Source organism: Lepisma saccharinum, chromosome 6, assembly GCF_977018435.1.
Source record: "Lepisma saccharinum chromosome 6, izLepSacc3.1, whole genome shotgun sequence".
In the NCBI taxonomy this organism is placed as follows: Eukaryota; Metazoa; Arthropoda; class Insecta; order Zygentoma; family Lepismatidae; genus Lepisma; species Lepisma saccharinum.
The window spans coordinates 29,047,364-29,119,452 of record NC_139234.1 but is presented as its reverse complement, the minus strand read 5'-3'; the positions used below and the strand labels follow the sequence as shown (position 1 = coordinate 29,119,452).

Genomic DNA, 72,089 nt, shown 5'->3' with positions numbered 1-72,089 from the left:
TGAGGGACTCCTAAAAAGGTTTACGAGGGAAAGAAATCATTCTTCGGAAAACATGCTGTAACTAGTCTCTCAGACTCGGAAGTATGTGTTCACAGGCCTTAAATAAAAGTCGAACCATGTAAAAAATGCATGTGCACATTCATTAGCCTAAAATAATACAGTAAAGTACATATACACATGTGAGGTACCAGATAATATCATATATTTCCACAATACTGTTACGAGACTGAAATAATTTCATCCACTTTTCTTGATTCTTGTTGTTAAGGCAAGGAGATGGAGCTCTTTCAAAAAAATATTCCGCGGGGTTGTTGCGCATGTAGATCATGCAATTAGGATCTTAAGGCTCACTAAATTTCAACAGTGTTTCTGATAATATATAATTAATCAATCAATGTGAAAGTGATTTCAGTTGAGATTAATGACAATGATAAAAATTGCCATTATTGGCCCAAATTCCAAATTGTTTAAATCTGAATTAATGAATGTGTACAGACATTTATTACATGGTTCAACTTCAATTTATGTCTGTTAACACATACTTCAGAGTCTGAGTGACTATAGCTCTTTTCCAATCTTTCAGCAGGCGCACTATATGCTGGCAAGGAAAGTGGGGAGCGGGGAAGTGACCAATCCAGCATGATCAGAAATGCAGCAGCTTGTAGAATGAGGTGCACGTCATAGTTCCTCCCCTCGATGCCGTAACTCTCGGTGCCACCGCTGTTGTCTGGTTGGTCTGTTGCTTATTCCCTGCTCCCCACTTCCCTTGCCAGCATATAGAGTGCTGCCATAAGAGTAGAAAAGAGCTATAGTTACTGCATTCATACATTTTCTAGAAATGTACATATCTTTGCAGTGATTTTTGTTTAGGTGTTATCCTTTTAAGGTTCAATGCTCTTAGTAATGTTTATACATGTTTGTTAGTGTAGACATGGCAAGTTCGATGCTGTGTGTAGCTTAATGTGTTTTTTTTTGGGGGGGGGGGCAAAATGTGTGTATACAGTAGTTCAGGGTGGAACCTGAGGAATTTAAAGTATGCAAGCCATATGTAATGTAAGTCAAAAATTTCATAGAAAACTAGCATTTGTGGGTTTATCACACAGCATCAGTTTATAACTAACAGCAAACAATGGAACAGGAAAGTCTAAATGAGTTTTGTCTGGTGAATATCATAATTTCTGAAAGTATCAATGATTACAGCAGACTACATATTAAAGTAGTTTTCACCATTTTTATATTGTACTGTATAATATAATTATTTGCAGTGCCTAAATATTACAGTTGAACCTGTTGAAAAGGAAATGTATATAATGTTATTTTGTTAATGTAAATGTTTTTCCTAAAATACTTGCTTACTTTTTCTTCCCCTTCGTGCTGTTAGGCTTCGAGGTCCTTCAGCTATCTGCTAAAACTCTTCCTATTTTGCGCCATTCTCTTAACTTCCATTAGAGTCTTCCCTCTTTTAGTAACCATCTCTGACAGGTTTTGTTCCCATTCTATCCAAGGTCGTCCTCTTCCTCTTCTTCTTTCTGGTCTCGGTTCCATTACTTCTTTCAGTTGCCATTCTTCTCCCATTCTCATGACATGACCATACCAGCCTAGTGTTCTTCTCATTATCTCTTCAATTGATTCTACTTGAAGCTGTTCCCTGATTTTGGTGTTCCTGATTCTATCTCGTCTGGTTTTCCCTACCACTCTTCTAAGCTATTTAATCTCTGTTGCTGTCAATCTACTTTTATGCTTATTTTGGAGCATTAAGCTTTCTATGCCATAGAGCATTGTTGGTGTAATTATGCTTTTATAAATCCTTAATTTAGTATTTTCTTGTAGCACCTTTTTTCCTACTATTCATCATCATCCTTCACCATTTCCTGCCTCTGGCTGGGTTGGCATAGAAGTCAAGCCTCAGCATTTTTTCCTGGTCTTCCACCACTCTCCATGGTGTTCAATCTTGTCCTCTTCTCCTAACACTCTCCGCTATCTGCTCTTTCCACCGACATCTTGGTCTCCCTGTTGGCCTTATTCCCACTCCGTTAGCATTATAAGCTCTTACTGTTAGTCTTTCTGCATCCATCCTCTTCACGTGTCTGAACCATCTCATCTGTGCCTGATCTACCCTGTCCTGAAGCTTAACCACCCCCCACTGTCTGCTGGATATCCTAATTCCTTATTCTATCCATTCTAGTCTTCCCCAATATACTCCCTACAAATTTCATCTTCACTACCTGCAACTTCTTTTGTCTCTCTCTGTCATTGTCCAAGTCTATGCTGAATACATAATTATTGGCACATAGTATGTGTTATATAGTATATTACCTTCATGCATTTCATAGGTACATCCCTATTCCATATTTATTTTTGAATGCTTTTATATAGTCCACCACCCATTTGTTCTCTTCTGTTTACCTCCTCATATATTCTTCCACTTCTCTCAATTATGCTTCCTAGATATTTGAAGCTCTCTCTCAACCTTCAACTCTTCCATGCCCATCTTTATTCTTGGTTCATTTCTGGCTCTGTTTCTTGTTGTCATTAGCACCTCTCTCTTTTCTGCACTAAATTTCATTCCTGCTCTTCTGATTTCCTCATTCCAACTATCAAGCTGTCTCAGTACTTCTTCTTCCCTGTTCCCCCCATATTACTAAACCATCAGCGAACAATGGGACCTTCATCTCTTCCTCTCCACGTCTTTGTTAATTGCATCCATTGTAAATATGAAGAGCAGTGGAGAAATAGCACTTCCATGTTTTAGTCCATTACTTATACTGAACCACTCCGTTCTTCCCACTGGTGTCTTCACACAGCTCTGGTTGGCCTTGTATGTGCTCTGCACTCTATGCACTATCTCTTCCTCTACACCTTTCTCTCTCAGAGCCTTCCAAATCTTTGTTCTGTCCATGCTATCATATGTCTTCTCTATATCTATATCTAGGAATGTCATTTCCATACTCATAGTGCCTTTCTTGTAAGTGCCTTATGGTGAATATCAGATCTACTGTTGATCTGCCTCTTCTAAATCCATACTGTTCCTCTCTCATGTTCAGCTCTGTTGCTTCCCTTATTCTATTCTCTTATTTTCTCATACACCTTTTCTTGAGTAACACATAAGTGTTATTTCTCTGTAGTTTTTAAATTCCTTTCTGTATCCTTTCTTGAATATGGGAACTATTTGTCCCTTTGTCCAATCTCTTGGCACTTCTCCCTCTTGCCACACTGTTTTCAACACTGTACAGCCACTGCACACCAACCACTCCTGCTCCTCGTATAATTTCGACGAGCACTACATCTACTTGAGGTGATCTACAGTGCTTCCTCCACTTCTTTCCATGTGAGATTCAGTTTCTCCTTCCTGTTTACTTTTTCCTTCACTTCTTCATGTTCATTTCCTCTTTTCATGTTCAGCAATTTCTCGAAATGATTTCTCCAAATTCTCCTTATTTTTTCATCCTCTTCTATAACATTTCCCCTATCTTCCCTTAGCTTACAGCTGTCTCCTCTTTCTCTTCTGCTTTCTCTCACTAATCCATACATGGTTCCCATCTACATCTTCTAGCACATTGGCCCATTCTTCCATCCACTTTTTTCTTTCCTCCTTTACTACTGTTCTTGCCTCTTTCTTATTTTCCATGTACTCTTTTCGTGCATTTATGTGATTTAACTATAAACCATTTTCTAAATGCATAATATTTCACGGCCTCTCTAGTTCATTCATTCGGCCATGGTGTTTCTTTCTTTTCTTGCTTGACCTTCCGCATACGTTTTCAGCTGTCTCTACTAATTCTGTTTTAAATCTTATCCATACTATTTCTACTCCTTTGTGTTCATCTCTTGGCACTTAAGTTCCCAATATTTCTTGATATTTCTCTTTTTTCATCTTATCCTTCAATTTTTACACTCTTATCCTTCTCTCTTGTTCCTTCCTTCTATCTTTTCCATCCCCTCATATCTCCTACTAAAGGTCTTTTCTACAGTTACAGCATCCGATCCTAATGCTGGCAAGGGAAGTGGGGAGCGGTTAAGTGACCAATCCAGCACGATAAGAAATGCAACAGCCAGTACTTCTTCATATAGTACATGTCTCTCGACACCACTGCTGGTGTCTAGTTGGTCTGCGGTGTAATCCCCGCTCCCCACTACCCTTGCCAGAACTAGAACCACCTGCCGTAAGAGTGGAAAGATCTATAGTAGCCTGTGATCACTGTTTAAGTTCTCACTTTGTGTTACTTTAACATTGTTCATTATCTTCCTTACTTCCTTGTTTACCAATATATAATCTATTACAGATATTTGTTCATTATTTCAACTGTATCTTGTAATTTTATGGCTGTCATATTTCTTCTTAAACCTGGTATTACCTACTAACAGCCCGTTTCTCTTACAAAAGTCCAGTAGCCTCCTTCCCTCCTGATTTCTCGGTCCACACCCATCTGCTCCAAGTATTTCCGTATACCCTTTCTTATCTCTTCCCACTTGTGCATTAAAATCACTTATCACAATTTGCCATTCCTTTCCAAGAAGTTCTTCCAAGTCTTCTTCAAATTCTTATTTCTCCTCCCTTCTTTATGGGGCATACACTTGAATTGATTCTATTACTTCTCCTCTTACATTCATTTTTAGTTTTATTGTTCTGTCATTTACCCTTTCTACTTCCTCACTTATTCCACTTCTGACCACAAATCGAACCCCACTTCTCCTGCCCTCTTCGGTACCTGCCCAGTACAGTTTATAGTCTTTCCTCAATTTTATTTCTCCTCTTCCTTTCCATTTTGTTTAACTCATTCCAAAGATGTTGATTCCTCTTCTCCATTAGATCCACAATTTCTTCAGTCCTTCCTGTCAGTGTTACAATAGTCGATTCCTCTTCTCTGCATTAAATCCACAATTTCTTCAGTTCTTCCTGTCAGTGTTCCAATATTCGTAGTATCTCCAATTTCCAGTCTGGCTTGCTTCTTTCTTTTCTCGATCTTTTTATGTTTTCGGCTGTCGGCTAATTGGGCCTGTCACAGCCTACACCTGTGGTGGGGCTGTCACCTGTGCATCTTCAGGTACACCCTCATTTTTCTGTCAGGGTTCCAACTACCTTAGCCTTTGTGGATCCCTCCATGCCCACAAGGCAGTGGGGGCAAACACTTTTATGGCGGGTGTTTTGGCGGTGTTTATTCGCCATTACACAAGGCTGTTGAAGGGTATCTGTGGTATTTGCTGAGTGGTATTTGCAATTGCTTATTTAGGTTTGAACTTATTCGCACCTTCTTATATCTGAGGGAGGTTTCAATATCCGCCCCGGTGACCTGTGCAGTAGCTGAGGCTCGTACTGGAGCTATTGTATTATTTTTTTGGTGATATATTTGTTTTTAGAACTCCATTATTTATTTCTTCTTCTACTTTTCCATCGCCTGTTATTATTGTTCCAAAATACTCATATCTATTCACTTGTTCTGCCTGTTCTCCTTGACATTTTATTTCCAAATTCTCTTCATATCCTTGCTTTGATAAATGCATTATTTTACTCTTTTTTGTTTTCACTATAATTTCTTTATCCTGTATTGAACTGGCCCATTCTATTACTGTATGTTGTAGTTCCTGTTTAGTTGATGTTATTAATGGTATGTAATCAGCACACAGAAGCGATTGTATATAAACTGGTTTCAGTTTACTATTCCAAACCTTACATTTTCGATTTCTTCTTCTACATTGTTTATGTATTTGACCCAATAGTATTATAAATAGTAAGGGGCTGAGGCTATCTCTTTGTTTAACTCCTTTGTTCATGTTATTCTTTTGATTTCTCACCTCCAATTCTCACTATTTTTTTAACTGTCTTATAGACACTTTGTATTCTTCTTACTAGTTGTTCTGAGGCTCCTGTTTTCTGTAATGCTGACCATAGTTGTTGTTGTGGTATTGTATCGAAAGCTGCCTTGAATCCAAAAAGGCTACAAATAGTTATTTTTCTCTGCTAAGGAATTTATCTATATCTTGTTGTAGTGTGATGATGTGATCTTGTGTTTGTCTTCCTCTTCTGGAGGCTACTTGTTCTTCTTTTAACTCCTCCTCTACTTCATCTCTTATCCTTCTTTCTAAGATTATTGTATATATTTTTAGAGCTACTGAAGATAGACAAATTGCTCTATAATTTTCACATTTTACAGTGCTATCCTTTTTGTGAATTGGTATGATCATGTTTCTTTCCCAATCTTTGGGTATTTTAATTCTCTCCCATGCTTCATTACAAATCTTGCACAACCATTATACAACTTTCTTTCCTCCCAGCTTTATTAGTTCTTGGTATACCCTGTCTGCTCTACTACTTTTCTTAATTTCACTCTCTTTATTGCATCCTCTACTTCTTGTATTCTTATTTCATTTCTTGCATCCTCTTCTACATTTGCACACTCTATCTCATCTTCTTCATTCATCTTCCCATTTTCATCTCTAAATGTGTTTTCATAATACTTACTCCATGTCTTCAATATATCTTCAGTTTCTGTTTGTATCTTTCCTGATTCATCTTCTATGTTCCTTATTCTCTTCCAATATCTTTCTTTCACTGCTTTTACTGTCTGCCAGAACTTTCCACGATTTCCTTGATAGTTTTTTTTCTCTATTTCTAACCCAAACTCTTCCCATGATTCTTTCTTTGCTTGTGGAACTGCTTCTTTTGCATCATTTCTTCTCTGAACATACTCTCTCCATTTCTCCTCTGTCTTATTTTCCATGTACCTCTTCCATGCTTGTTTCTTCCTTTTAACTATTTCTTTAACCACATTATTCCACCATCTTGATCTTTTCTTTTGATCTCCTACGGTTGTTAAACCACCAACTTCTGTAGCTGCCTTAATCTATACTCTTTTTACAGAGTTCCCACGCACCTGGAAGACCTGGAAATCTCATCGAATTTGAAAAAAGTAAAATTCTCAGGGAAGAGCACCTAACTGATCAATGAGTCACATTGAAGTACATCTGAAGGGCTAGAATATATGCTCCTACCTGTTGATTTTCTTCACACAAGCTGCTTTGAAGACATATGCTTGTAACATGTTAATTTTCCATTACAGATTACTTGATATTGTGTCCATTTGTAAATTTCTGTTTCTCGAAAGTGTGAAAATATTTGTTCTATACAGGGTGATTCTAAAGGTATAGTACAAACGAAAACCACAGATACCTCCCATGAAATAGAGACGAAAGTTCCCCTTCCACTTTGCCGAGAGATGCCTCCGTGAGGAGCTAGACAACGCCGAAAACGTGTGAAAATGAACTTCACACCTCTGTACAGCCAGTACCAGTGAAGATATAAAGGCGGAACAAACGAAGTCAAAAGGAACACAAAAGTCGCCCATCCGAAAAACACTAGGCGGCAGCTGCGCAACGCATACGCATGGGGTTCCACAAAGGAAATAGGAGTGTCCCGCAAGACAAGTGAAGGGAAAGGGTAGCGATCGACAACGGTAGGGACAAAAGAAGCAATGAAGCATGAAGTAACAATTGCACAGCAGGAAACAAACACATGCAGCGCGTGGGGAGTCCCCAAACACAGTGGGGAGACACCGCAGCAAGAACAAAGCACGGTTCAACAAAAGAGAAAGAGGACCGGACGGGGAATGGTACCTGTCAAGGAGACAACAAATGCGGGACGAGGGGATGTCACACAGAGGTCGTGCGCCAGCAGGACAAACACAGCAACTACAGGCACAGGAGGTTTATTGCCACGCAAAGGTCCACTTACAGATAGGAATAGTACGTAGTACGTAGTCGTACCCCGGACTGACGTTGTTAAAAAAGTTGCTCAAATTGACGACCACCACATTCAATGCAGGCATTGCAGCGTCGCAGGAAATTCTGGCGAACCCTATCAAAAATCCCTGGCATGGTACACACCTCGGCCAATGCTGCAAGTATCCCCGCTACCAATGTTTGTCAGGCACCGGGGTCTCGTAGACGAATGTTTTCACATGGCCTCACAAGAAGAAATCCATTGGTGTGAGGTCAGGCGAACGGGCGGGCCAGGGGACGGGGCCCTCTCTGCCGATCCAGCGCTGTGGGTAGGTATGGTGCAAAAGGGTTCGCATTGTGCCATCAAAATGTGCAGGTGCTCCATCCAATTGAAACCACATACGATGTCGCACGTTGAGGGGTACATCTTCTAGCAGCTCTGGAAGGACTGATGCAAGAAAGGTACGATAGAGGCGGCCATTTAAACGTGGTGGCAGCAGGTATGGACCGATAATCTGTTCATCGATGATACCTGCCCAGATATTCACTGCAAACTGGGTCTGACGGTGCACCTCGACTGCTGCATGTGGATTTTCATAATCCCACACATGGCTGTTTCGGCAATTGAAGATGCCCTCACGGGTGAATGTTGCCTCGTCCGTGAAAAGCACATGGCGCAAAAAACGGGGATCGTCGGTACAAAACTGCAACAGTCGTTGACAGAATTCCACACGTCGTGGGTAATCCCCAGCCTGCAACGCGTGGACTCGCTGTGGATGATAGGGATACAGCAGATCATCATGAAGGACACGCCACACTGTCGACTGTGATACTCCCACTGCACGTGCAATGCTACGGGTGCTAGTGGACGGTGTGTCGTCCACGCGAGCAAGTACGTCCTCCTCGACCGCCGCGGTGCGCACATGTCTTGGGTGACCGACATGATGGCCTGCACGTAACACACCCGATTCACCAAGGGTATGGTGCACGTTCGAAAACAACCTGCTGTCGGGTTGTCGCTTCTCCGGATACCGTCCGCGATAAAAGCGTGCAGCTGCTTGGCCATTGCCATCTGCAAGGCCGTAGACAAAATGCATGTCCCTCAGTTCTACAAATGTGTAGCGTTCCATGGTACGGTGAGGATAGTACCAATTATGGAATACTGTACTGTAGTGCACTGGTGGCACTCACACACACACTGGTCACAACGGCTTCGAAACAACGTACTCAATTGTCGTACGTCAAGCACACCACCACCGCACCGGCTCTTTCACTGACACGCTCCCTGACGCTGCACTTCCAATCAGCCCACACGTCCGCACGGCGCTGTGGGACAATCAGCTGACGTTCCTGAGCCACCCGTGCCTGTGCTCTTCACTACCTGACCACTGCCGTCAGGTGGGGCCATGTACTCTGGGGCCTTGTCATCGTGGAACACATGTAGCGTCCTTCATTCTTGCCCCATTCACCCACAACACGTACTTCGTCCATCTTGCTCGAGCCGACAGGGAGCACTACGTACGATCGTGTGGTGTTTGTGTACACCAATGTGGGGTAACCCAGCAGTTGAACAGACGTGCATACCCCCACGTAGCTTCATTACACGATTATCCCACACAGTTTATCTGTCCAGCCTTGCTCGGCCCGGTCTCACACCCACGCGGCAGTGTGCGGCTGCGGTGGTGTGAGGCCACGCTTGGTTTCGGAGCGGAAGGCTGCGGCCGAGGAGGGACTCGAGTTGTTCGGCTGGGGTTGCGCTCGGAAGCAAGCAGCCGCGTCAGGTCTGGGAACGGTGGACCTGGTGATCGGGATGGAAACATTCCGACCTCGTCCATTAGTGTCGTCCACCGTACGGAGTGGTGGGGTCCGTACGACACTCCAGCAGCCTTTCGCCCGCTCCCACCCAGCGATGTGCCTCCGGCTTCATTTCTAAGAGGCTGATTGGGCCCCATCACGACGTTTGTTACAACGTCAGTACGGGGTACATGGTCCTATCTGTACGTGCACCTTTCATTAGCAATAACCTCCTGTGCCCCTAGTTGCTGTGTTTGTCCTGCTGGCGCACGACCTCTGTGTGACATCTCCTCGGTGCTGCTATGGGGAATCCCTCGTCCCGCATTTGTTGTCTCCTTGACAGGTACCATTCCCCGTCCGGTCCTCTTTCTCTTTTGTTGCACCGTGCTTTGTTCTTGCTGCGGTGTCTCCCCCGAACCATGTGTACGTGTCTGTTGCCTGTCGAGTGTCACGGACCACTTCGCTTGCATTCTCGGTGTGTTTTTACAACCTACGTCGTCCTCCCGTGGTTCTGCAACCCCGCACTACTTTTCTCGACTGCACTGCTTCAGTCATGGTGTTTGTTTCCCTCTGTGCAATTGTTACTTCATGCTTCATAGCTTCTTTTGTCCCTACCATTGTCGATCGCTACTCTTTCCCTTCACTTGTCTTGCGGGACACTCCTCTTAACTTTGTGGAACCCCATGCGCATGCGTTGCGCAGCTGCCGCCTAGTGTTTTTCGGATGGGCGACTTTGGTGTTCCTTTTGACTTCGTTTGTTCCGCCTTTCTATCTTCACTGGTACTGGCTGTACAGAGGTGTGAAGTTCATTTTCACACGTTTTCGGCATTGTCTAGCTCCTCACGGAGGCATCTCTCGGCAAAGTGGAAGGGGAACTTTCGTCTCTATTTCATGGGAGGTATCTGTGGTTTTCGTTTGTACTATACCTTTAGAATCACCCTGTATATGTAGCATATTTGGAATGTTATTTTGTGCACTGCAATACAGTTGGAAAATGTGTTAACTCAGACATATATCTGTAACTGTAGTCCTTAGTTATATGTGCACAGGGATTCTTAATTTAGTTTGATTTCAGAAAGTGAACTGATATGAAGTATTTCCCAGTACTGATAAACTACTGATATAAAATTTACTGATTCTGATAACTGAGCCAATGCAAAATTGAAAATGATTCTTGCAGAACATTCATTCACCTCTTCAATTAATGTATATAACCAAGTGATTCAATATGATTAACTTTATTAAAGAACAGCTTATTTAGGCATTTTCTTCACAAAATCATGACATACAAATTGTATTTTTTTATGCATAAAAGTTATAAAACATGGCTAAAATTATCAGTAATATTACTGACACACAGATATGCTCATACCAATAGAGTAACAATTAATTTGCTTCTGCTGGGTCCCCAGTCATGTAGGCATGAAGGGGAACGAAGGACCTGAATTGAGTTTTTTCTTTGGTGATACAAGGATTGTGTATGCCCCTGTTCCAGATCTTGTTCCACTTCGCAGAAGGACCATTGCAGCTGTGCAAACAGGTGATGTTGATATGCTGCAGCATGTATGGGCAGAAGTGGAATATTGCCCTGACATCCTGAGGGCAACCAGAGGGGCTCAATTTGAGGTGCACTGATGTATATATATATATATATATATATATAAAACTGAACTGTTTGCAAAAAAAAAAGTCCTGGTCTATGCCATGTGGTTTCAGAGTTACGTTTGATTGTAATGGTAATTGAAATTTAGGGACACCCTGTATATTCTACTTTCTGTTACTTAAATCTGCATAATGGTATTGCAGATAACACCATAGGACTAAATTCCTGTATCCTGGAGCAGAGAAAGTGTAACATTGTCCACAGCTGCTTCAACATTCCAGGGTGAATGTCAGACATATCTTGCATGCTCACATACAAGGTTTAAAGAAAAAATACTTTCATAATTGGGAAATGAGAGTACTCACTTTATGCGAGAACCTGTTTTTTCTTCTTTGTTCTATCAATTTCAGTGACCACTGCCTACATCCTCGTTGGAACTTGTGGTGTTGCTTGACATGCATCTATTGTTTGTAGTTATCAGTCTCAGGGCCGGATTAAGGTGAAATTGGGCCTGATGCACTTACATACTGATATCAATATATTTTTTTTATTTTAATATTTTCTTGTTTTTTTGTTTTTTATTATTATTATTGTGATTATGATAATGTACCATGAAATGATTATGAGAGGTGCGCTAGTGCTGCTTACTCAGGGTGTCTACTCACCGGGAATTCCTTTAATTCTGGGAATTATGCGTGAATTATTGGCTCCGAGAATTTTACGTTAATTCTGCATGAATTTCTCTCCGTAGACGTGAAAAATTGCAACTTTTATTAATCCAAATCCCATTTATTTTATACATGCTTACTAATACCCTGAGGCGAGTTTTCAATTCACAGTTTAGCTTTAATTTTGCTCGAGGAAGGAAAAGGAAGCTGATTGGAAAATAAAACCGAATTCTCTCAATTAGTTTTCTTTGTTAGTGTCCTTTACAGAATAATCTATCTGAAAGGCGGAAAATTATTGCAGGATAATAAATATTGAAGTTATTTACGTAAATTTGAGTTTGAAATTTTTATAGAAGTTATAGTTTTTCGTAGATTAATATATCCCGTAACATTTTTGACGTGTGTTATGTATTTTGAGTCCTAGGGTGATTCACAGAAAACTAACACATATCTTTCCTAATTTATTTCAACAAGAATGTTGCTAAACACAATTTGTTATGCCACAAATGTAGAGTACCTTTGGGAGATTACTACCCTCTACAGCAAATGCTGAAAATGTCCTCCCTGTTGCTCCAAGCACAACGCAACACGTCGTTCCATGTTACTGGCTGCTCGTTGGAGAACAATGTTGCCAATACCATTCATCTCGTGTACAATGTTCTGTTTCAAATCCTCCAAAGACTGTGGGTGTGGCGTAAACTCTGTCTTTTAAGTAACCTCACCCCATAAGAAGAAGTCCGGGGTTGTCAAATCCGGAAATCTCGGTGGCCACAGGTTCTTGGAAATTATCCAGTCGTCAAAAAAACTTTCAATGAGCTCCATGGAGTTGTTCGATGTATGGCGCCATCTTGTTGAAAATATCCTTGACTCAGCTCTGTGTCATTCAGTTGCTCAACAAACACCATGCAAATATGAAGCACGTACTGTATCCTTGCAATAACTGAGCCAGTTTCTTCGATGAAAGCTACCAAATTCTGCTTACCTGCGTACTCTCTTGAGGTTGTATGAATCTCCCAGATGTCCTGCGTCATGTGAAACTAACTTGGAGCATTACGAGGTATTCTTGCTTGAATAAAACGGCAAAGAAATGTGTTTGTTTTATATGAATCACCCTTTATATACCGTTTAATTGAATTGAATTTTGATACATTGGAATCGCACCGACATTTTATATTGTTAATATACGTATGTGTGTGGGTGGTGAGAGGTGGTAACACATAAGGTTGAAATAGTGAAAGGATCTGCTTGTACCCTTGAATTTTTGGAAAGATCGCCTTGAAAACCGGGAATTATACTTGAATTTTATCATGATCGTATAGTAGCCACCCTGTTACTTATATTGCTGTTTTTGGAGCCTTAGCAAGTGCGAATTCTTCGATCGTGTCATGCTCAATGCTCATAAGCGCCATCATGCTCAACCTTTCCTGCCCCATTGAAGACCACAGCTCTCCTTTCACTATTCCTAACTTTGAGAAGCTCCGTTCACCGGAGGCATTGGACACCATCATGCACAGATAGATGCGCAACGCAATCTCGACGTTTGGAAATGTCTGAGAAAGATTCAACGATGACAGAAACCTGCACGTGGTAAACTCTGATGATTCATTCACAGTCACCAGTTTCTGAGTGCATAAATGTAGCAAACTGTACCAGCCAAGCTGCCGAGATTCTTTGCTTTTTCCCCGGTCTGTTCAATGCTCAATGAAGTTAGTTCTGAGAGAAATCTGAATGTTTTACAAATATCGTCATATTCCTTCATCCGCTTTTCCAGTTCAGCTAACAGACTGTCGATCATGACCAGATACGTCTGAGTTTTGAACGTTTCCCTTTGGCTGAGATCTGCTTCATTTGCAGCACCTTCATCGCTTATGGCCTCGATGCTGCTCATCTTTGCATTCACCGTGTTGAACCTTTTCAGTCGCCATCTGCTCATACACGTCAAATCTATCCCGTGCACACTGAACTGTGTCGACCAGTGATACCATCAAGCCAATTGCCGTATTCATTCTGACTGTAGGATCTTGGAAGCTAATGCTCGTACTGCCATAACTGCTGTCTCAAGTTTGTTCATCCTGCGTGAAAATCACGCGCTCTGGTTTCTCGTATCTGCCTTCTGCTCCTTATCTGTCGAAAGCTCATCCAGGAGTTCTTGAATGCTCTTCAACCCAGGCCGCCGTTAGGGAATGTGAGGCCCTGTGCGAACTATATCCGCGAGGCCCTTGTATTATGTAATGTTAAAATATCGATAACATCCGTTTCTTGTAAAATTATTCTCTTAAAATTATTCTCTAACGCCAACCTGGTTATTAGAATTGTGCAATTATTACCTATTTTAAGCACGAGCGCGCGTTCGCAGTATCGCCATTTAGCACCAATAAAATTTAATATTTGACAACCAGCTTTTCTTAATGACTTTTCCTGATTGAGACGTAATTTTAGCGATACAAGCCCCAGACTCTTTTTTGTTATTCTTTGTTTTCGCAGGCATGTACTGTAAATTTACCCTTGTTGTTGATATGATTTTTTTTTCTGCCAGAAAATGCACTAAATACGGAAGAGGGTCATGACAGGGGTGGCAACTTGTGTGCGTTTTTTTAACGAGTTTATAGGATGCTGGTGCTTCCAATTAAGTAACGTGTATTATTTTGACATACTTAAATATATCCAAAATTACTGAAATCATAAACAAAGTGGCCACGACATAAAGATAGTGTTACAAATATTTGTATCAAAAATGCTTAACATATAGGCTATTGTTTGCTTACTTATAGAATGAAATATATGAAAATATTATTTTATGTAAGCAATGCATATTCACTACAGTGTCAAAATTCAATGAAAAGTAAAGAAAACAATTATGTTATTGGATATGATTAAATATTGCTACTTTTTAGTTAAAGTAACAATATGATATTAAACATTCCCGTTTTTGCATTTAAATATAATGAACGTCAGATGGATTGATTTGTTGTTGTAAGTCCACTTCATGCCCAGAGAGGCTAATTGGTACTGAACCTACAGTTTAAAGTGAAAACGAAATGAAAATGTAATAGTGTTTACATTATGATTTTGTAGGACACCTGTACTTCAGACTAAGGAAGGAAAATAGAAATATAAATAGTGCGTCCCGCAAATATTTTATGGCCCAGGCCCCGTAATGCAAGATCATGCTCTGCCAAATACTTAATGACATATAGACCTAATATTTGTTTCAAGGCCTCACACTAATGCTGCTTTTCCTGTGAAATTCACAGTCTCTGTTGCTCATCAATAGTTATGTTTTTCTGCAGTCTAAATTCACATTCGGTTCATTTTTCAAGGCATTGAATTTGACTTTCTGATATTTCATGTTTTGTAGTCGATAGCTTAAATGCATCCAGGGCTGGATTAAGACGAAATTGGATCTGATGGTGCATACCGTCGATTTTTTTTGTATACAACTAACTTTCAAGATGAAAATTTTACTACCTGTGTCTAGGCATCCGAAATTGAGGCTCCAAATTTCATTCTAAGATTTATTTTCAGGTTAATATAGCAAAAGAAAACTGTTCAGCTTTCGGAAAATTCTCGTCGGTTTTCATCTGGGCCTATTTCAGGAATGGGCCTAATGCTGCAGCATCAATAGCTCCCATCTTAATCCGGCCCTGATCAGTCTGCTGCTAGGTGTGCTGTTGTCAACTGTTCATCTACGTCCGCGTCGTCTGCTATTTCCCGGCGCTAACTGCTGTAGTAGGGGAATCCAAGTGTGGTGTTCCTGTCCGCTATCGATGTTTAGCTCATGTGGTGTCTACGGGTGTGTGGGTGGTGTGCTTGACTTGTACACACTGTTGCTTCTCGCTTTGTTGGTATTCTATATGAAGCAATTGATCCAACATCAGAGACCATCCCCAATACTGATGATGTTATATGGTTGGATGGAGCATCTTCAGAATTCAAAAATAGATGTATGGCCTTATTTTTGCAAGAACTTTGATGTAAATACAGAAAAACATCTGAAACTATTTTGCAACTTAACATGGGAAGGGAGTTGTGGATGGAATTGGCGGACAAGCAAAATCACTTGTTCGTACTCAATGTAATGAGTAAAAGTAAATCTGCACCAATTGTACAGACTGCTTCAGATTTTTCAGAACTAATTAGATATCTTATGTCCAAAATTAAATTCTTTTGATAAATGAAGAAGCAATTTAATGAGAGAGAAGTTGTAATGATGCTCAGCCAATTGAAGGCATCAAATCAGTTCGTAACATAAAAACTATTCCAGGTAGAGGTTTCTATACCCTTGAGAATGTTCTAACTCCTGAATTAGAAATTCATGTGAATGCAAGTGCAGGCTATAGCATGGGTGACTGCGTCGTAGTAAGATATGACGATGAACTTTATCCCGGTGAAGGTAAGAGAAAGGTTGGTGATTAATGGCTGGTGATATCAACCACTGGAAGTAGCCTTTAAGGACTGATAACAACTAGGTAAATCGTAATAAAAAATTAGGCCTCCTCTCCTAGTTAATTCCAGAGGACAGTTCAAGTTTCAAAATGTTGTGCTTTGAAGTGTGATCCACAGTACACGATAATTATTTGCACTGGTGTTTCAATGGCTTGTATGAAATTGTAATAATTATATTTCCAGTACTTTATGATGTTTAGTGAGGAAATTGTTTTCTATTAAAAATTCTTGCTCCACAAGAAAAAGTTAATACATTGCATGATGCACAGGACAAGGCCACAGGGTACTTTAAGAATGCCAGTGTTGCTGTTTATAGAAACACTAATTCCTGGATTTCCATATTTAATATGCAGCTAAGTAACCCTATATTTGATAAATAAAAATAATTCAAATAGGCCTATGCTAATAATATATAGCTATAAATATGTATCCATACCTGAGGTGAAGTTTCAGAGATTTTCACTTGTAAAATGAAATTCAACTTTACAGATTTTTTTTAATATATATTTTCCAAATATTTACCTGTTCTTTGTTTTCCATTATGGTTTGGATTGTACTCTACCTAAATACCATGAATAAAAAATCAATATTGAAACTTCATTATTCGATATCATGGTTTCAGTTTTCAGAGAAATGTCCTAAATATATTTTGTAGATCTCTACTACTTAATAGTAATAGTAGTTGTGGTGGTGGTGGTGATATTAGTAGTAACAGCAGCAGCATTAGTAATAGTAGTAGTAAATAAACTATAATATAACAGTAGTAATTTGAAATTGGGCAATCACCCCCTTCCCCTTGATGAAATTCTCCATATGCTACTGGTGTGCATCAACATAAATGCTTTGTTGCTTGAGCTCCCTCCCCCACAACCCTAACAATGAGACTTTGAGATACTGTATGGAAGGAGAAAAACATTTTTTGTTCAGGTAAGTATTAAGCATCAAAAATCACGTGTTTTTCTTTTGGAGTAGAACTGAATATTGTATGGTTGTACGTGAAGTACATGAAATTCAGATTTGTCTTGTAAAGAAACATGGGACAGCATTATCCATGAAATTGAGCCACCACATAGCTTTGTGTAGAGTAGCGCAGTGAATCATTGTCTGACAAGGCCATGTAAAAGAATACAAGCTAGATAAATATGTGCTCTGGTTTCATCCTGAGTGTGTTGGATTTTTGAAATTTTTATTTTGATGCTATACAAGTGCATACCCTGGCTATTTTTCTACATAGTCACCATGACGCTCCAAGCATTTTTGGTACCATGGTACCCTCTGCGTAGAAATCTGCTGCCTGGGATCTTAGCCAGTCGAGAACTGATGTCTTGAGAACTTCACTATCATTGAAATGTAGCGAAGCAAACAACTTTTTTAAGGTGAAGGAACAGAAAATAATCACTTGGGGCAAGATCGGGACTGTATGATGGGTGATTAAAATGTTCCCATCGGAATTTTTGAATTGTCACAACAGTACGGTCAGCTGTGTGTGGGTGGGCATTGTCATGAATAAGCAGAATTCCAGACCGTAACATTCCTCTTCGCCGGTTTTGGATGGCACGTTGCAGATTAGACAGTGTTTGGCAATACACATCTGCTGTGATGGTTCGTCCCGGTTCCAGGAATTCCACGAGAATTACACCTTTTTGGTCCCAAAACAGGGTTGTCATGATTTTGCGATGTGATGATGTTTGATTGAATTTCTTCGGTTTCGGTGAACCGGAGTGACACCATTCCATGGACTACTGCTTCGACTCACCAGTGACGTATGATATCCAGGTTTCATCTCCAGTCACTATGTGAGAAAACAAGTCATCCCCGTCCTTCTCCCAGTGGGCCAAAAAAATCACTTTCTGATTTCATTCTTTCATTTTTGTGAGTGTTTGTCAACATTTTTGGCACCCACCTCGCACACAGTTTGCGATAACCCATATTGTCCATTACAATTCGATGCAATGTTTTATCAAACACTTCAGGAAGCTCCTTGCCTAGATAAGTAATGGTGAAATGGCGATTGGAGTGCACTTTCTCATCAACACATTGCCCAAGGTCATCCGTCTGAACATTAGGCCTGCCGCTTTGCTTCATGAACATTTGAACATCCTTCCCGAAAAGCACACCATTGTCTTACCTTTCCTTCACTCATTACTGTTGGTTCGTAAATGACCAAAATTCCCAATGAATGTCAGCTGCACTCAGTCCCTTTTGCATTGAGAAATCTAATCACCGACCTCACCTTGCATTTGGCGGGATTTTCTATTACAGCAGCCATTTCAACTTCCTGCTACTCGCACATACGCACCTCCACACTGAGAAATATACATCTGTTGCAGGCACAGCTTCATCAGTGTTGCCAGTCCCAAGTAAAAAATTATCGGCCCTTTTTTTTTTACATGTGCCTCGTAATTTTCCCATTTTTCCTGAAACCTGTTAGAATTCTAGGTGTAAAGTTAAAGAAACATAAATGTATATTATTATAAAGATCTAAGATATCAAACAATGCTAACAAACTTATTGATATGGTATTACCATACTTAAGTGCAAATCTTTTGAACTGGAATATTAAGTTGGAATTTAGTTAATGCAAAATTAATTTGAAACTATTTATTTTATGCCAGTATTAATAACATTTGGTTTACATTATTTTCCAGTGCAAGTAAGGGATTCATGATTACTAATGTTACAGAACATTTGAAATCATTAGATAATTATTATCATACATGTTAGAAGTGAGATTCCTCATCCAAATATTTTCCACCACAGCCAAAAGCATTCTTTATTCCAGGAAGCATCCCACCAATAGGATATCATGATGTAATAATTCCCAAGGACTCTGAAAGGATACGCACATAAGTACACAGTTATACATATACCCATATGTACAACACACACACACACACATACAGGGTTATGCAAATAGGAGGAGCACATTACAGACTTTCATTTTAGACACATGGTAAAAGATACAAACGTAGAGTTTCCATTTGATCCTGCAAGGTAGTGCAGGAGGTGATGAAAGGAATGTGGCAGCTCCCCAGGAAAAGTTGTTCTGATTTACGGAAAGCTGGATTGCAAGAGGCGGGCATCATGACCTTGTGCATCATTGATGGCCTCCCAGGTCTCTACATTGTCCCCTGCAATTTTTATCTATGAGGCTATGGCACTGTTAAGACTCCATCACCTAAAATTATATTGGCCATGGTGACGATAGCTGTAGACCAGTTGAAGTGTGTGTGGAATGAAATGGATTATTGTTTCAACATTTGTCACATCACATACAGTGTCCATATTGAGTGCATAAAACATTAGCTCTTACTCTCTGTGGTGTCACATAAGACATGTGTGTATCTTTTACTACATGTCAACAATAAAGTTTGTAATATGCTCCTTCTTTTTGAATCACCCTGTGTGTGTGTGTGTGTGTGTGTGCATGTATATATATGCACACACAGGGTGTTGCAAAACAACTTCAGCAATGCTTGGGTGCTGGTAGATATCATAAAACAAGTAACTTTCCCTTATAAACATAACCTCGAAAGTGCTTAGTTTCTGGTATATAAGCACTTTAAATCTAGCCTACATGTACGCAACCCAACACAGTAATTGATGGATCTAACATAAATTCCAGGGATGCGTGGCAGGGTTGCCACTAGCGTCCCTATATTTAGAAAATGATATATTTATAAATTAAATGATGTAGGCATACGTATTAGCAATGATTCATGTAATGAATTTAAATCGGGTATCGGGACGTCTGGTAGCTTCCCATCAATTGTTAAAAAATTAAAACGACCAAATATTGCAGACTGCAGGCTTCTGGAGCTTGCCTACCTCCACAAACGAGCTATTCGTTTACGCAAGAGAAAAATCGAAATTCTTTCATAATCTGAAAAATTGTCAATGTTATATTTTTGTATGTATTTTTAGGTTCGCATGTAAATATTTTATTGTTAGAGGGGCATGGCCCCCTTGGGTACAGGGTTGCAGCTAACATTCTAAACAGTGGCGCAGGAACGTTTTTCATTTAGGGGGGTACAAAATTCAGTCTCCCATATATATACACACACTCCTGCATGTATGTAGAAATACATTTGGGGGGGGGGTCCAACCAAGGGTCACAATAATAATACATAATAATAATTAGAATAATTAAATTAAAATAAATATGTAAATTTATTAATGTTAATTATTATTACATGAATAGGTAAAAGATAGTACAACCTTAGTGACAATGAAGTTCGACCAGTCACAAATATAGGAGTGCGTTGTGAAAGAAGGAGAACACATGCATATGCTGAACATATTTTATTCAGCAGGCTACATGGAACAAAGGAAAACATAAATTTCCGCTGCAACGCAGCAATGTATGGTGTCCACACAAAATAAAACATTTTCGTCCATCTACACGTGACATTGAAGTTTGACCACTGTTAGAGGGGATCCTGTTTACCATGGTGTGACGCTGCCCCGTCGGCGAATAACTGTGGCAATGCGTCGGGGCATGCTGCGGGCGAGTCGTTCAAGGTATTCCACATCGATGCGGTGCCATTCCTCCTGCAGGCAGGCGATAAGAGCAGCCACTGTCGTGGGTCCCCTCTGTTGCACACGTCGCTTAAGAACACGCCACACATTCTAAATGGGCGAGAGGTCGGGACTCGATGGTGGCCATGGCAGAGTTCGCACGTGATGGCGAGTCAACCATTCTCTTGTCAGCTGCGCTGTATGAGGCCGGCATTGTCGTGTTGAAAGATGAGACGCCACCTGTGGAACAGGTGCCTTTACACTGTGGGAAGATGCCACTCCAGTATGCATGTATAGGCACTTGCATTCACAATGCCCTCACAGACGTGTAGTGGGCCAACCCCAGATGCTGTCATGCATCCCCATACCATCACTGACGCAGGTTTCTGTACCCGACGTGCATAACATTTTGCTTCATTCTGTTCCTCCTTCCGACAAATGACTGTTTTCCATATTTTCCCGTACACAACATTGAAAATGGATTCGTCCATCCACAAAACCCTGTTCCACTGCCGAAATGTCCATCCCCGGTACATTCGTGCCCACCGTAGTCGATTGCCTTTGTTCAACATGGAAAGGAAGGGTTTACGTTTCGCCTTGTACACTCGGTAACCACATCGCTGTAGGTAACGGCGAATGGTTCTGGTTGACACTTCAATGTGAAAGCGTTCTCGAGTCCACAGTCTTAATTCGGCCACAGAAACATGATTGTTGGTCTGGATATAGCGCCTAAATATCCGTAGGTCACGCACGCTCAGCAGGCGTTTTCGACCGGGGGCCTTACCTGGCTCTGTAGTACCCGTATTTTGGTGGTGTTTGATGATGCAGTGGACGGTTGACTTGGGTAAGTTCAGTTGGCGCCCTATTTCCCGTTCACTGAGTCCATCCCGTTGCAACTCCACCACTCTTCTCCTCACGGTGTTGTCAATAGGTTTGCCCCTGGCCATGGTGATGATGCACTGTGGTTCCTCGGTCCACAGCATGCGCTTATATACGGCGGACTCCCTTATCGTGTCCGTGACGTCATGCTTCCGCCGAATGCGCCACTCTCTGGAATTTACCGTATGGGTCTGGTGCCTGGTCAAAGTTCAATGTCATGCATATAGTTGCCCGTTTTTGTTCTTTACGTGACCTTGGGTGCAACATGCTGGGATCACAATTCTTGCCTGCTCACACGCCTCCTCTTACACACATGCGTCACTTCTGCGGGTCACCCATTCCACCGCCTATACCTCTGTGCATTTAATCACTTATTCCTTTCAGGTCGAACTTCATTGTCACCAAGGTTGTAAAAGAATAGATGTATAACAGCAAATACTCATTATTTAGCTTTCGTGTAGTTAAGATCGCCAAGATTTGAATAAAAACAACTGCCTTGGTAAGCATTTGATGTCAAATAGAAAAAGAATTGAATATTTATTGAATAACAAAAAAGGAGTTAGATCCAATTAACAAAAAGTAAAGTTGCATATCAATATTTTATGGATATCATTATTAGTACTGTGCATAAATATTTGGATCCCTTCAAAGCCGTATCAGCGAAATTTATTGCCTTCCAATAAGTTGAGCGGAAATAGCCATCGATTATATATTTAATGCTACACAATTATATTTTGATTATTTACTTTTACTACATGGTAAGTCTTTAGGGGATGGGTCCTCTTGGAACCCCTCCAAATACGTCCTTGATACCTAGGTATAATGTGAAGCCATGAGAAACATTCTATTTTAGAACAGCACACACGAATGTACTGTTATTTAATGCAAAATTTGCATAAATATATTTTTCTTTGTTTTTCTTAGATTTTTTTTAACAGATTTTAAAACCTGATAACAATTGTGAAACATATAAAGCTCTGGACCTCGTTCTGGACTTATTTGGATTTAACGGAATGGAAAATCAGGAGTTTGAAATGTGAAAATTGTGAACGAAGATACATCTATTCATTTTAATACAGGTTGAGATTAAAGGTGGTGAGGAGGATCTTAAGCCACCCCAACCAAGAATAATCATCTTCCACCCACTGGATCCGTATATCATACTCATAGAGTTCTACTTCAGATCAGTTCACTCTAATTTTAAAGACACATAGCTATGCATAAAAACATATTTAAACAATTTATCAGTGGTGTGCGGTGACATTTAAACTAGGGTACACAACATGGGCCATCCGAAATGGATTATGGGGGCCAGAACCCCCCTCCCTGGCCATCATGTTATTCAGAAAATAACTTCTTTCTACAATTTTATAATGGAAAATTTCTCGTCCTTGTATCAATATCCAAATGTAACGAGGTAAAATATATGTATGATATTTTATATTCGCAAATATATTCTGATAGTAGCTACGTAGAGTCCAACAATTCAACTTCGATTATTTCCTGCATGCAGTGCGATGAACATTGAACGGAAAGAAATGGCACAATCATTTTCCGTGATTTCAAATTTCATGTAATAAATTTGATAAATCTCAGTATCGTCTACTATTTCACACCTTTCGCAGAGGAAACCAACGAATAAGGCCAACAATAAAGTTTCACTGTTTTTCTACTGTCAATCACTCTGTAGAGATATTTTTTTCTTCTTCTCAAAAATCAAAATGCCTAATATACTACTTACCATCCTTCACAACTTCTGCCTGAAACAATTCTTCCAACTCAGGAACAGACCTTCCATTTCGGATTGTTTACACTTTTTTCGTAAATTCCGAAAATCCCTTCTCCAGAACGTCATCAATAACTCCCGGTCCCCCTATTTTATCACTTCACAGCACCGACAAACAATAGAGATCCTGTAATGTAAATAATTTGAACGAAACACTCGCTGCAAATTTCACACGACAGAAGAAAGTAAAAGTCAACCTCCCACGGTATGTTGTGTCCGGTCCCGCTATGCTCGAAAACCACGCGTTCTTGTGGACGAATGAATCGGAGTTGCCAGTCGACAAAGTATTTTGTAGAAGGGAGATAATTAAGGACAAGTAGAAAATACGTCAGCATACATCCCAGAACACTTCAAAAGCTAAACTACCGTACATCACTTTGCAATGTCTGGCGGGAGGGGGGGGGGGGCTCATTCTAATCCCATTGTAAGCATTGTGTTTTATTATGTTTTTCTTTTATCATTCATTCACATCGTTGGGTCAACAATCAACACCCATGCTATGAAACTCAAAGGAAATGTTGATCCCGAAAGGAGATAAACAGATACTTTCATACACTAAGAATTGTGCGAAACTTGAAAATTGTTCACATATTTTCCCCTCGACACAGTGACAGTCCAGTCTGGTCCTCACCTCCCTATACGAAAAAAAAAAAAACCTTGCTAGTGTAACTTTACCCTGACATAAATATTTTATATGTGATAGTTTACGCGGATATTAAATATGATCTTCCACCACTACATATTCTTGCCCTCCTCTCTGATTCCTGTATCACTTTTTATAATGTATTTTTATTGCAACCCAACACAGTGATCTATCTACGCGTGGCTGCTAAATGCTAGTAAGCTAAGCATTCCAGAAAAAAAATATATGTTGACTACTGTCAACACTGCATACGCTGTCAAAATCTTGGGTACCCTCGCCGCTTAGAACCGAGAAAAAAGTGGGAGAGAGGGTAAGCGCGGGCAGACCCAAACACGTGGTCGGGGATGATATGAGCCAATGGGGCTACCTTCCGAATTTCTAGGGTACCAAGCAGAAGAAACAGCGTCTTTCTGCGGAAATCGGCAATGCGGATCGGGTGGGTGCCGAAGTCACAATCGGGATCATTCGGGACTGCCTTCAGGAAGGCAGCAGCGTGTTCGTGCGGAAATCGGAATTTCTTGCAGTGGAACTGCTTTCGGAGCGATTACTGTTGAATTTTCATATTCGGGGAAGACGAAAAAATGTTCATTTTTTCTTACTTCGTTGTGGGTACGCAGAGCGTACCTTGCGTATCCCGAATGCACGCCACTGCAATTTATGGCAGATGTGTACCACATCCAATGCCTTTTAGAATCTATAGGCATTGTACTCGTATTAAAAAAGAAAGAAAATAACTGAGTTGAGATGGTTCCTGATCAACTCATAGCGAGAGAAAGGAGAAGAGAAAGAGGAGAAAAGAGAGAGAGAGAGAAAAAAGTAAGAAATCTAACTCTGAAATATTTGTGAAACATTTGACAAAGCATTTATTTGTTATATATTTAGCTGTACCTGACACTCTTCAAGCACTGAAAGTACTATCATTACATATACAAAACCTAAATGCTTCAGATCTCAGAGGAAACAAGGAAAGCCATACGCTCAATTTTTTTTTTTGTTTTGTTTTCAATCTTTTGTGGACAACATGAAGAGCCGGCCAAGGTTTATTTTCGCATGGAGTGGTATTAAATGCAGATACATACAGGGTAGGAAATAACCTTTTGCTAGGGGTCTGCAGGAAAAAGTAACAACAATTAAGAAATGATGGTAATACCAAATGTTTACTACGACAATTGTGGTTACAAAAACAAAATTAAAAGTTAGTTCACGACAAAGCACCTTGCTTCAAGGCAAATGCTAAAACCAAGACCTTCTTCGGAGAAGTGGCATTGACTTCTTCAGCAGTTCTGAATGGCCGGGTGCATCACCGGACCTGAATGCAGCGGAGCACTTTGGGGCTATTCTGAAGGATGCAGTTGAGTCCTTGATGATAGTGGAACGTGGACCGGACCGCTATTCCCGGCCAACACTCCTTGCACATCTGGAACAAGTCCTCCGTGACATGGAATGGAATACAGACTGTTTGCGAATCTTCTGAGCTCCTACCCTGATCGTCTTCGTGCTGTGAGAGAAGCAAACGGTGGACATACTAACTTTTAATTTTGTTTTTGTAACCACAATTGTCATAGTAAAATTTTGGTATTACCATAATTTCTTAATTGTTGTTACTTTTTACTGTGGACCCCTAGCAAAAGGTTATTTCCCACCCTGTACATGTGTTTTAGGGTGACATGTCAATTTCTTTTTTATGTGAAAAGGTAAACTTTAATGTAAGCAAAAACATGTGCGTCACAGTTAAAGATTTTTGAATCTACAAAGAAAATCCAAAACACATTCCTGCCTTGCCGGCCTCCATGGCGGAAGGGTTATAGCATAGTGTGCTATGATGCCAGAGGTCCCATGTTCAAAATCCGGCTTGGGCATGGGTGTTATTTGTGAGTGTCCATCAATTCCATCATATCATCACTCATGGCAGAAATGCAAAGTAAAATACACCAAATAAATCAATCAAACATTAATATCTCACTCTAAAGACCTAGTGAATCCAATCCAAAATCTACCAATAGAACCTGCAGTGAGTCTCATTTATCTCGTGCATTCATATGACTAATGTAATTTTCTTACAGTTTGACTTTATTGTTTAACTTAAAATGGCGTTGTGTTTGTGTTGCATTCGATATCAAAATCAGATTTTAAGCAATTAATGTCCAATTATAAGTATACCTAATACATAGGTAAAATAAGTCCCCCCTCTGATAAAATTGCAGATTGCACCCTGTTTAAATGTCTAGGAAAAATTTCATTTCACCTAGGAATGATATCGCAATGGGATGAGTTCGAAAATTGTCACAGCTTCATATCGTCTCCTGTGTGGTGAGGTCCTTCTCATTCTTATTTGTGCTTATTTTTGTTTGGGATTCCACTCTGAAGTTGTTAGAACATATTCTAGATTCACTTCATGCTCAGGTACGCTAGTCTGGACTCTATTTTACAAAAAAATCTCTTAATATATAAGTTTAAGTATAGTTTTCCGAACACCCTCTTACAAAGTTATGAAAAATATGGGTGAGGTACAGGAGTGTATTGTACCCCCGCCCCCCCCCCCCCCCCAAGTTGGTCTGTCGTGCCTCGTCTCGTTTGTATAAGTATTTCGTTTAGGAAAATTCCATTTTAAATATTCAAAAGAAAATGGGGTCAGTCATACACTCTTCTTATGAAGATTTGTATTTCATTTTCGAATCGACGTGACCACTTCTTTAGAAAAGTGTACCCCCCATACGCAAAGGAGAATTCGTATGCAGCGTGATTTTCCGAGAGCAAATCTGATTCCATCGTTCCACACACATTTTAAACAATTTTCATCTCCTTAAAGAGGTATCCAAGAACATAGGTCAATGATCTAACTAGTAGCAAGCACAATGTAGTAGAATCAGTTTACAATGGTTTGAATTTCTGTGGTAAAGATAATACTTATAAGTTATAAAAAATATTCACTTTTTAATTGGGCGAATTTAAAATAGGTTCTTTTAACAGTAGCACCTTGTGTCTGCTGTCCAATTACCAAAGGGGGGTACAGGGGGTACAACTTGATTTACGGGTTTAGGGGGTACAGTACCCCTTCAAAAATTTGGGGAGGTACAATGTACCCCTTTACCCCCCCCCATTCCTGCGCCACTGATTCTAAATGCAGTGGACAGTACAAGTGATACGTGTGCCTGTTTAATTGAACACATTTTCAAAGTCTTTTCTTTGTTCTCTCTTTTGGTCTGTTGATCATAATTTCCTACACCTAGGAAAAGTCAAGAGTCGCCACTAGTATCAGCGAAGAAAATTCAACCGATACTTACCGATATCAAAATCAGTTCAGCCCTAGTTATTCCTCTATAGTTTATGAATTCCTTTCTGTTCCCCCTGAATATGTTAGTCCCTTCGTACAATCCTTGGCACTTCTCTGTCTTGCCACACTGTTTTCAACACACTGTACAGCCATTGCACACCAATCACCACTGCTCTCAGTATCATTTCCACTGGCACTTCAACTATTCCAGGTGCTCTCTCTCTCTCTCTCTCTTCATTCTCTTCAGTACTTTCTCCACTTCTTCCATGTGAGTTTAATTTTTTCTTCACTTGTTAATGTTCATTTAATTTTTTCCCGTTCAGCAATCTCGAAATGATTTCTCCACGTTCTCCTTATTTCTTCATCCTCTTCTATGTTTCCACTTTCATCCTTCAGCTTGCAGCTGTCTCCACTTTCTCTTCTCCTTTCTCTCGCTAATCCATACAATACTTTCTTGTTCTCATCTACATCATCTTCTAGCACTTTGGCCCACTCTTCCATTAATTTCTTCTTTCCTCCTTTACTACTGTTCTTGCCTCTTTCTTCTTTTCCCTGTACTCATTTCATGCATTTTGTGATTTAACTTTAAACCATTTTCTAAATGCATAATTTTTGTTTTTCACTGCCTCTCTAGTTCTTTCATTCCACAATGGTGTTTCTTTCTTCTTTCTTTTCTTGCTTGTCCTTCCACATACCTTTTCAGCTGCCTCTACTAATTCTGTTATAAATCTTACCCATTTTATTTCTACTCCTTTGGGTTCATCTTGTGGCACTTTAGTTTGCAATATTTGTTGATATTTCTCTTTTATCATATTATCATTCAATTTCCACACTTTTATCCTTCTTCCTTGTTCCTCCCTTCTTTCTTTTATTTTCCATCCCCTCACATCTCCTATTAGTAGCCTGTGGTCACTGTCTAAGTTCTCACTGGTTGATTGATTGATTGATTTAGTTTATTTTACTAAGCGTTTTGTGCCTCTTGGCTAATTTGCGAAGATGGGGATGAGTGATGAAATGATGAAATGGACATTCACAAACAACCAAGCCCAAGCAGGATTCGAACCCGGGACCCTTGGCATCGCAGCACAATGTGCTAACCACTCGGCCACAGGGTCCGGCTAAGTTCTCACTGGGTATTACATTAATGTTATTCATTATCTTCTTTACTTCCTTGTTTACCAATATATAATGTATTACAGACTTTTGTTCATTATTCCAACTTTATCTTGTAATTTTATGGTGGTCATATATCTTCTTAAACCAGCTATTACCTACTAACAGTCCATTTCTCTTACAAAAGTTCATTAGCCACCTTCCCTTCTCATTCCTCTGTCCCCATCCATCTGCTCCAAGTATTTCCGTATACCGTTTCCTGTCTCTTCCCACTTGTGCATTAAAATCACCCATCACAATTTGCCATTCCTTTCCTACATGTTCTTCCAAGTCTTCAAATTCTTATTTCTCCTTTCTTGTACTTCCAGTTTGTGGGGCATACACTTCGATTATTTCTATTAATTGTCCTCTTACATTCATTTTTAGTTTTATTATTTTGTCATTTACTCTTTCTACTTCCTCACTTATTCCATTTCTGACTACAAATTCAACCCACTTTTCCTGCCCTCTTCGGTACCTGTCTAGTACAGTTTGTAGTCTTTCCTCAATTTAGTTTCTCCTTTTCCTCTCCATTTTGTTTCGCTCATTCCAAAGATGTCGATTCCTCTTGCCTCCATTAGATCCACAATTTCTTCAGTCCTTCCTGTCAGTGTTCCAATATTCAATGTCCCTATTCGTAGCTCACGTTGTCTTCAATTTCCAGTCTGGCTTGCTACGTTGCCCTTGAGAAGGGAGAAAGTTCACCACAATTTCTGGGATATTGGATATTACACAGGTATTCTTTCAACTAGGTTTGAAATAATAATAATTTCTTTGTAAAGCATGTGTTCTATAACCTAACCTTTGTCAGATAAAATATTGAAATACTGAAACAGATGGTGATTGACAGTGTAGAAATCTTTCGATAGATTAAAATGTGTGAGAGGAGGAGGGAGACATAAGTTATATATACAGTACTACATTGTTTGGTCATAAGAATGATAGTTATTTATAGTTATTAGTAAATGAACCTAATTTGTGAAGTTAAAAATAAGAACTTACAGTTGATCTTGGTCCAGAAAGTGCTCTCCCATTCTCTTAATTGGGTGGCAGTAACTTTGTCTGAAGTGTCTGTAGTTATAATAACCACTACAAGGATAAGCCATCATACACTTTGGGTTTTCGATTGAGATCCGATAGTACTTATATGCCTTCAAGTGACTGCAACGACCTAAAAAGAGAAAGCGTTACAAAGCAATTTTGTCAATCATTTCCTTGCTGGTCTCCCTAGGCAAAACTAATGTTTCTTTTCATGTGTGGGCCATCATGTAGCCAGGGGGAGGGCTAAGGGGGCTGAGGCCTCTCCCCTGAAATCCCACAAACACCTCTATATTTTAAATAGTGTATAGTGGTAATTAATTTTATTTCCTTATCAAAATTAAACATCTTGCATAATAATTTGTACGAGGGTCACTATTTATATTTTGAGCCTTGGCAACACTGATTGAAGTTAGGCGCGATTTGACGTTTGCACGGAATCGTCTGGCATTATTGACCATAACGTACTTCAAATGTTTTGTCAATAGCTTCATTTGTGTTGTTTATGTTGTCTTGGATATTGCGCGACAACAATAAAATGGAATTAACTCGTGAACATTTTCGTGCGATGATTTTGTACGATTTTCGACGTGGATTATCAAGACAAGAGTGCATCGATCAACTTACTTCCACATTTGGCGATGAAGCCCCATCCTTTGCCTCTGTGAAACGCTGGAATAACGAATTTAATTGTGGCCGCCATTCACTCACCGACGAGATTCGCGAAGGTCGTCCAAAATCAGTTGTTGTTCAAGAAAACATTGATGCTGTGCAAAACCTAATATTGCAAGATCGTCATGTGACATAATGTGAGATTGAGGCAACCATAGCCATTAGTTCCACCAGCATATATAAAATATTACATGATCATTTAGCTGTGAGAAAGGTATGTTCTCGTTGGATCCCACACAATTTGACAAAAACTCAAAAAGACGTTCGCGTCAATTGGTGCAAACAAATGCTCAATAAATACAATCGTGGTGCTTCAAAAGACGACGTACCGTATATAAGATTGTAACAGGTGACGAATCATGGATATATGCATATGAGCCGGAACGTAAACAGCAGTCGACTGTATGGGTGTTTCAAGATGAACCCAATCCAACAAAAGTTGTTTGCGCTCGAAGCACATCGAAACAAATGGTCGCCTGTTTTTTCGGGAAAACTGGTCATGTGGCAACTGTGCCTTTAGAGGAACGTAGAACGGTCAACTCTGAATGGTACACAACAATTTGTTTGCCAGAGGTCTTCGGTCAAATACAGAAAACAAAGAAACGCCGTCGGATCATTCTTCATCAAGACAATGCCAGCTGTCACACATCTCGTCTAACAACCGACTTTATGAACAGTCAAAAAATCGAATTGATGGGTCATCCACCATACAGTCCTGATTTGGCACCCAATGACTTCTTCTTGTTCCCGAATGTCGAGAATAAATTGCGTGGACAACGATTTTCGTCGGCGGAAGACGCCGTTGATGCGTTCAAAAACCATATTATGGAGGTGTCTCAAGAAGATTGGAAAAACTGCTTTGACAAATGGTTCGAATGAATGCAAAAGTGTATTGACCATAAAGGAGAATACTTCAAAAAACAATAAAGCAGTTTTCAATGCCAAATTCCTGTTTTTTCATTGTTCGGCTCAAAATATAAATAGTGACCCTCGTAATATACTAAGAAAATCAACCTCAGGGCTTCTTGCCCCCCTTTTTTTCACCTTTAGATGTTGGCTGCTGATAAAGGATTAGCCCCTCTCAAAATACTGGCTACGGACCTGTGTGTGGGTTAGTTATTTCATCTAAAAATCCAATGGTCTTGCATTTTCAGGATATTTAAACTGTGTGTTGTAAATTAAACTCTTGATCGAAATGGTGCTTATATTTCTTAATTGTGTTCTAAATGAACTATCATTGATGATATGAACATAAAGACACAGATTAGCAACTTGGTAAAAGTTAGAGTGGAGGGGGATATTAATCTGCAAACATTTAGGAATTATGATAATGTCTGTGAGCAAAATGTACGAGGCCCATCCAGAAAGTAGTACCCGTTCACGCCATGTGGAGCGCTAGTGACGCGAATAACCGCAGCTCGAGGTCAACGACTTCAGTTGATTGTCTGCTCAGTGTGTGCAAAGTTTAGTAGCGCTGTCATTGTAGTTATTGTTTCTGTGAGTGTTTACAATGTTCAGAAAATTGAAAACGCTACCACTTGTGAAGTTAGGCCTGTGATCAGATTTCTCAACGCCAGGAATGTGCAACCATGTGATATTCACCATCAATTAAAGGAGGTTTATGGATACAATTTTATTGATGAGTCGTCTGTTTGGTGCTGGTGTTGAAACTTTAACTCGGGGAGGGAGAACGTCCATGATGACTAACGTTCTGGGCACCCATCTGTCATTATGGGCAGTTGACGAATTCATCACGAACAATCAGCGCGTCACACTGGATGAAATCAGTGAACAGTTCCCTGATGTTTCACGAAAAATTGTTCATGAAATTATAAAGGATCATCTGAAGTATGGGAAAATTTGTGCAAGGTGGGTCCCTCGCTTCCTTACATTTCATAGTGATGATGAACTGAAAGAAGGAGTGACTACTTTTCTCAATGGACTGGCGGCAGAGGAATATGAAGCTGGGTTACAGAAACTCGTCACACGTTATGACAAATGCTTAAATGTACATGGAGACTATGTAGAGAAGTAGTTTAAAGTTTGTTTTTAACAATTACAAAGTTTTTCAAAAAATATTTGTTAGTTTTCTTTAAATTAAAAAACGGGTACTACTTTCCGGATGGCCCTCGTAGTTGGATATCAAAGGTATTGGAAATTGTAAGCTAAAAATACACTATATAGCATAAGTGAAGTGTGTATAGCATATAGTGTAAGACATAAATAAACATTTTTTTTAAAGATGCAGTCATTAAATGACACCAGGTGAAAGAAATATTTGTAAGTTACTTGTGTTAGAATTATTGAAGAGACTTTTAAGGCAATGATCCTGTTTCCAGTGATTCATGCCACTGCCAAAGACACCATGCAATAAGCATGGTAGAGATTTGCTCTTTGCAGACCCAACAGAGTAACCAAACTCCAGAATAATATTATGATTAAATTTGAAATGATGCTTCCTTGTTATTGATACCTTCTCAATCTTAATTTGGATACAGGATGCTTAATAAATACACATACAATATGGCTAATATGGCTAAACCCTCAAAATATACATACACCCGCCTGACATCACAATAAATACATATTGTGTACACTCTTTCTTTCCTTCTTTTTCGACACGATTTTCAATTGTGTGTGTGTGCTTCTATTTTTTAGTTTTTTTTCTTGTATCTCATTTATTCTAAACCATTTTGTTTAATATGTTTCACATGTGATCCTACCTTGTAACTTAATACCTAGTCCTGAGTTAGGTGGTAGAGCAGCCCTAGGCTGAACCTCGCTCAGTAGAAAATAATAAAAAAAACTATTCTATTCTATTCTAATTTTGATATCCAATAATATAAAACTTAGCATTGTAATAATATGAGGTTAGTGTCCATGTAAGAGAGCAACCCAAAACAGTTGCATTTGAGGTTGTGTTAAAATCCATCAACCTCTAGTTTCCCCTGCTCTTGAAGGTGTGGTCACAACAAGCCTTTTTTTTCAGCCCCATGTTTACAACCCTGGCAGGGTTTCTGTGATGTCATTAAGATGAAACTTCAACACATATATGAGCCTTCCTGATGGCTCAGCGGTAGTGTCGTCAAGGGGTCCCGAGTTCGATACCCGGTGGAGGCACATAGTGGTTCGGATTCCACTTTAAACTGTATGTCCTGTCCCGATGAGCCTTACTGTGCATAAAGTGGACTTAAAACACCAACTCGATCAATCAATTCAACAAGTATATGCTATTTCCAGCACTGTAGAGCATTCACCGCTCTTATTTTTTAAAGGGAAATATACATATTGAATAGCATTGCAACACAAGTTACACAGAATACATGAAAGTAATGGTGCATAGAAAAAAATATCAATAAGCAAAAGTATAAATTTACCTGTGGTTAGTGCTGGAAAGAACTGGAAAAAGAGCAGTTTTTGATCCATTGTATTTGCTTCATAGTCTTTTTTTTTTCTTTTAATTTTTTGAATCAAGGCCGTAGCCAGGCAGGACCTATGGGGTGGGCTTAGTTCCTCTCTGAATTTTGGTAAAACTACATTGTAAAATTTGCAGTGACGAGTGAAAATGTAGACAGCATATATTATTTTGCTCAAAACTTGCTAAAGGTTAAATTCACAAAATACAAAGAACAGATGAAATATTTATTCATCTGATTTACGAGCCAAAGTTAAAGTAGCAAGAAGTAGTTAGAATGTTTTCTCTCGGCTTCAGCTATGAGTTGAAAGAAGGGGTGTGTACAAAATATTGAAAATAAACTGTATGTATTTGAACGATATTTCTAGATTCTAATGAACAAACAAATGACAAGACTGATCAAAATTTTTGTTTTCGAGGTGACAGACAGAACCCTTTTCCTTGCACATCTTATCTTCACGCTAGGGATGACCAAAAGTACCTAGATTCCGGAAAATTTAAAACTCGAAATTTTTAATATCTGGATTTCGGAGATAATCCAAATTTCAGATATACCCGGTGGAGGCACATAGTGGTTTGGATCCCACTTTAAACTGTAGGTCCAGTCCCGATTAACCTTACTTTGCATAAAGTGGACACCAAATCAATCAAAAAACCAAATTTCAGAGAGAGAAGTTTATAACAATTTATCCTTTTTTCAGGTAGAATTTATTAACAAGGCTTTTAAGCTGCTGTATATTAAGTTTCATCTTCCTCACTTCACGATCATGTACTCTGTAGTAAAAAAAATCCAGATTGGACCATCCCTAATTCACACATCTTGCACGAACGCAGTTATCATCACTGACCTGCTCACATGTAAGTGGAAATATCAACGTAGGATGGTATCTTTCTAATTTTCTTTGGTGTAATTCCTAGTAATTCGGATTTTAAATCATGTTCATAACATTAGGGTAAAAAATGGTAGCAAACTAACATGTTGTCTTTTTGATAGCATTTGCTCTCCCAATTTCCCGGAACTTGTCATCAGAGGGAAATGTATGGCAAACAAAATCAGATTTTTTCATTTTCTTGAGATAGTGTGGACATACTCTTACAGCACCATGAGATAGTCTTACCACTCAGACACTAGAATGAATCGCATTAAAAAATAACTGGAAATACACGGATGCAAGAGCATGGAAAGAAAACAGAAACACATTTTTCTTGATAAAACTAGTGGACACTCAGCTTTCCCCAGTGAGCTTTCATCTGTATGACATCACACTTTTACAACCAGCTTGGCCAGAAAGGGGCATTATGAACTGACGGACCTTGGATTGTATTAAGTTTCCTGAGCAGATAGTATCATTAGATAATTTGTAGTAATCTTCTTACCTGAATATCTGGTAACTACTGAGGATTCTAAAAGACATTTGGACTGCCAATCTCCACCATCCACGTAGAAATCTACGTCTGCACTCCTTCTCCCCAAGCCTATCTTAATTGAGTTTGTGTGGAAAATATCGACGAACCCTGCATCAGAGGGGTCGAGCCTATTACTGTAGTCAGCATCTAAAAAGTCATCCTTAGCTGGATCGAGACCTAAAAGAGACATTGGCCAGTCAGTGTTATAATTGCACGTTTACTTTTGATTTCCACTTGTAGTGCCGTGATTCTTCATGAAGTCCGGAAATATTCCATTACTGAAATTTGTTTAGAGTAAATCTACTTCCCTTAATCACAAAGTTGACGGTGAATGATAAACTATTGAAATAGATCAGGATCACCTCAACTAGGATCTATAGACTACATGGTCCATGTTTTTAATAACAAACAACTTTAGAGTTTAATATCTGGTAGTATATGCTGTTTCAGTGCTTTTAAAACTGACCAAGGTTGATGATAAATACAGAAAATTTAATGAATATTGGGTCAGGTATTGTTGACTTCTAGAAGAAAAATTGTGTAGTATTGAACAGTTAAACCTGGTGTTTGATGTGTATGTTTTCTTCAATGTGTTAAGAAATTGTTTCTAAAATGGAAATTCAGTAATCAAGATTCAGCTAGTGTATCAGTGATAAACTTCTCCAAAATATGAAGAACTAGGTAGAGTAAATACGAAGGGCATTCAATAAGTTTTGCACAGATGGTTATAATATTTGTATTAGTTGCAATATGATGATGGAATTTTAATTGAATATACTTTGATCCTTTGACTAGAAAACCATAACACTTAATGTAGCCTCCATCTGCTGTGATGCATCTCATCTAACGTTCTTTACATGCCTTGAATGCACTTTGGTAAAATTCAGGTGGCTGACTTTCCAAGGCATGGAAAGAACGTTGGACAAGATGCGTCACAGCAGATGTAGGCTACATTGGTTTTCTAGCCAAAGGATCAAAGTATGCCCACCTAAAATTTCATCATCATATTGCAACTAATAAAAATATTATAACCATCTGTGCAAAACTTATTGAACGCCCTTTGTACATCCATCACACTTCATTGCATGCTCTTTTTTTTGCCCAAACTTGCCCTTAACAATAGTTTTTATTAATATTTGTATGCTAGATATTGTTCATACTTGGATTTAAATCTAAATATTTGGATACTGTCAGATTCCTTGGGAAGTTTTAGCATGGAATTTAGTATTTTTTAAATGTAATTATTCATGAAAATCTTTTTTCTTTGTTTAAAGAAACAACAACTGTGGCTGCTCATTAGGTGGCAAAGTTGTGCAAGCACCACATATTTGTGGACTTCCATAGTCTACTTATTTTGTACTGAATGATCACTTGCTGCAAGGACTGGACCCTCCAATGCGTTGTATCTGTAATGTCATTTTAGTTGTTCAGCATACTCTTTTTTCCTGTATACATAGAAGGGTGCAAAATGGTCATATGTGCCGATGCACCCACCAATTTTAAACCAATCAAAAAGCAAATTATTTCCTGGCTATTTAATGTTATTCTTTGCCTTTTGCACAGAATATTTCTGTGAGGTGGTGTACTCGGCTCCTGCCACTTCAAACCTCGCTATCTTTTTACACCCATTCTGGTCGCTATACCTGTCTTCCCCTATGCCATGTATGGGTGCCCAGGGATTGCAGGCCAAATGCAACCACCTCCAGAGTTGCCAACCTCAGAACACTGAAACCTTCCACGCAGGTTAGTACATCCTGGACTGCATTTTTCAGACTAACGAGGCTTTGGCATCTGGACCTATGGCCAGTATAAACTTCGTCTGTGTGTTGTCTTTTGTTTTGTCCTTATGTGTGCTGAGTTCCCCTTAAAGCCTCTAGTGGGGTCGGAACACCAAAAATATTTCGCTTCCGAGAGAGAATGTGCCCTTTGGGGGGCGAATACAACATTAATTCCCAAACCTAAAACGCCCCAGACCCCAAGTTTTTAAGCCCTCATTTGTCTATAATGGAGTCTTCAAAATGGCGGTCATGACCACGATTCTATTCCTGTTCATTGCAATTATTTATCATTCATGACATCTTATTTCCACCTAATTTGCAGTTTATAACTGTATTTTGATAATAAGAAATTAAAAAGACCCATTTTTTTTTTCAAATATTATTAGATATGGCGGCCAATATGACTGCGAAAAGTATAAAAATACCCCTTTCAGCCATGTGATCATGTTTGAGATCAAACCTTATGTTTTGGAGGTTCCAGAACTCAACGTTGGCATCAAAAGTAGTGTCAGACTAAGCCCACGAAATAATATTATTTCAATCTGTATATATACAGTATGATTCAAAAGTCTGACACTAAAGGACAAACTGCGTTATTAGTGCAGATGATGATAGCATCTTCGCCTTGTAATCAAGGGGTCCTGGGTTTGACACCCGGTTGGGGCACATAGTGGTTCGGATCCCACTTTAAACTGTAGGTCCAGTCCCGATTAGCCTTACTGTGCATAAAGTGGACTTAAAACACCAAATCAACCAACAAGTGCAGATGATGAAAAATGGAAAGAGGGGAAAGTTGTTGGAAATATGATGTTTTAAATATAATGTGCTTGAATTTTCAATGTAGCATGCACCATTGAGGCTGTACGCTGGTAGGAGCCTCAATGAGAACTGACATTGCCTTGTTGCCGCATGGTTAGTCCTTAAAGGGAGCATTTACGTTATCACAACACCGTAATGTAAATTGAGAATGATGGCGCAGAATTAAAGGCAAAGTAAGAAGTGCATGTGTATGTATATATGTGTGTGTGTGTGTGTGTGTGTGTGTGTGTGTGTGTGTGTGTGTGTGTGTGCGTGTGTGTGATGGTGTGTGTGTGTGTGTGTGTGTGCGTGCGTGTGTGTGATGGTGTGTCTGTGTGTGTGTGTGTGTGTACAGAAACACAGACACACACACACACAAGCACACAACTACAAAACCTGTAATTGTGGCTAACGTTTTCTGAAATACTGGTGGTTCATTAGGGTATAGTGATATGAACAAAGGATAAAATTTCGAAACGAAAGGGGTCTTAATTTTTCCCCTTCTAATCAGGGTAGATCACCATTAAAATATATTTGCACTCAGACATCTTCTGTTGGCACATACCGGAAATGCCAACAATAAAATGATGATTAAGAGGCTAAGAGTTCATGCAGACTTCGTCTTTGGTGCCTAGGTTTGCCATATCGAGTAAGTTGTGTGTCGCAGTGAATAAGGAAAGACATCTGGTACCGTTCATAAAAAGGAAGGAAGCAGTGGATGAAAACTGGAAGAAAAATAGGAGCAATTGTAGGTGAGGGGAGTGTTCTCCGATTAAATTACTAGAGAATGTACTAACCAAAAAAGTTTTATCCACCATTGGATTGTAAACACTACAGACTTTGAAGGTAAGCTTAGTGTTATTTGAAGTATGTTTGCCAAACCTAACCTAACCTAACCTAACGTTATGTAACCGGGAAATTGTAATGTCAAATTCGTGTTCAGGAGACCTCATGTAGAAAGTATACAAAATTTCAAACAAATCGGGGAACACTCCCGTCATCTTTAATTAAGCCAAAAAATATTATAAAATGTAATGATTCGTGTGTTACGGGTTGCTATCTTCCATCAACATGCTGCTTCTCCTCCAGACATTTCTGGCACACAGTCAAAGCGCCAGTGGCACACATGGATGGCATCGATATCCATATCCAATATTTAGTCCTATTTTGGCACTACTAAGATACCTTAACCTCTGCTGGTTACGCTGTCTTAGCTTGCACCACACCTTGCTTCTCTGAACTACCTTCGATGTGTCCTCCACCGTCACTGTCCGGTGGTTCTATAGGGCTGTTGTCACAATGGCTACTGTGGCTATTTTGCTGATACAATAATTGGGACCTCGCTCGCTGCAATTACTCGCAACAATTACATTTTTATTTTGTCTTCTCCGCGTAAAAGGAACGTAGTCTGGATCATCTACACCTTCATTGTCCGAAGTGGCAGTGACTTCTTGGACTCCTAAGGAGGTACTTGCGGTTGATAAATACGAGTACCCTGTTGACATGTATTTTTAAGTCCTTTGTATCTCTCTCACGATGCCTTGCAGTGCCATCAAGTTCTTATGGATGGTCTTAGCATTTGTTCCTATTGTGTGCAGGAGTTTCTTGGATCTCTGATCTTTTAAGAAGTCAGACTGCTTTTTCAGAATTTTCACGGCACACTGGCACTTAGTATAGTCCTCTTCCTCTCCGTACCCGATTACAATGACTCCACTTTCTTCCAAAACTGTTTCATCCTCTGGAGCCCCAATTCTTGTAGCTTAACTTCCCCAAAATTCACTTAGTTTGTCACGCATTTTCTTTGGAAGCTGGTAGATTGTTCCATTGCTGACTGTGGAAATGGATATTCTCGCACACAATTTCTTGAGAATAGAAACCTGACCTCTTCCTGCTACCGATGACCCCCAATTGGTCCTGTAAGGATCCAAACATGTTGGGCACCCTGGAGCCCTTGGTAATCTGGCACCCTGAACATGCTCTCAAGTACTGCATCAGACCTCCATCCAATGTCACATGGTGCACCCCTTTTCATTTGCCAATGAACATGGAGGAGAAAATGCACAAAAAAACCTGAAAAAAGTGGACACTGCACCTAAACGACCTTCGTGGGCATGTGTTAAAACTGTAGGCTCAACCCTGATTAGACTTTATCAGGACATTAAAAAACTTTACTCTTCATAATATGTATGCAGAACTACATGCATATTTAACCCATTTAATACTTAATAAGATCAGTATGCTACTACAAGGGAGATTTACATCCTAAATAAGTTATAATTGCGAGTATTGTTGTTGGAAAAGTTATTAAACAGAATATTTGATGCTTTTATCTGATAACTCATTTTGGACAGATCACAGCCGAATGGTTAGTGCTGGTAAGTTAATGGTATGGTGTGGTGTGTGGAACACGATTGGTTAGTTCATCGACGGAACCTTCAATGCTGAGGGCTACTTGGATTTGTTAAAAAGACAGGTTCTTTCATCCTTGCTTATGGAAGAAGGCACTTCTTACAGAGTTTTTTTCAACAGCACGGAACACAACAAAACTATGGGAATGTTGTGAGACAGTTTCTGTCCAAAGTTACTTATCAGATGATAAGTGTTTATTAACTTCCTTATGAACGTGAAAATTAGCCTCGTCACTGTGAAGGACTTTTCATTCCAGTGGAACTGTCACATTGTAATTGTTCGAAACAACCAATCACCAAATGCAACTCTTTGGGAATATCCCTGAATAAAATCGTTTGGAATGGCATGCAAACTTCTCTCCCTAGACGTCAGTTTGATCTCGATGCGTTCGTTACTGATGCATTAGACACATTTTAATGCAATTTTCTGATACCTCGAAAAAGAGCAAATTGATACAAGAATTTATTCAAATATTCGTACATAAAAAAAAAAAAAAAAAACATCAGCATTGCATTTCTCGTGAAAATCTAGTCTGATTTAACATATCATATCACACCCTTCCCATTTAAAATTTTGAAGTTGAATTCAAGATGGCGGCCATCAATGTCATATGCCCTATAACATTTGTCCCCACCCCTATTACAAACCTACAGTGTTTGTTAGTTTTGATAATAAGAAGGTAAAAGAATAGAGAGATATAACACCATGTAATAATTATCTAGCTTACATGTAGTTAAGATCACCAAAATTTGTATAAAAACAACTGCACTGGCAAGGAAATTTATGTTTGATAATGAATTAAATATTTATTGAATAACAAAAAGGGAGTTACATCCAATTGTACAATAGCCAAAAATAATTGTACAGTGATCACTTTTAATTGCCTATTGCAACTGATGAAAAGTAAAATTGCTGATTAATGTTTTATGCATATTATCATAAGTAGTAGTATGCATAAATCTTCTTTGGTACTATCCTTCAAAACACATGATTCCTTGCCTTCTAATAAGTTTAGCAGAAATAAATAATCATTGATTATGTAACAAATTGCTAAAAAATTACCATTTTGATTATTTAATTTTAGTACTTATTAGGTCTTTCAGGGGGGTCTGGACCCCTCCCCCTAAATACGTCTTGAAGGTAATATATAACACATACTACGTGCCAATAATTATGTACGAAGCAGAGACTTGGACAATGACAGAGAGAGGGGGGAAAAAGAAGATGCAGGCAGTGGAGATGAATTTTGTATGGAGTGTATTGGAGAAGACTACAAGGAATAGAATAAGGAATGAGAAGATCCGACAGGCAGTGGAGGTGGTGAAGCTTTAGGATAGGATAGATCAGGCACCCATGAGATGGTTTGGACACATGAAGAGGTTGGATGGAGAGAGACTACCCATTAGAGCTTACAATGCACACGGGGAAGACCAAGATGTGGGTGGAAAGAGCAGATAGTGGAGAGTGTTAGAAGAGGACAAGATTGGAACACCATGGAAAGAGAGAAGTGGTGGAAGACCAGAAAGAAATGGAGAGGTTTGACTTCTATGCCGACCCTACCAGAGGCAGGAAACTGCGAAGGATGATAATGATGATGACTCCACATCTGTCTTTTATCCATGTTTATTTTCATTTCATACAAGAACTTTTTTCCCCATACTGAACTTTCATGTACAACACATTTTATGAAAAAAATTATATAAATATGCTGACCAAGGCAGTAATTTATTTTATTAAAAACATAAACTAAACGTAACGTTTCAACCTTCTAGCAAGGTCTTCATCAGACTCTGTATCAAGTACAAGACCTTGCTAGAAGGTTGAAACGTTACGTTTAGTTTATGTTTTTAATAAAATAAATTACTGCCTTGGTCAGCATATTTATATTTTTTTCATAATCATGGAAAAAAGCTTCATGGTGTTCTAACACATTTTACTAGTTTAACTTTTAAAAAAATATCCACATGAACATAGTTAATACCCACTGGAAGCTTTCTGTCTCTTATCACTTTTTTGGGCAAAAGTTAGTTACACTCAAAGTTTTGGCCAAGTTACTTTTTGGACACCCTGTAGAAGAAATGGCAAATATGTGTATTTTGGCTGCTACACTATGTGAAATTATTTAGTAAATTGATACAAATATGATATTACAAAGCTCTGAACTATTATCTAATGCTGCAAGTGAAATTGGTTAGCCGTTATTGGTAAAGAGTCAAAATTTCCTGTTTTTTTTTAAAAAAAACTGCTTTATATCGAAAAAAAAATCAAACAAAAAAATTGGTTTTTCGCCACTCTAATTTATATCAATATCAATTGCATCAAAAGCTTAGCTTCCTTACAAATATATCATACAAACACATGTGACTTAACATTATACAGTATTTAAAAAAAATAAGAACAGCAACATCTCAGTAGCCAAAAAGCCCTCGAAGGGCCAGAGCCTGCCAGGGATGTGTGTACAGCGCATTGGGTCCCCTCACTGCTCTTTAAAGGATTCCTGACTGGAACCACTACTTGTTCTTTTCAAGTAGCTTGCCAATTGTCCTCACGATGTTGGATCTATGCTGAAATTTTGGAGCTCCCACTGGGAATTGAACCCAGGACTGCTCACCAACAGCAAGACTGCTAACTACTTGGCTAAGCAGGAGCCCCTAACATTATATTAACTCATAACAGATACTTACCTGTGATTCGCTGAATGTAGCCATAAGTAACTTGATTAGCAGTGTAGCCTGCCAAATGAGCTCCTATGCAATGTCCAATCAGATGAATGCCTTTTGGATCAGCACCCACCTCCCTCACAAGGAAATCTATGAGTTTTGCTATTGACTCTGCTATTTCAGGCAGTTGTTCCACTGCAGTGTGGTAACTGTTGGAGAGAGCATTTTGGTAGTCCAACCCAATCACATTAAAGTCAGAGCTCGAGCCGTAGTTGAAATATGCTGCAAGATAGAGACAAATAGATATTCAGTATTCTACCAGCTGCTGCTGTTGAGAAAAGTAGTTGACTTTGTTGTCTCCAGAACTACAGGGTTTGTCCAATAAGTATCGGGACTGAAGTCATAAAAAGAAATATATTGAAGATATATGTACAGTGTGTTAATATTCTTCAAAATGTGACCCTCCTGCATCAATACACCACTGCCAGCACTTTTTCCACTCTTCATACACCCCCTTGAAGTCGGCAACCACAAAGCTGTTCAGGCACTCTGTCGAAGCCGTTTCGACCAGCTCAATCATCCCGAAATGATGTCCTTTCAGGCTCATTTTGATCCGAGGTAACAAAAAGTAGTTGGGGGTGCCATATCTGGACTATAGGGTATCATGCACAATGTTTGGCCAGTGCCTTCCTCACAATTAGTGACATGTGGCTGGGTGCATTGTCATGATGCAGCAGCCAGGAATCGGCAATCTCCCTTCGGACGCGGCGGACCCTAATCATCATCGATCACAATTGAATGCACATTGGATTTCAGTAAATTTAACTCCTGTGCTATCAAACGAACACTTAACCGGTGGTCACTGTTCAGAAGTTCTTACACTTTGGCAACATTTTCAGTATTTCGGATCGATGTCGGATGTCCAGCACATTGTTCATCTTCAACGTCTTCCCGGCCATCTTTGAATTATTTATGCCACTCAAGAACACGTGTTCTGGACATGGCTTCATCCTTGTAAGCCTCATGGATCATATCAAAAGTCTCCGTAGCAGATTTGTTCAGTTTAACGCAAAATTTGCTGACACAAAGCTGCTCGATGGTTCGCTGCATCTTGACTCTCGACGTGAGCACTAAACACACTTTCACTTCAGACGCGACCTACACACTCCAAAGGTTCGGAGGCAACTGAGCTGGGTCTCCTAGCTCACGTGACATCCCGCAACACCGATCCCACCCACAGAGACTGCCCTCCACCCCTTCCTATTGGCCGGACAAAATCAATCCCTATTGGACAAACCCTCTATGTTTTCTACTATTGTCAGTGGCCGCAAAATAGCCCACTTGTCATACATTTGGTGTTTGTAATGGAATATGCTTATAGCAAGCATCACATGCTAGACTAAAGATCAGCAAACACTCCTATACAGTGTTACTTTGCAGATTTGCAAATAGGACTCACCGATTGTGTAGTGATAACATTGGATCGTTGTATTCAAGAGGCCTCAGGTAGAGCCACATAGTGGTTAAAATGGATCCCACTTTATTTTATTTTCAGTTGTATAAAGTGAACGCAGAACAAAAACTCACATCAGATTTGCAAATACTTGACATGCCTCCGAGGAAGGATTCAATATTCTATGATAGTTGTCATTTCGGAAACATTTAAGATGTAATAAAATTATTTTCTTTAATAGACACGTCAACAGTACAATAAAACAAAATGTTGTTTTAAAGTTTATATTAGCAAAATTTTTAACTTTAGAAAATGTTCACTAAACGTGTATTTGGGAGAATGCACTTGAAGCAATTAAAGGGTGGAAGGCAAAAGTAACATTATTCAATAAATTGGCATCTAAGATTACACTTCCCAAAGAATAAGCAACACTGACAATACGATTAGAAAACTTATCAAAAATGATGTACAAATTATTTAGGGTGCTCCCATAAACATTTTTTCACAAAGCTTAAACAATTATTTTGTTATGTCATTAAAAATATCTTCTAATAATGAAAAAAAAATAATTACCATCTTTTATTTCACCCCAGTAATCATAGTCATAATACCATCCAGGAAATATGATCTTAGTACTTCTTTCAGTGTAGAATCCAAAAGCTTTGTAACGTTTTACATCGAAGTCTAATTCTGTTGTAACCTTGTCACTCCTGGGTAAACAAAAATATAATTTGAAAAATATACTTGAAGTACATTAATTAAATTGTAGTCTTTCAAAACAACTTTGCTGAGAAAGTAACTTATTTACAGTAACTCTTTTCAAAATGTAACCACTTACTGTTACCACCACTTTAAAAAGTAACTAAGTTTCTTTGTTCCACTCAAGCTGTAACTCTTAGAATGAGTGGATGAACTGCAACCTAGATGTATTTTACCACCTTAATAATGACCATCTAAAATTAACACTAAATTGTCATTAAATTATAATTAGGGCTAGGAAGTTGATGACAAATCATCTTTTTTTGGGGCTTTGAAGACAATGCTAAACCTTACAGTAGTCCGTTTCACTTTAATTCAAACCAGAAAACATTGTTTTTATTTTGCATGTTTTGGCTATTGGGTCATTTTGCAGTGTTTTTTGTCATCTTATTGGATTTTTTTTAATGATTTTTGAGGATTGTTTCTTCTCCTTCCCAGTTTTTTCATGAATTTTAAATGCATTTCCTCTCATAACTTGCATACTTAAATCCCCTAAAACTTTTCAACTGAAATCTTTGGCAATGGATTTAATGGAATTAATTGGTGAATTTATTTTTTCTCCAGCAATCTTAAAATACTTCAGGTGAAGCCTACATTGAGTTTCCCTTGTTGTACACTATTATCGTGATTTTAAAGTCAAATTAGTCGCAACATAAATAATATATAACCCGATGCGCACAAGACAAAACTGTATTTTTAAATGTTGACAGACTACTGTATCGTGCAAAGCTTTCTCTGAAAGGAGGCAAATTACTTGCACAGAAAAAACCTTGCAGAGTATTTTATGTACCCCTGAAGTACAAACACAGAAAACTACATTAGCACTTAATTGCTTTTTTACCCCTTTGCTTCGATAGTTTGAACCACCAAACAGATTTTTATCAAAATTCTCATCCAGTCTCTTGTAATTTATGAAGAAATCGAGCTTTAATTTTAAGGGTGGATATTATTTTTAGGTCCTTTTTTAAATTTTAGACCTTCTTTTTAGTAATTTTAAGACCATTTTATGGATCCTTTTTTGAGATTTTTTAGGTCATCAACTTCTGAGTCCTAATTATGAGGGAGAGTCAAATGAAAACTGCAAAAGTGCCAATAAAAATCTTTTTTGCTTTCTAGGCATTTGGAAATTTGCAGACACAGTCCTTGACATCTTTCCGACCTGGTAGTACGAAGCAGTGTTGGTAGGTGGGGTTGGATGTGAGTAACAGCTGATTCAAGATGTCAGCACCACTATGCAGTTGCACCAAGTGGGAACAGCATGGAGTTATTCGATTTTTATGGAGTGAAGGTGTAAAACTGGTTGATATTCATCAGAGAATGCAGATGAAGTATGGGGACGCCTGTCTGTCACAGCGGCAAGTCTACGATTGGTGAAGGAAATTTGCAGAAGGTACGACTTTATTGACTGATGCTCCCCATCCGGGTCAGGCTCATTGAGTTGTGACAGAGGAATCCATAGCCGCAGCAGATCAGCTTATTCAGGAAAACCGGCAAGTCACCCTGGCTGAAATGGCTTCCTTGCTGAATATGAGCTTTGGTTCAGTACAACACATAGTGCATGACGAACTCCATTACAGAAAAGTGTCCGCCAGGTGGGTTCCTCGACAGCTGACGCAGGAACTGAAAGTCTGTTGGGTTGATGCATGTCAAGAGCTGCTGAGGCGTTATGAAGATGAAGGTGAGGATTTTCTAGCTCACATTGTCACCGGGGATGAAAGTTGGGTACACCATTTTCAACCGGAGACGAAACGTGCAAGCAAAGAATGGCGACATTCATCTTCACCGAAACCAAAGAAGTTTCGCAGCCAGCCCTCTGCAGGGAAAGTCATGTTGACTTTAATCTGGGATAAGAAAGGTACTCTTCTGGAACACTATATGCCCCCACTTACGACAGTGACTAGTGCCACCTACACCGACCTCCTCAAGAATCATCTGAGGCTAGTGATACGCACAAAGCGAAGGGGATTGCTGAGTGCAGGTGTTTTGCTTCAACATGATAACACCCGTTCTCATTCTGCTCGTGCAACCATGAAAACCATCGATGACCTACGCTTCAAGTGCCTACCACATCCACCATACTCACCAGATTTTGCACCATCTGATTTCCACATCTTTGGTCCATTAAAGGAGCACCTTGGAGGGCAGAGGTTCAAGTCTGATGAAGACATCCAATCGGCGGTACACGAGTGCCTATACAGTCAACCGAAAGAATTTTTCTCACGTGGTATCGAAGCACTACCTATCCGATGGCGTAAGTGCATTGAACTGGGAAGGAACTATATAGAAAAATAATGTACAATCAAACATTATCCCTGCATTAAAATAATGTGAAAAAAAATAATTGCAGTTTTCATTTCATTCTCCCTCGTATAATAAACCCCAAAGGCTCAGCTGGACGTTAGAATTCCATATTTCATATGAATCTTTATGTGGTTTACTTTTACTGTTGTCTAGTTATCACCATTAGTTTTGTTGATATGTAAGTCTGTTAAACTATTGATGGTATCTAGACAACAGTGAAATTAAACCACACTAAGGTTCATGTGAATGCTCCAAAAGGAATTTTAAGCATATGTACTTTTCAGATTTTGGAATATTATAAGTGATCTTTCAAAAGGAGAGCAACATTCGAAAACAGCCAGCGAAAGGTCCAGTTAACCCTTAAATATGAAATTATGGAGGTGACAAAATTCAAAGTAAACCCTCGTAGTTAAAAAAAAAAAAATCATGGCTCAAAATATTTCCTTGTGTATATGAAGATTAAAATTTTATTACTATTTTTTGTTATTAAACCATAATTTTCTTCGTTGTTGTTGAAACCTCCAAAACAAAAGTAACTTTTATTTCGTTACACATTTCCTGAAAGATATAACTCTGTTCCAGTTTCTCATTTGAAAAAGTATTTATGTACAGTTCCCATTACTAGAAATTGTTGTTTTGTTACTTATAACTATATTACAAATTTGTTACTTCCAAACACTGGCGTGTGTGTGTGTATATATATGGGTAAATTCCAAGTCAAATCAGGCAGGAGTTGACCCTCATAGTCACCGATTTTGATGATATTTGATAAACAGCTTTGCTTTGCTCCAAAACCGACACATGTGAAAGGATTTTGATGAAATATGATTATTACGAATTATATGAGGCTTGATCAAAAACTCATTTTTCACAAACATGCAATTTTCAAATGCATATATCTCGGGAACTAATGAACATACAGAAGCGTTCTTGAACTCCTTGTAAAAGAAAGGACAGTAGAATATTACGAGATGATCAATAGTTGAAACTTTGTCCAATTTGAACACTCTGTCATTCAAATGTTCAAATTTTCAGTTTGAACAGCTCAAAAATAATCGATTTTTCTTATTTTCGGATATTTTTAACTAGCATCATTTCTCTTTCGTCTGAGAAAGTCTTATCATGGTGTTTTTCCATTTAAGAAAGAAAAATGAGATTGAAATTTGTCCTACATTGGTAATGAACTGAATTGCTGTGGGCCTATGCTGATACTTTTAATTTGTGTCTCGCTAAAGGATGTATATTCTTAATGTACAGGGACAAGATGATAAACCACTTGATTATTGTCTTGTTTTTATGCTGTTATTACTAATTTGTTCATGTCCGTTTCCATGTTTTTAGCCATGCTCTTGTACGACGAGATGTGGACATGTCCAACCAAATCAGACCTTTCACCATTTTTCTTTACATTTGTGTGAAGAACTATTTCTTATTATATTTGAATTCATAACTGAGTATGGTAAATAATATATTTTCTTAGTAATTCTCCTCTCTTGACCAATTGCAACATTGTTTTTCCAAACAAGATCATTCATCGGAAAAATATAAAATAATCATGTGTAATAAAGTTACAAATTTATTCTTCATTTTGTCAAAGGTATTTGAATTTTTTGTATAATAATTAATGTAATAATTATCTTAAAAATTGATCTTATTTATGTTTAAGGAAACTGTATATCTGTGTTACTTTATCTAGCAAATGATATAATTTTCCCATACCAGTAATCATGTCAAAGCACATACTCATATTTAAAGAAAATTGAATATACGTGCATTTAGAATAAGACTGTGTTTAAAATATTTAGATTTTTCATTGTCGAAACACATTTAGAGTTACATATTAATAAAATACTTAATAAAATGAATTATAGTTAACATATGATACATCAATAAGTTATGCAATATAGGACATTTTAGTGGAATTGCATGAATTAGGCCTTATCGAAAGATATGAATAACAATTAAAATTTCGAGTTTTTGACTGTTAATAGCTCATCTGAACCATGAAGTTTTCTATTACATTCATATGAAGTATGTTAATTCTGATCCCGTGAGAAAATGTACTCAAAATGACTGGTATTCAAGTTTTACACAATAATTGCACAGGAAAGAAAAAGTTGACACAAATGCTTCAGTTAATAATGCAAATAAATTACAACAAACAATTATATTCACAAAGATCTTCAGGAATTCACCAAGTTCCTTCTCACAAGCACAGTAAATCTCTGATGAATCATACACAAATGTCCTGAAAACAGTCACGTAATTCAACGTTTCTGATATTGAGTAAGGGTATAGAGTGCATTAGGGATTTGCCATTGAACTGAGGATACTATTCTATAGCAGAAAGGCTTCGTCACTTTTGAGACAATGATTCAAAAAAGGTCTCAGGTGCATATTTGTATTCAGATGTTGAAAATGATTCATGTGAATGAAAGGAAATACTAGTTCAACTACAGGAAAAGTTTCAGAACACTAACAAAGTGAGTGGAGAAATTCAAATCCTTTCTGTATTGCATTCAAGTCAAATGAAAGAAATTCATGGCTGAGTTTGATGCATCTAAGCGCATATTGGAATAGACGGGAGTCTACTGTCTACTTTATACACAGAGAGTCATGTGGACTTTTTAAGTACATTTTATGTACAGAAAAGTTAATCTGGACTGGACCTAGAGATTAAAGTGCGATCTGAAACACTTTGTACCTTCACCACACTTCAACATCGATGCAAGGTAAAGACTACTATTTTTTCTTGCAGGGTGGAGTTCAAGGTGCACATTGAAACAATAGGTGAACAACTATCTATCTTTTGCTTGTTATTGGAGGGCAAGTGAAGATGAAGTGGACCTGAGGAAAATTGGTTAGGATGATTAAAAGTGGATTGATAATGCCTTTGGAATAGATGGAAAGCATATGTTGGTTTGGTGTTATGCCTTCAGGTTTAGGAATGCCAGATATTTAGTAACCTGAAGATAAGGACGTATACACGCAGTTTGTTATCATTTCTGATTTTCTTCTTGCTCTGCAGTGGTTCTGTATACCTCTCAATGTGGCATTCTAAATATCTAAAGCAAAACATGCGAAATATTCAGAATATTCTTGCTCACTACGAAACAAGTTCAATGTGTCGAATTTATTGCATCATGCAGATAACTTTGGGACACATCCTGAGTGAGATTTCTTGTCCATCCAAAAGCTCACAGTGACAGATTAGGAGGAAATTCACGAGTGTCGCAGCCATTGCAAGATTACAGAGACCTTACATTTCCAAAGCAACACACTTCAAGAATTATTCAACTAGGCAAAACATAACATTAACAGAATCTTAGCTTTTGTAAGAGAATCTAAAATTGTGGAAAAACAAACAAACAAGAAAACAATGTTCAAAGAGATTTTGTTATGCAACATCTACTCAAGGAATAATCATATCATACAGCTGTTTCAACAACACGTCCAGATCTTGTTCCACAAGAGCGTGGCTAAAAACATGGAAGCAGACATGAACAAATTAGCAATAACAGCATATAAACAAGACAATAATCAAGTGGTTTATCATCTTGTCCCTGTACAGTAAGAATATACATCCTTTAGCGCAACACAAATTAAAAGTATCAGCATAGGCCCACAGCAGTTCAGTTCATTGCCGATGTAGGACAAATTTCAATCTCATTTTTCTTTCTTAAATGAAAAAACACCAAGATAACACTTTCTCAGACGAAAGAGGAATGATGCTAGTTAAAAATATCTGAAAATGAGAAAAATCGATTGTTTTTGAGCTGTTCAAACTGAAAATTTGAATGACGGAGTGTTCAAATTGGACAAAGTTTCAACTATTGATCATCTTGTAATATTCTACTGTCCTTTCTCTTTACAAGGAGCTCAAGTATGCTTCTGCATGTTCATTAGTTTCTGAGATATATGCAATTGAAAATTGCATGTTTGTGAAAAATGAGTTTAATTTGTAATAATCATATTTCATCAAAATCCTTTCACAGGTGTCGGTTTTGGAGCAAAGCAAAGCTGTTAATTAAATATCGTCAAAATCGGTGACTATGAGGGTCAACCCCTGCCTGATTTGACATGGAATTACCTATGTGTGTGTGTGTGTGTCCGTCTGTGCATGCTCATGCATATACAGGGTGTCCATAAAGTCTCACCTCACGCTGGGTATTGTGAGAACTGCTGTAAATAGGAAGAAATGGCGAAACACATATTCCGTGATGTTCAGGGGGAAACGTTTTTAATCCAACCATTCCCTACCTGGGCCCCCCACAAAAGGGTAGGCTGGGGTCAACTCAATTCTTTCAAATAGCAACTAACTAACTCCCTAGCCTTCTTAAACCCGAAGGTTCATGGCTGCAGCAACACAGGCCTTCCATCTTTCCCTATCTTGAGCAAGTTCTATATACTCTTTTCCATCCCTACCGATTTCCTTTAGGTCCATCTCAACGTTGTCCCTCCATCTTCATCTTGGCCTTCCTACAGGTCTCTTACCATCAGGTTTCCCAACAAGAATCCTGTAAACTCCTCTTTCCTCTCCCATTCGTGCCACATGGCCTGCCCACATAAGTCTTCTTGATTTAATTATTCTAATAATATCTGGACATGAATACAAATTATGTAGTTCTAAATTATGTAACCTTCTCCACTCACCTGTCTCCTCATCCCTTTTAGGTCCAAAGATTTTCCTAAGGATCTTATTTTCAAATACTCTCAATTTATGTTCCTCTTTCAATGTAAGGGACCAAGTTTCACATCCATATAATACTACAGGCAAAATTACTCTTCTGTATATTTTAACTTTTAGTTTCTTAGATATTAAACGAGAAGACAAAAGTTTATGAAGAGAGAAGTAACACGCATTTCCTGAATTAAGCCTACTTTTTATTTCCTCTTTAATATAATTTTCATTTGTTAATATTACTCCTAAGTATTTGAATTTGGAAACTGGTTCAAATGAGTTGTTATCAATAATTAGATTTTGATTATTACCTAACACTTGGTTTCAGCCTGTAAGCATATATTTAGTTTTATCTTTGTTAACTTCCAAACCTATCTCTTTAGTAGTTTTGAAAAATATTTTAGCATTATTCTTAATTGTATTCACATCATCCCCCAGTAAGTCTACATCATCTGCATATGCTAACAACTGAGTCACACCATTTAATTTTAGTCCTTCTTTAGTTTCTTTTACCTTCCTAACAGCATATTCTAAGGCAAAATTAAAGAGCAATGGAGATAATGCATCTCCTTGTTTTAACCCATCATGAATTGTAAATTTGTCAGACATATTAATTCCCACACGAATTTTACTTTCTGTTTCACTGGTGCATATTTTTATCATACTAACAAGCTTCTTAGGTATTCCAAACTCTACTAATATATTATATAATTTATCTCTTTGGACCGAATCATATGCTTTTTTGAAATCAATGAATAGCTGATGGGCATTTTGATTATATTCCCACTTTTTTCCAAGTGTCTGTCTGATGTGAAAAATTTGATCTGTAGTTGATCTGTTACGTTTAAATCCACATTGATAATCACCTATAATTTCATTAGCATATGGGGTTGTCTTGTTAAAAAAATGTTAGATAATATTTTATATGTTGTTGAGAGTAGAGAAATTCCACGGTAATTATTGCAGTTCATTTTATCACCTTTTTTAAACACAGGAACAATTATGGATTCTTTCCACTGTTGAGGGATTTCTTCTTTATTCCATATTAAACAAATTAATTTATGAATTTGACATATTAATGAATTTCCACCATATTTAATTAACTCAGCTGGTATTAAATCAATGCCAGGTGCTTTGTTATTCTTTAGCCTTTTAATAGCATCATTAACTTCAGTCAAGTTAGGTTCTGGAACTAAAGGTTCTGCTGTGTGAACTTCATTTACTTCTGATTTATCTCCTACATGGACATTAAAAAGGTCATTAAAGTAGTTCTTCCATCTATTTAGAATATCGCTTGGGTCAGCTAGAAAATCATCGTCTTTATCTTTTATCAAGTTTACTTTAGGTTGCCACCCCTTTCTAAACTCATTTACACCTTTATATAAATCTCTGAAATTGTTAGTTTTGCTGTTTGTTTCAATTTCGTTAATTTTGCTTTTCAAGTAATATTTTTTTTTACTTCTAAACATGCGGTTAACTTCTCGCTTTATTCTATTATAATTGTTTAGATTTGAATCATCAGAGTTATTTAACCATCTAAGTCTAGCCTGATTTCTTATTTCTATTAGATTATGACATTCATTATCAAACCATGGCTTACTTTTTCTCGGTTTATGGTATCCTATACTTTCTTTAGCTGCTGATTCTATTGCATTACGTATGTGCTCCCAATTCTTATTTACATCTGTTTCATTTATATTTTCATCATCATTTAAATCCTGCAAAACATCAAATCTATTTGACAGTTTAATTTGGTAATCTTTCTTAATTCTTTCATCAGTAAACTTTCCTGTATCAAATTTTAGAACTTTTAGATTTTGTTGCTTATGATTTATCACTGAGAGTCTTTCTCTTAATTTAGCAATTACTAAATAATGGTCACTGGCACAGTCAGCACCTCTATGTGTACGAACGTCAATTATACTAGTATGCCTTCTCTTATCAATGAGAATATGATCTATATGATTATGAATTTTACCATCTGGAGAAGACCAGGTATATTTATGGATATCTTTATGTTTAAAAGTGGTACTTTTCACAATTAAATTCTTTGAGGTTGCAAAAGTAATCAATCTTATACCATTATCATTACTTAATTCATGAAGACTTTCTTTACCAATCGTGGGTTTAAATGTCTCTTCTTTGCCAATCTGTGCATTACAGTCACCTAACAGAATTTTCATATCATACTGAGAAAATATATCAAAGACCTGTTCTAACTCTGTATAAAAATCATCTTTAGTATTATCATCTTTATCTTCCATTGGTGCATGTATGTTTATTAAAATAATTTTACACCACCTACCCTGTAAAACTGCATATGATATCCTATCATTAATAAATTCTACTGTTTTAAGAGCAGAGATAATTCTATTATTTATGAAAAAGCCTGTTCCAAAATTATGATTTTCAGTACCACCATAGAAAAAAGTATAATTTTTAGTTTTACAATTCCCTTCTCCTGGCCACCTCACTTCCTGGAGCTACTACATCTAATTTATACTTAACTATCTCATTAACTGTACACTGAAATGCCCCAGGCTGGTAAAGGCTCAGAACATTCCAGGTGCCTAATTAATATCCTTATTCCTAACGTAGATCTTATCCTTAGTCCAGGGACCTCCCAAAGTAGTCCCCACCCGGAGATCCGAATGGGGGACTATTTTACCTCCGGAATATTTTACCTTGGGAACATCCATGGCCTTATACAAATAGCAAGGGGTGTCGAAGAATATGTCGTTTGAAAGGTCTTATCATAACAACAATAATACAGCAAATCCGGCGTCTCTACATAGCTCCAATTGACAATGGCATGAAATCAAATGTGGAACATGACCAGCATTGGACAGGACCCCAACTCCTACAGTAGTAATCCTAGACAACAGTGGGAGCTGGAAAAATGTTCCTACACTGTAGCATTATTCGGAGATATCCGAGCTGTATCTACAAATACATACACCCCCCCCCCTCCCAAGAGATGGCAAGTGTCCGTACACAAAACCGCATATCATCGTGCCCCCTGAGATTGCTACCAGGAGGACAAGGACCGACATTCACAATCGCAACTCAAGTCAAATAGTGAAGGAGGCACATAGATACATGTACAATGTCAACTGAAGGCAAATGGGGGGATTTGCAAAATGTTACAAAACGTACACCACTAAAAGTCAAATTGAGCTTACCTACTATTTACAGAAGATGTTCGAAATTAGCCCCATTCACTTGTTTGCAGGAGAACGCAGACGGAGTATCGAACCAGACCAAGTAATCAGTGTTACTACCGCAATGAAAATTCAACAGGACCATTCTGCTTGTGTTCTTGTAAGCAAACAGACCATACCGCAAAAGTTCGAAGTGACTTTGAAATACTGGATGTAGAATAGTTGTAGTGTCGTACACACTGTGTTCTACTAACGTGTTTCCTGTATCTTCTGCTACCGTGGTTCTGTTTGTGTGTGTGTATTGGTAGTTAAAGTGTTTGCAACGACGAGAAAAATGAATGGTGCCGGAAGGGCACGTTCTGGTGCAGACAAAGTGGAAATTATCTTTATTTTCGGTGAATGTGGCAGAAACTACCGGGCCACTGCTAGACGATTTAACGAATTGTATCCCCAACTCCCTAATATTGACCATAAGTATGTTTCAGACCTTGTGAAAAAATTCTGTGAAACGCAAAGCATCAATGACAGACGACCTCACACCGATGAGGCAACAGTGTTGGAAGTAATAGAACGCGTGACTGTAAACCCTGAAATGTCTCTCAGACAAATAGAAGAAGCAAGTAAAATTCCACGGAGTTCTATCAGTAAGGTGTTAAAATTACACAAATGTCATCCTTACAAAATGCAGATAGAGCAAGAACTAGGAGATGATGATTTCAATAAATGAATTGAGTTTTGCGAAATTATGTGCGACAGGATTGCTAACAACGAGAACTTCTTACACAACATCTGTTTCAGTGACGAAAGTTCTTTTTTCCTAAATGGCTGTGTTAATACACACAATGTTCGAGTATGGGCAGATGTTAATCCTCATGTTGTGAGGGAAGGCCATATGCAAAGACCTGAGAAGGTTAATGTGTGGGCAGGTATTTTAGGAAACCACATAATTGGACCCCTATTTCTTAATGGCAATTTAAACGGTAATCTGTACCTGCAAATTCTACGTGACACAGTGAATCCCTTGATAACGGACCTTGTAGAAAACTCAGTCGATGTCAACTGTGTGCCTGAATTTGATGTGGACAATATCGTTATTTAGCAAGATAGATGTCCTGCACACTACAGCCGGGACGTACGTGAGTACTTGAATGAACATTATCCCAATAGGTGGATAGGCCATCATGGTACCATCAAATGGCCTGTGAGATCGCCTGATTTTTCTCTGACCAATTTTTTCCTTTGGGGACATCTTAAATCTGTTGTGTCCAAAACAGAACCTACTAGTCTGGCTGATCTGCAACAAAGAATAATAGCAGCCTGTAGAGACATTTCAGCAGACACGTTCAGCAAAGTGCAAAGTGCATTTCATACTCGTCTGTTTTACTGCCAAGAAGTGAATGGGGTTCATTTCGAACATCTTCTGTAAATAGTAAGTAAGCTCAATTTGACTTTTAGTGGTGTACATGTTGTAACATCTTGTAAACCCCCCCCCCCCCCATTTGCCTTCAGTTGACTTTGTACATGTAACTACGTGCCTCCTTCACCATTTGAGTTGAGTTGTGATTGTGCATATCGGTCCTTGTCCTCCTGGTAGCAATCTCAGGGGGCGCGATGATATGCGGTTTTGTGTACGGACACTTGCCATTTCTTGTGGGGGGAGGGGTACATATTTGTAGACACAGCTAGGATATCTCCGAATCATGCTACAGTGTAGAAACATTTTTCCAGCTCCCACTATTGTCTTGGATTACTACTGTAGGAGTTGGAGTCCTGTCCAATGCTGGTCATGTTCCACATTTGATTTCACGCCATTGTCAATTGGAGCTATGTAGAGACCCCGGATTTGATGTATTATTGTTGTTATAATAAGTCCTTTCAAACGACATATTCTTCGACCTCCCTTGCTATTTGAAAAAAATGAGTCGACCCAGCCTACCCATTTGTGGGGGGCCCGAGTAGAGAATGGTTGGCCTCAAAACGTTTCCCCCTGAACATCATGGAATACGTGTTTTGCCATTTCTTCCTATTTACAGCCATTCTCACAATACCCATGGACATACTGGAATAACACTAATAGTAAGTTGGCATTTATAATCATTAGCATTCCAAATTTATCACAGCGAGTTCTAGAGATAATTAATTAACTCCATGAATACTTTAAAATAATGAAATAGGGAACTTGAACACTAATAGAATATATTGGTTATACTAGCAACAAGGACAACATAAATATCAATTGGAGGAGATTGGATCCTCTTATCTATGAATATATGTACATGTATATTCATATACCCAAATATGCTTGTAAGAGTATATACACAATTAAATTTCGAAATTTCATGTAGAAACAATTATAGGGCTAGCCCTCATCTAGTATTATTTGCGTGAATTTTTATTTTAGAGCACTTATCCAGTTCCTACCCATTACACCCAAAGAAAGCCATCCCACTTGCCCTGCCCTCAAGGGACAATGCCTGAACACCTTAACCACCTCCTGACAGAACTACAACTTCCACCTACACCAAGCCTTGAGTCAACTGTGGATATCCGTCCACCCTTGTCACCAAACTAATATCACGAGCTGCCTCATACACCTCCACCAAGAAACCAGCCATCATCTCCCCTGAACTTGTCACCCAATATCACCCCCACCTGAACCAAAGTAGACACCCTACGTTTCCTCCAGTGATCCTAACACCAGAAACTTCTCCCCGGCAAGCCCAGAGTTGTTTTCAAATGTCCCCCAACCTCCAAAACATCCTGGTTCATCATGCCCCTTATGCCCATATCCAACCAATCCCTCCCATATCCTCCAGATCCACACTGCCACTGGCAAATTCACGCTTTAACCCAAACACCTCTAATATCATCTATATCCTCACCTGCAACATCTATGGTAGCTTCTACCTGTGGGAAACAATACACATTGATCAACCTCAGAATCAACAACCATGCTCCTCCATCCAAAACCTGGACTTCACTGTTTACATGCATACGAGCTACCACAATATCTCCTTCAACAACTGTTTTCAAGTAGCGATCATCCATGCCTTACCCCAATCCACCAACACCTCAGTATGTAAAAGATGGGAGAGAGCCTACATATCAGTCATGAGTGCAAGAACGCCACTTGGCCTAAACAAGGCCACTCACAGTTTTCAACAAGTCTGGTTAGAGAACTATGTTTTTCGTCCCATCTATAAATTCATTTCTGGACCTGGCAACCCTGCAAGTCACACTATCCCTTCCATCACCTTGTTTACTTCTCTTCTACACCTGAAGATGCAGCTCATGGCCTCGAAAACACTTACGGAATCCAATATCTGGCAATTATACCAGGTCCAATGTAGAGGTGGTCATCTCTTTTCTGTCTGGATGGGTCCCAATTCCTGTCTTGAAAGTAATCTTCTTCAGAAAAGCCTGTGAAAGAAGTTCAAACTGAGAAATTCCCACAAAGATGGAAAATGTATTTGTGCAGGTTAATTCTTTTTAAATGCACTTGTTTCACATTTTCTTCTGGAGCATATTAAGTTTTTCCTTTGACTTTCATGAAATTTCACACCATTTAGTACTGGATATTCATAAAGAAAATAACATTTTTAAAAAACTGTAGTGTTTATTTTTTGATCCATATGCAAAATATAGATAACTTGTTAATGTAAGGTCCATGCAGGAAACAGTTGAACAAAACTTATTTCTACAGGGTACAGGGAATCCCTCAATAAGATCCAAGTGTCTGTGGCAACAGAGATAAATTTAGTAAGTCTAAACCCACTAGACTAGGAGTGATTTAGATAAATGAAAATACATTCAGTCAGAAGAGCACCGAAATAGAAGGGTGTTGTTTGAACATGGTCCACCTTTTTTTTTTTCAATTTATTTTCATTTGATTACATGACATAAATTACTAAGTCAAAATTCAAGCACCGCACGATACTGCTTGCATTACATATTCCTCCTACAGATTTTAAGCTCTGTTGATGCTCTCGTTATATCAACATATATATCTCCTAAAGCAATAACTCAATTATTTAACATTCGATGGTTGTACAGCTAGGCAACCAGATTCAGACTCCCTTCCAAGTTATAATGTAGTTCCTTCTTTGCAAGAAAAAATAGACAAATTGAGAGAAGATAGTATTATTTAAAAAAATCAATTTTACTTACAATTGGAACATATGTTGTGACCATCAAGAGAAATGTCCTGAAAATAAAAGAAGCAAAAAGTAATTTATTGAAATGAAACTGGTTAAAATAAGGAAACATAATCATTCAGTGAGAAGCATAAAATCAGTTTTGTATGTATGTATGTGTGTGGTGCCAGGTGAAACTCAGCTCCCCTGTTCAATATGGCATAAGCCACCTCTCTCTCCATGGACTTTTTCAATTTACATAAATAATCACATAGTAATTTACATAGAAAATTACATACTAATTTACATAGTATAATAGATGATAAGGATTCCACCAATATAACACATAATGATAATGATTTGTGTATTGACAGGGTTAGATGCTCTGGCAGAAAAAAAATCAACTCGCGCAATTGAAGCACTGATTTTTTTATGGTAAAATCAAACAGTCCCCAAATAGCTTCTGCAGACAAAGTAATCAGTTTACAAAATCTGAATGCCAGTGTAGATGTACATACAATCAATATAAAAAAAATGAACATCTTCCTATCTCGGAAAACAAAAATATTTTTAGGTTAATGAGTCAAAATTTTCAGTCATTAAGGAAGAAGGTAAATGAGCTGGATGTCATTCTTGGATCCCTCAAAAAAGTCCCACATATAATTTGTTCCACTGAACATTGGTTGCGAAAACAAGAGGTTTGTTCCACGCAAATTCCAAATTTTAATTTAGCCAACGCATATTGCCGTGAAGACCACAAACGAGGTGGCGCCACCATATTAGTTAGAAGCAACATACCATTTGAAAACATAAAGAAAACTGATTACTTAAATGAAGAATTCAATTTTGATCACACAATAGTGAATTTAAAATTACAACGCAACAAAATAACAGTAGTTTGCTTATACTGAACACCAGATGGACATTTAGGCACATTTTTTGAAAAATTAGAAACAATGTTGTCCATTCTATTACATAAAAAACAACCCATTATAGTGACGGGTAATGATCAGAACGCTACATTTTAAAAGTAGTTTCGCTACAGCTACAGCTACAACTACATTTACCAAAAAGTAGCTCGCTTCGCTACTGCTGTTTGCTACTTGTTACTTCGCTACTTTTTCGCTACTTCTGCATAAAAAAAACTTGAATATGCAAAAGAAACCCCTAATATAAGAGTTGTACTTACTGGAAAATAGAGTCTGTTATTTATTTTCATAATTCTTATAATTTGAAAATTTTGATAGCAGTGTTACTTCAGTTACTTAGTTTAACTATAGTAACATGACACAACATACAAACATGACCCCTGTGCATTCTCTGTGTCTGTCCACTCAATTTAGGGTAAAAGACGAGCCATCCAAAGTTGCGAGGCCAGTAGGGCACCATGTAGATACGCCACTGGTCCATGGCTGTCTTTTCATTGTTCCTCGAGAGTCCATTTTACTATGCCTACAGAAAGACAACATGTGGAGCAGTTTTACCATCAGTGAAGAATTAAATAATGCCAAAAGGAGCATGAATTGGAGGGTAACTTATGCTTTGTAATTATAATTTTTCTTATTAAATATTCCTGCTGCCCACGTGGAAGATTAATGAAACAAGGTGTTACACGAGTGGGTGTTCTCATTAAGTCATTAAAATATTTCTGTCAATGACTACTTTTTGAAAATTAATTAGAATTTGTCATATGTATCGAAATTAACTCTAACGTGTTGTGCAAAAGGTGAGTAAGATATAAATGTGATATTTGTCATTTTTTTCTTCTTAGTCCTTAAATGGAATGTTAGTTTGGAAGAGTGGAGGGTGCTTGGGAATAGCTGGGGGATGCTTCTATGGTATAAATGAGAAACGGGTGGAGTGATGCTTTACGTAAGTTTTTCTGTTGGGAATGTTTCCATGAAGACACGGTGGAAATGCTCTCACCTTGTAACCAAAGAGCCCCCAGGTTTGATATCCAACGGAGGCACATAGTGGTTTGGATACGGTCTCGATTAGCTTATCTGTGCATAAAGTGGACTCCAAACAAAAACTAGGAAAGATGCTTAGTTTGGAGAATGGGATCCTCCTGCTCCTCCATTCCCCATATACCGCTCATCATCATTCATCATTCTTCCTAACTCTCACAATTAGCGAAAAGTGGCAGAAAGCGACTCTAGATAAGAGAAATACTAAATACATCATTAATCTTCATTGTCATGATTAGCAAAAGTTACAGAAAAGCGATGTAAATATGGGGAAATACATACATTTGGAAACTTTACTGTCTATTAACTAAAGAAAAATTATTTTCTGTTCAATAACTCCGACATACTTTGTATAATATCATAAGATGTATTCAGGAAACTTACGTGTAAACCCGAGTGTTTTAAGCATGTCGTAATTTTAAAATTTGTGAACAAATATTATGATGAAAATAATTGTAATTCCAGAAAGTGCATGGTTATGGTTCTTGTAACAATAATTTCCTGCTGGTGAGATCCTATAAACTGACAATGATCAATCCTGTTAACGTAATAATCCATTGATTGCTGGTACTATTGCTTTGTCATTGTAGTGGAAAATGGATAGCTCATTTTCGCACTGTATGTGCTCAACAAAACGTAGCTGTTAGCCGGAACATATTCATATATGTCAGTTAATTCTCTGGATATTAGAATTATTCAGATACTAGTGAAATAAATTACACGAATATCTATAATCTGCGATATCAACATATTTTTAGATTATGTTTCCATGTAATATACTTTCGTCTTTTTGAACCTCCTGCAAAAGTAAGCGTTATTGTCGATTTTTTTTTTTTTTTTTTTGACGATGTTGCGACATTCAAAATGTATCTCAAAGGCTCAAAATGCAGAGAAGAAATGTAGCTGTAGTGAATTTCGCTACAACTACCAGTGGTGTAGCATGGACATTTCGGGTGGGAACGCCAAGTCCGAAGGAAGGGTCGGCCCTTTCTTGCTTAATAATTTACTTATGGTATTAGTCCCCACAGGTATTATTTATTTGCCTGAAGTCAGCTGGGTTTTCAATAAAACATCATCCATGCATGATTTAGCTAGAAAATTAGATGCCTCACTATGCCACAAATGTTTTGAACTCTGGTGTTTTATACCTTTTTTATACCTTTCTGCATGACGCAAGTCATTAAAAACCTACCTGAATCACAAGCGCCTCTGCACAACAGTAGACATCATTGTTGTGGATGATCCAACTACTGATTGATTTGGTTTATTTTACTTTGCTTTTCTACCACTTTTGGTTAATCATGAATATGAATATGAGTAATGATATTGAACATTGGACACTCACAAAGAACACCCGTGCTCACGCTGGGATTCGAATCAGGGGCCTCTGTCGTCTTGGCACGCTGTGCAAACACTTTGACAGGGAGGTGGGCGGATGATCCAACTACACTCAACTGACGTAACAGTGCCAATTAGTAATTCAGACCACTGTTTATTACATCTTGAGAATGTTGATAAACATTTAAAAATAATTTTGTCCAGAGACCATTCGATGTCAAGAGTTTTCAAATGAATGCTAAACATTTCCATTGACACAATATTAAGCAGTTAGATACTAACGATATAATAATAATAATAAAAAAGAATAGTTTTGCGGGTTAAGTGGTAGAGCAGCCACAGGCTGAACTTCTACCACGAGGACTTTACGAACTTATTTGACAAAACCTGTGTTGATCTTTTAGTTTTTAATGTACATCGCTGTTCGTGCGATAAATTATACAATGAAGTGGCCATTACGAAGTGGTATTTTTGAGTTTGGTAAAGTTACATCAGTCAATATTGCATATTGTAACATCACATAGCATGAGTGGCACGAGTGCGAAGAACCGGGTAGGAATTCTACAGCTGTCGTCTGCTTCAGAAGGCAGGAAGGGTCACATGAACCAATCACGGCAGACCTCTGCTCCGTACGCTGGCGTACGAGAGAGCATTTGCGCGCATGCTGTAGAGATCCAAGCTTTCCCTCCAGAATGGCAGCAAGCAATATAGAGTCCTTTACGCCGAACCTGCTCGGCATCTGGCCAGGAAAGGCATTGAAAAAAAATGCTAGAACGAGTGTTGTTAGTGGACCGTTGCAAGCGGATCAGGAAAAATAACTATTATAATGCCATGAAGGTCAAACATATATGAAATTAGTCACGTTTTCCTCCTTCATATTCACAGCATTTACGCAATTTTGAAATTTTAAATCTGGGAATGCCGGGTGTACGGGTGTACTATAATGCTACGCCACTGACAACTACAGGAATCTTGTAGCTTCGCTACAATTTTCAAAATGTAGCGCCACTTCAGCTACAGCTACAAATTTTGTAGCTCGCTACAGTAGCGTTGCTACAAGTAGCGCACTGCTTCCGACCATCGGAAATAAACGTAGATTTTTTAAAACACAGTCCAGGAAAAAATTAACTAAATACAATTCTAAACTCCCATAATTTGATTGCAACAATAAATTCACCAACAAGGATAATGCCAACAAGTAAATCATGTATTGATCAAGTAATAATTAATCAAGATTTTTTTGAACACTCCACAAATATTTTATTTTTAGCCTTGTCCGATCATGAAGCAGTTTTCATAAGTTTCCATATACCAGAGAATATAAAACAAAAAAATGCAAAACAAATCACTAGTATAGAAAAAATAAAATTCACCAAAGAAAATATAGGAAACTTTGTATATTACTTTAAAAAATAACATTGGACTGAAGTGCTCATAGCGAAAAATTTAAATACAAAAGTAAGCCTATTCACAAGGTCAATAATATATCATTTTGAAGTAGCATTTCCATACAAAACATACAAACAACCCTTAATCAAACCAACTCAACTTCCTGGATAACCAAAGGGATAAAAAAAATCATGTGAAACAAAAAGAATAAACAATGTGAAGAAATTAGCCATTGCAGATAAAATAAGCAAATCCGAAAACAAATAAAAAAAAACTATGGGAAATTGTTAATGATGAAACTGGTAAGAAAAAGAAGAATGTGAATGAAAAAATAGAAATAATGTCTGATGGAGAAAAAATAAGCAATCTCCTTGATGTAGCATAAATTTTTAATACAATATTTTGTGAACATTCCCAATACCGTAAATAAAAATGCAGTAATCTCTGCACCTACATTAAGAACATATTTAAGAAGTCCCCAAAACACAAACACTATGTTTCTCACCACAGTAACTGAAGGAGAAGTCGAGAAAGTAATTATAAATTTAAAAAACAAGTATTCATCAGGGCCAGATGAGTTTTCAAGTTCTCTACTCAAAAATTGTGCAAATAGTATATTACAACCACTAGTAAGTATTTGTAACACATCTTTAGAAACAGGTATTTTCCCTAGTGAGTACAAAATATCAAAAGTGAGACCATTATTCAAAAAAGGCAACAAAGTTAAATGCTCAAACTATAGGCCAATCTCTCTTTTGTCAGTTTTCTCTAAAGTAATAGAGAAAATTATGCTAAACAGATTAGTAACTTTCTTAGAAAAATACAAAATTTTATCCAAACATCAATTTGGATACCCAAAAAGTAAATCAATATCAGAAGCTATTTTCGAATTTACAAATAACGTACTAAAATCGACAGACAAAAAAATGCATGTGTATGGATTATGGATTATTTTTAGATTTTACCAAAGCATTTGATTTGGTACAGCATGACATTCTACTAGATAAAATGGACCATTATGGAATTCTGCCCAGGGTTTAACTGTATGTAGTATGTAGATATTAACAAAATCAAATCAGATAAATTGTTCCTCAAAACAGGTGTTCTGCAAGGTTCAATTCTAGGACCAGTTTTATTTTTACTTTACATAAATGATCTTCCAGAAACTTTATCAGTCTCTCAAACAATCCTCTTTGCAGATGATACAAACATCATAGTTAAAAGCCTGGAACATGAGCAACTACAAAAGAATTCTGTTTTGACAACGACACAACTAAACACCTGGCTAAACAACAACAAGCTTTCCCTGAATGTTAAAAAAACAGTTCTAATAAATTTTAATCCAGTAAAACAAACAAAAAACTTAAATTTTTATTGACAACGAAGTCATCAAAGAAAGCAATGCAATAAAATTCTTAGGAGTATGTATAGACACAAACCTGTCATGGCGCATGAAAATTACTATTTTAACTCAAAAGTTAAGCAGGCTCTGCTACATGATGAGAATCCTGAGAAATGTTTTATCATTAAATGATTTAAGGACAGTATATATTGGAAAGATTCAACCTGTACTTACATATAGTATCTCTTTCTGGGGCAGTTCACCCAAAATGCAAAAAAATAAAAAAATAAAAAAATGGCAAAAATGGATATTAAAAATTATGAAAACTGTATCCCTCTCAAGCCCAACGAAACAAATTTTCAATCAATATCAAATATTACCTCTTCCATGTTTGTACATATTAGAAACATTTTACTTTATTCATAAAAATTCTGAAGTCTTCTCAAAAATCTGGACATACACAAATACAACACTCGTAAGCATAACTCCCTCCACCTTTCTACTGTCCGCACATCCAAAACACATAATGGTCTAGGATTTCAAGGTGTAAAACTGTATAACAAACTGCCAGAGGAATTCAAGAATCATAATCCAACTAAATTTAAAATGTCAGTAAAGAGCTTGCTAATAAAGTATTTGTTTTATAGCACAGAGGAGTACTTAGATCATATTTTTCATTAATAGATATAACGTTTGATTTTTCTTCTTATTGGTAGACATAACCTTTGATCTTTCTTCTATTTTTATTTTTTATGCTATTTTATACGCTTTTATACTTTTTAATATGCTTAAGTATGTGTTAATTCCTTTGTGCTCAAAATTATACATGTAATTGACCTATCCCATATCATAGTGCTATTTGTACTCATATGATCAAGTGGATGGAAATAAATCTATATCTGTATCTAATCTATATCTATATCTATAAGCATTTTGTGTATTACATGTCCACGTGTACAGATAGAAAACAATGGACCATCCAGATCCACATGCAGAATTGCCTTTTGCGAAAACAAAATTATGACTTTATATTTACATACTAAATGATGAGACAGGCGTTAGAAATGAACAAATTCATGGACATAATACAAGACAAAGAAAATCTTCCATGTCCAGACTGACAGATTACCACATTCTGCAGGTGTAAAATTTTACAACAAACTTTCTTCTTGGCTAATAAATATCACTCCTTTGAAGAAAAAAATTGCAGTTAATCAAGCAATATCTTTCAGAAAGATCTATGTTTGACATAAATGAATTATAAAATAGATTGGGCACAACTGTCAAATATGTGAAAAAATTTACTAATCTCATAGACCTTAGTGTTTATAAATACTATCACATAAATTTAAGAAATAATGTATCTCTAACCTTACAAAAAAAATCATGCATACACTATATACTTTTATTATGGGCATACATGTTTATCATTGAAGATTAGGCACACACAGGAGATATACTACATAGAATTTTTCAGTGAAAAATGCAGGCTCGACCAGCACTCGAACCCAGATCTCTGGCATACCTTGCCATTTCTCTAAACACTGAGCTACCGAGCCGGCCTGGCCTCGCCTGATTTTTCGCTATTGCTGCTTTACCTGTGTGGAATCATCTCTACCAGTGTTACCGCAATGGGATCTGTTGCCTTTGAAACATGGTAGACTTTGATGTTGCCTGGTTCCTCCCAGCATAGAGATGTTCATTATTGAAGATTAGGCACACCCAGGAGTTATACTATGTAGAAATTTTCAGCGAGAAATGCAGGATCAACCAGGACTCAAACCTGGGTCTCTAGCATACCGTGCCATTGCTCTAACCACTGAACTGCCGAGCCAGCCTGGCCTCACTTGATTTTTCGTTATCGCTGTTTTACCTGCATGAAATCGTCTCTGCCAGTGCTACTGCAATACGACCGGTTGCCTTTGAAACACAGTAGACTTTGACATTGCCTGATTCCTCCCAGCATGTAGAGACCCGGGGTTTGAGTCCTGGTCGAGCCTGCATTTTCGCTGAAAATTTCTACGTAATATGTTTATCATTGTTTTTAATATTGTCAATGTTCAATTTATGTAAATCTGTGTATCACATACAGTATGTGTGATATGTAAATATCTTTGATGTTTTTATGCTGTGATATCTCTTATATTATATCTTATCTATATTTACATGCATCTAACGATATCCATCCGATGGTAAAATGGGTCAACGGATAAATAAGGATCATGATTATGGTTCTATATCATAGTAATCAGTATTCGAAGGCATAATGGGAGAAGGGGGGACAACACTCAATATTCTGAAGGAAGTAAAGGAGTCTGCATTGCTGTTAGATTGCTCCTTTAATTGTCACTTTTGAACTGCACTAGGCTATGTCACTTTTAACAAGATCATACTTTATATCCCTGCTTTTTGGACCTTTCTGACACAGCCTATTTATTTAACCCTGCCCCCATCCACTAAAATATTTCACAAAGGCCCAAGGTCATTTTGGCCCTAAATGTAACCTTACTCCCCCCTTTTGGAAAATTCTGGATAAACCCCTGCTGCCTATGTCTCGATCAAAGTGGAATCCAAATCCGACACACTGTAGTCTGTAATGTATCGTTATCGAGAAGCCTTCCTTGATTATGTAAAAGTACGTACATACCTTCGTGATGGGCATGCAGCAGATCTCAGAAATCTGGAAAGGAAAAGCGTTAACAATTACATCTGCATTTATTTATTTAAAAAACACCACAAGTATATAACAATAAGGCCCTTATTTACATGAGAAACTCTGCTATTTCCAAACGCAAATTAAGAATCATGCTCCGTACCATTTACAGCTGGAAGCACATTTCTTACGCCAAATGGTCTAAGGAATGTAAATAAATAGAGGGATTTCTTTCCAAAATGATTGTCTCTTGTCAGGTTTTGATGATGTTAAGGATTAGTAACGGCGATTGGCTGCCAAAATGTCAGGTTGGGGGAGGGGGGTTTAAAGGTCAGTTTACTTTCTCTCTGTAGACGAGTCTTAGGACGCGTCCGAAAAGTGCAAGACCTTACTTGAAGCGAGCATCCTCTGAGTATGGTCTTACAGTGTGGTCTTAAAGTCGTGGACTGGAAGTGAATGTCTTTTGAATTGCGCTTCGACTGCAGAGCCAAATACGAATAGTAGATAAAACTGAAGACTCGTTGTTTCCCCGCGTTTTGAACACTTGTTTTTCTCCATATAAATCACATAGCATTTTTAATTGTTCTTATGCATACATTTCTACACATTTAGAAGAACTTCAACCAACAACTTGCTGGCCTAAACCTGTGTTGCTGTCTTTCTACCTCCTTGATTTCAAACAAATGAACAACGAGTGCGGAAATCACATGACCAAGTCTGCAACCATCCGTGCTCCGAGCTATGGTCTCGATTGCTTATGTACTTGATGGTTTCGAACCGCACTAGGTGACCAGTGGCGTGCCCAGGATTTTCGAAAGGGAGGGGTTATGTACACTTTTTCTGGTACTCAGCCTTCATTTCACCATCTTTTCCTACCTTTCACATTCTTTTTTTAAGGAATAATGGGCGAAAGGGGATTATAACCCACACCAACCCCCCTTGGGCACGCCACTGTAGGTGATGCCACTTTCACGAAGACCATGCTTCAAGTCTGTTGCAAGAAAAGTTTACTTTCTCTTGGCATACAAGGCCTAGCCTCCATAGTGTGAAAGCAAAAAAAATGGGGAGCAACTATCCCCTAAATCGTTGCTAATGTGTCAGGCTACCATTTTAATCAGAACGTGAAATCGAAACGTTTTTTGCCACTCGACTCCTCTGTTTCCATGCATTAACATTGTGTACCGGAACCATCTCAGTATATGTGTGTGTGCAGTGGTGCAACCGCAGGGGGGCATTGCCCCCCTCCACCTCGGACAAAAATGAGTTCTAGGGGGGCAAACATTGACGGCCAAGTGTACCTGCAGGGGGCAATTACAGCCCACAACTTCAAATTTTATGCAAATAAAACACTATTCGGTCTTGGTTGTTTGTGAATGTCTATTCATCAATTTCATCACTCATCTCCATCTTCGCAAATTAACCAAGAAGCACAAAACGCGAAGTAAAATAAACTAAATCAATCAATTAATATATCGTGCATGAAAATTATACACTCTGTAAAGAAAAAATAGCGACAATTGCTCGGATATGGTTTTCACAAGATTATGAAGTGAATTGAGAAAAGCAGCATTTGTCCAGCAGCCATATTTGTGAAGGAGCGATCTCGAATGCATTAGTAAACTGTAGAACGAGCAGGGATGCTGAAGCGTTGCAAGGGAGCGGATAGGAGGGAGGGACAGAGGCAGGAGGCATCGTCGGTCGTGTTCGTTCGATGGAAAACCTCTCGTCATGTGATGCCTCTCTCACTCCCTCCTATCATCGCAGAAGAAACTGGAGGTGGTTTTGCGAAAACGATGACATTTATCCAACACCCCCAGTTCTTTTCTATTTTCATTTATTTTTTTATGGTTCAATGCAAGAGGCTCCCTCTGGTGCTACTCTGTTGCTTTTGAGGTGCATTGTGCTGGCGGGAAGTTCGCATCGCACGATGCACTCATCGGCCTTCCCGCCTGCACAATGCACCTCAAAAGCAACAGAGTAGCACCAGAGGGAGCCTCTTGCATTGAACCATAAAAAAATAAATGAAAATAGAAAAGAAATGGGAGTGTTGGTTAATGAATCTTGTTAAAACCATATCCGAGCAAGTGTCGCTATTTTTTCTTTACAGAGTGTACAGTCACGGACACTTCTGGGTTGTAATGATTCCATAGAAAGCTAATGGTAATGTTAAAACCCAGAAGTGTCCGTGACTGTACATGTTAATATAAAAAAGAATTGTAATTGAAATGCATTTATCAAGCATTTTCTGTCTTTCAAAAATAGTTTGTGTGCTTGTTTCCCATTATTAATGTGAAATTGATCATGTTGAAAAAATAATTAAAATAGTTTGTTCGAACACAAATGCTTTAGCACTAACTTCTACCCCCTTTTTGCATAATTTACGAGGATAATAACGTCTTTCATACTACTACTACTACTACTAATAATAATAATAATAATGTTGGTTCCGGGTTCGAATCCCGGCTTGGGCATAGATGTTCGTGAGTGTCCATTCATCAATTTCATCATATCATCACTCATCCCCCTCTTCGCAAATTAGCCAAAAGTGGCACAAAAGCCAAGTAAAATAAAGCAAATTAATAATAATAATAATAATGTTATAATAATATATATATACATATATAATATAATATAAACATTATTGTTATTAACATTATTAATATTGTGCAGCTTCCAAATGCTGACAAGTCTCTATATAGTGCTCAAATTCGCTGCGACAACACCGAAAGCGCAAGAAAAATTTACGTGCAATATTATCAACAACAGGGTTATAGAACATTCTGCATCTTGCCTTGGTAAGTATTCCTCACATTATTTAAGAAGCCAAGAACTTAATTTTATCTAGGGTAAACTGAAAAATTTCCTGGTGGTGCTCCAATCCCCTGATCCCTACCTTGGATATGTGTTCTTAACAATAACAGGATTAAAGAACATACTCCGTTTTGCCTCGATAATTATTTATCTCCTTAAATCATCGTCCCATTTTTCAAGAAGCCAAAAACCTAATTTTATCTAGTGTTGCCCACGAGACGAGACTTTGGCCTGTCTCGTCTCGTGGAAATGCTGTGAAATGCTGTCTCGTCTCGAAAATATTCGTTTGTCAAAGGGACACATGATCAATCTCGTCTCGTCTCGAATTTTTAAAAGCCTGTCCCGTCTCGTCCCGTGGGCAACACTAATTTTATCTAGGGTAAACTAAAAAAAATCCTGGGGGGGGGTGGAGGATACACACTATTAACAATAAGAGGGTTTAGAACATTCTCCGTCTTTTCTCGATATTATTTCTCTCCTTAAATTATCATCACATTCTTCAAGAAGCCAAAATCCTCGGCTAATGTATAGAGATAGACAAAGGCAAGCCGATAAGAACACAGCCACCAGTCTGCCTTCCCATTGTTTACCGCAGTTCATTTGAATATCTGAATTCGAACGACAATAAGCTTAACTATTGTGCAATATTTTGTTGATAAGAACAGAGATACAATCCAGATGTTAATTATCGTGCATGTGCATGGTATTGGCGCGTTTTTCGTAAATCTTTACAGTGTCGTTTGGGATCCGTCGATAAGTCTAAACAATCTAAGCGACCGCAAAGTTCAATTTTGCAAATTTTTTTGCAAAAAGTCACGCAGTGACTCTCGCGAGAATTGTGAAAATTCCTTGTCTCATCGCATTGTGTCAGTTTTATTTCGAATGTTCTTCCGGTATAGTCCACGCGTTTACTTCGTTAACGTCGCAGAACAAAGAAAACGGCCGCCACAAACGTGGGTGGGGATAAATAGCGGGCGAGTTGTTTTCGTCCAATGACACTCAACCTTCAGCCAATGGGCGCAGCTGTCATTGTGCTCGTCTACTCCACGTGGAGTCTCAGTCACATTGTTGGAGCTGGTGGGCGCGCTCCGTCGACTTCAAAGCCAGCCGGTCGTTAACGTAGCTAGCGCGTCGACTATACTGATTTCGCATCCTCTTGTGAACTCTCAAGTGATGCTGAATCTACATTCACATCACTGATAATGTTGAAAAATTGCCTTTTGAATTACCTAGAAGTGATAAATATGTTGAAATGTCTTTAAACTTACTTTTGAACGCAAAAATAGACTCAGTGGAATTTAGCAACATGTATTCTACATCGCGCCTCATCATCATCCTGGGTGAGTTTCATAGGTAAAGGTAATTTAAATTTCCCCATGCTTATAGCACCGTGCCATGAAGGCATATATTTATTTTAATATATTTGCTTGTTCTTATGGACTTCC

The 72,089-nt window shown here is 38.2% G+C and overlaps 1 protein-coding gene across 1 annotated transcript; it reads right to left on the bottom strand.

Moving 5' to 3' along the window:
* Nucleotides 1-18,842: 18,842 nt before the first annotated feature.
* On the bottom strand, nucleotides 18,843-60,389 carry LOC145989286 (pancreatic lipase-related protein 2-like). Its single transcript, XM_083124614.1, has 8 exons — nucleotides 60,334-60,389; nucleotides 59,179-59,215; nucleotides 58,323-58,431; nucleotides 44,683-44,819; nucleotides 42,681-42,938; nucleotides 34,982-35,188; nucleotides 29,482-29,650; nucleotides 18,843-19,057 (listed from the first exon to the last, which is right to left on the bottom strand). The coding sequence occupies exons 1-8, from the start codon at nucleotides 60,361-60,363 to the stop codon at nucleotides 18,964-18,966; spliced, it is 1,041 nt and encodes a 346-aa protein (XP_082980740.1). The 5' UTR covers nucleotides 60,364-60,389; the 3' UTR covers nucleotides 18,843-18,963.
* Between the last annotated feature and the right edge of the window lie 11,700 nt (nucleotides 60,390-72,089).

Coding starts and splice junctions, on each gene's coding strand:
- LOC145989286 (XM_083124614.1), bottom strand. CDS start 60,363: ATGAAAATAAATAACAGACTCTATTTTCCA. Junction 42,939..44,682: donor CTGGGGTGAAATAAAAGATG/GTAATTATTTTT, acceptor TCTATCTTGCAG/CATATTTCAACTACGGCTCG. Junction 35,189..42,680: donor CTACATTCAGCGAATCACAG/GTAAGTATCTGT, acceptor TGTCTCTTTTAG/GTCTCGATCCAGCTAAGGAT.